Source organism: Canis lupus, chromosome 27 (assembly GCF_003254725.2).
Source record: "Canis lupus dingo isolate Sandy chromosome 27, ASM325472v2, whole genome shotgun sequence".
Taxonomy (NCBI): Eukaryota; Metazoa; Chordata; class Mammalia; order Carnivora; family Canidae; genus Canis; species Canis lupus.
The window spans coordinates 5,729,696-5,790,643 of record NC_064269.1 but is presented as its reverse complement, the minus strand read 5'-3'; the positions used below and the strand labels follow the sequence as shown (position 1 = coordinate 5,790,643).

At 49.0% G+C, this 60,948-nt stretch overlaps 2 protein-coding genes across 14 annotated transcripts; one reads left to right on the top strand and one right to left on the bottom strand.

Moving 5' to 3' along the window:
- The first annotated feature begins 222 nt into the window (after positions 1-222).
- Positions 223-24,984, top strand: TEX49 (testis expressed 49). The gene is made up of 4 exons (XM_025477468.3): positions 223-378; positions 21,535-21,657; positions 24,215-24,359; positions 24,794-24,984. The coding sequence occupies exons 1-4, from the start codon at positions 300-302 to the stop codon at positions 24,840-24,842; spliced, it is 396 nt and encodes a 131-aa protein (XP_025333253.1). The 5' UTR covers positions 223-299; the 3' UTR covers positions 24,843-24,984.
- A 360-nt stretch (positions 24,985-25,344) lies between these two features.
- Positions 25,345-46,420, bottom strand: ADCY6 (adenylate cyclase 6). Of its 13 annotated transcripts, XM_049102871.1 has the most exons (23): positions 42,161-43,476; positions 41,426-41,612; positions 39,736-40,597; positions 36,070-36,219; positions 35,590-35,711; positions 35,385-35,496; positions 35,118-35,245; positions 34,479-34,637; positions 34,260-34,401; positions 34,008-34,136; positions 33,764-33,789; positions 33,381-33,552; positions 33,041-33,138; positions 32,778-32,865; positions 32,486-32,602; positions 32,048-32,206; positions 31,604-31,782; positions 30,652-30,687; positions 30,439-30,568; positions 29,903-30,166; positions 28,893-29,097; positions 27,989-28,113; positions 25,345-27,791 (listed from the first exon to the last, which is right to left on the bottom strand). In XM_049102871.1, the coding sequence occupies exons 3-23, from the start codon at positions 40,591-40,593 to the stop codon at positions 27,666-27,668; spliced, it is 3,525 nt and encodes a 1,174-aa protein (XP_048958828.1). In that variant the 5' UTR covers positions 40,594-40,597; positions 41,426-41,612; positions 42,161-43,476; the 3' UTR covers positions 25,345-27,665. The 13 variants fall into 13 exon arrangements, with proteins under 13 accessions (XP_048958828.1, XP_025333248.1, XP_025333245.1 ...); XM_025477463.3 differs by lacking the exons at positions 41,426-41,612; positions 42,161-43,476 and adding an exon at positions 46,262-46,420 and having other exon boundaries at positions 39,736-40,594; XM_025477460.3 differs by lacking the exons at positions 41,426-41,612; positions 42,161-43,476 and adding an exon at positions 46,262-46,419.
- Between the last annotated feature and the right edge of the window lie 14,528 nt (positions 46,421-60,948).

The following is a 60,948-nucleotide window of genomic DNA, read 5'->3' as shown; positions in this document are numbered from 1 at the left end:
AGACACTGAGAATATGGCAAAACTAATATTTGAGCCCAGTTCAGTGCTCTTTCTAATCCCTGCCTTCAAGAAACTTACGGTATAAATAAGACTGGGGCAAGGAAAAGGGTAACTGGCATTTTTCTGAAGTTATTTAGCCCACTCTCACTCTAGCTCTACTGTGAAACCATAAATCCTGTGTCTCCTTAGACAAAGGGAGCGTCAGTCATAGTAATTCTTCAGGGCATTGCCATGGTTACCAAACACAGAGTCCAGTGCTCCAGCCTGAACATTCCAGAAGAAGACAGGGAGGAGCTGAGATGGCCTTCTTCAACTTGTATCTGTTGGGATATCAAAATTCCTTTCGGAACAAGAAAAGGGACACAACTGAAGAAGCAAGTAAGAGGAATATAGGGTAGAGGGTTAGAAGAGCTGCTTCTTGCCATTTCTTTTTCTACCTTGAGTTCGAGCTTTGTCACCCACAATTAACAATTACACCAGTTAAAATTATAAAGTAGGGAGATTATCCATTGAGTTTCCCTCTTCTGTCCTTTAATATCCTTATTAAGACTTTCAATCCAGGGGCACGTGGGTGGGTCAGGTGGTTAGGCATCTGCCTTTAGCTCAGATCATGATCCTAGGGTCCTTGCTCACCAGGGAGTCTGCTTCTCCCTCTCCCTCTGCCACTCCCCCTGCTTGTGTGTGTGCGCTCTCAAGCTTTCTCTCAAATAAATAGATTAAAAAGTCTTTTAAAAGAAAAGATGTTCAATCTGTTCAACTGAATAAATGTGCATTATTATTAATTTGCTCATTTAGTTAACATTTATCAAGTACGATTTTGTGCCAGGCTTTATGTTGGTGACTGGGGTTACAAAGATGGATAGGATAGTCTCTGCTGTAAAGTGGCTATTGAATAAAGATAAATATGCAAACAAAAATTTGCAATATAGTGTATGAATAAATTATGGAATACTGTGGAACCACAAAAGAAGTACTTGATACTATTGGATTTTAATGAGCACAGGAGAATCCTTTAGAGAAGACTTCATATAGGAAATGCTGCCAGAATTGAGAGTAAAAGGATGGTGGGAGTTCACCAAGTAGACAGAAAGGGAATATTGCACAGACAAAGGAACAAAGAGTTGAGAGAAAGAGCCATAGTCACTGAACTCCAGATAAAGTATAAAGAAGACAGGAAGTAAGCCTTGAAAGCTTGGCAGGAGCCAGAAAATCTAGGATAGTTAGCCATGCTAAGCATTGTAATTTTATAGGGAACCATTGAAGGATTTTTAATAGGCAGTGAGTAAATATCTGATTATATTATACCCAGAGTGCCTAGCAATGCTAATACATAATAGAGGCTTAATAAATATTTGTAGGTAAATAAATTAAGTGATACTTGAATGACTAAAACAGGAAGTTAACAGGAGGCTTTGGAGGGGATGTGACAATTGGTTAAGATCTTAAAAGATAAATTTAAAGCATAGAAATGCAGGAGAAAGGGTATTTCAGGAAGAATGGAGAACATGTGAAGGAAATTAAGTGTAGACAGATACTAAAAGTTTTATTGGGGTGAAGGGAAGAGTAACTGGTAAGTATAAAGCACAAAGTTAAGATTGAAAGACACTATTGTATAGGGCTCTATTAGACACTCTGTCCTTTTTCTAATGACAACAAAGAAGCTCTGTTTTATATATCCAGCTTTCAGGTAAGGTTTGTACAAAGGGGCCCACTGGTGAACCCTAGAAATCCCTTAATAGCCCTACACCAGTCCTCCCCTGCTGGCCCCCACCTGGGTCCCAGCATTATGCCATGGGGCTGCTATTGTCTCCAAATAAGGAGCTCTTCACCCTCTCTCAAAGAAACACACTTTGCCTAACCCATAAATTTTCCTTGTTCCAAGAATAGGCTTTTCCTGGCTGCTCCAACCCTGCCTACCCCTACTAGATGGGACGCCTCATCATGAGAGAACTAAGCACTAAGCCTGGGGTTTCCCTATCCAGTTAGCTACCTAAATTCCAGTAAATAAGAGTACCAATCCAAAGAGGCCTGAGTCTTGTTTCTAATTAGTTTCGTTTTAGGCGAGGCAGAGAGAAAGACTTCACTTTATAAAACCATGGGGTAGAGGCACCTGGGTGGTTCAGTAGGTTAGGTAGTTACCTTTGGTTCAGGTTGTAATCTCAGGGTCCTTGGATTGAGCCCTGCAGCAGGCTCTGCACTCAGCAAGTCTGTTTCTCCCTCTGCCCCTCCCTCCATTTGTGCACGCTCTCTCTCAAATAAAAAAGAAAATCATAAGAGAAAATACATTTATAATACTGTAATTTTCTTTTGTTGTGTATTCAAAAAAATCCACATATAAACGAACCAGTGTTCAAGAGTCAGTTGTACAGTAGACTCTTAGACAAATCGTTGGTCAGTTAAAGATTACATTGTAAATTGGGAAATCAAGAAAATGTACACCTTATATATTTTAGTTTCACTTAATACATGTAATTGTAGATTCACCAATTTTTTTGATATGGTGCCAGTTCCATTTCTTTGAAAATGTGTCTGTTGATGAGTGCCATGCCCTTTTTTTGCACAAATTCATCTGTAATTTCCATTTGGGTCTATTTAAAGTGGAGTCAGACATATGCAAAGCAAACTTATTTTCTTATGATTTTTATTATATTCAAACCTTTTAGGTATCTTCCTCGTGTCTAATCAGAAATACTTAAAAGTTATCTATGTAATTCTTGGGTCGCCTGGGTAACTAATTGGTTATACATCCAACTCTTGATTTTGGCTCAGGTGGTTATCTTGGTGTCATGGGATCAAGCCCCTCATTGGGCTCTGCACTCAGCACAGTTTTCTTGTCTCTTTCACTCCCCTTCTGCCCCTCCCCATGACGTATGCACATGCTCTTCCTCTATTTTTCTAAAATAGAATCTTTTTTAAGAGTTATCTAATTCTTTTTCAAAGTAATATTAAACATAATAGTGCTAAAAAGCTTATAATGAAAAATGGGTTCCGTACCCCAGTCCCCTCACCTCCACTCTCCAGAGACAAATTTTCAGTTCTTCTAGTTTCTTTTGGTATTTAACCTTCCTACTTCTAAAGGAAATCCTCATATCGGGACACCTGGGTGGCTCAGTTGGTTAAGTGGCAGCCTTCAATTTAGGTCATGATCCTGAAGTCTCAGGATCAAGCCTTGCTTCTTCAGGCTCCCTGCTCAGCAGGGACTCTGCTTCTCCCCCTGCCCCTCATCCCACTTGTGCACATGCACACTCTCTCTCTCAAATAAAATCTTTTTATAAAAAAGAAAATGCTCATATGTGTATTGATTAATCCATTTTGGCTGTTATATATTGCCTTCCTGTTATGACGGTTGACAATTTAGCTTTCTTTTACCATACTGTTTTTCTCCTCTCCCACCCTGGTTTTTCCAGTATAGTTATATTACCAGGTTTATGTTTGTGGAAGGCAAAATTCTAAGAATGACCCTCAATGAACTTTGCCTTCATATAATCCCCTCCCTTTTGAGTGTGGGTGGAATCTCTGAATAGTATGGATAACACTCCTTGATTGTTACTTTATATGGAGAAAGGGAGATTATCTGAGTGCACCTAATCTAATCACACACGCCCTTTAAAAGCAGAGTGTTTTCTCCAGCCAGCAGCAAAAGAGGAATTCAGAGATTGGAAGCATGAGCGGAATTTGACACATCATTGTTGGCTTTGAAGATGGAGGGGGCCACATGCCAAAGAATGTGAGTGGCATTTAGGAGCTGAGAGTGGCCTGGCTGGCCGCCAGCAAGGGCTCACCCATCTAACCAAGAAACTGAATTCTGCCAACAACCTGAATAAGACTGAAGGTGGATTCTTCTTTAGAGCCTCACAAAAGACCCCAACCCAGTCAATACCTTAATTTCAGCCTTATGAGACTAAGCAAAAGATCCAGTCAAGCCTGCCCAGACTTCTGACTTACAGAACTGTGAGGTAATAAAAGAATGATGTTTTAAGCCACCAAGTTTGTGATGCAACAATAAAACATGAATAAAAGTTTCAGTCAAGGGCAGCCCCAGTGGCTCAGCGTAAATTTAGCGCCACCTTCAGCCCAGGGCATGATCCTGGAGACCCGGGATCAAGTCCCAGGTCAGGCTCCTTGCATGGAGCCTGTTTCTCCCTCTGCCTGTCTCTGCCGCTCTCTCTCTCTCTGTGTCTCTTATTAATAAATAAAATATTTAAGAAAAAAAAAGTTTCAGTCAAGTCTTGTGATCTTAAAAATGTGTAAAAATTGTTCACTGATGGGGTACCTGGATGGCTCAGTTGGTTAAGGGTCTGATTCTTGGTTTCAGCTCAGGTCATGATCTCAGGGTCATGAGATCAAGCTCTGCATCAGGCTCCATGCTCAGTATGGAGTCTGCTTGAGATTGTCTCCTCCCTCTCCTTCTCCCTCTAAAATAAAATCTTTAATAACAATTGTTCACTGCTAGGCCAAATAATGTCACTATGATAACTTTCTTTTGTTCAACCTTTTCCTTACCCCTAGAGTTAAGAATTGCCACCATTTTTCATTGGCTTGGTTCTCCATATAACTATTATTTTTCCCCTAATATTTCAGCATCTCTGTCAAATGTCCAATATATATTTTTTCAATCACTCAAAACAATAAATCCGTTCTGATTTTTTTCCTAACTGCCTCTCTCCTATTCCATCTGGACTGTTCACTCTCTAAACCTGGTGCATAGCTCTTGTCCATAGAATTTGCTTTTGCCTCTCTCCCAGGTTTTTTATTTTTTTAAGAATTTATTTATTCATGAGAGACAAAGAGGCAGAGACACAGAGGGAGAAGTAGGCTCCTCGCAGGGAGCCTATTGCAAGACCCATCCCCAGACCCGGGATCATGCGCTGAGCCAAAGGCAGATGCTCAATCACTGAGCCACCCAGGCATCCCTCTCCCAGGTTTTATTCCCTATTTCCTGGATCCCATGTTTTCTTTCTTGATTTATTCCCTCCCTTTCCTGGAATATATGCCTGAATAGCTTTCTAAGAATGTGTAGGAGGTATATTTTTGAAGCCAAAATGATTTTTATTTTACCCTCATACTTGTCAGTTTTTCCAGCTGTGAAATTCTAGGTTGAAATTTTTCATTTTCTGAAAATTTGGAAGTATGCCTTTATTATCTTCCACTTCCAGTTGGATTCTTCTATATGTGACTTATTTCTCTCTGAAGCTTCTAATTTTTTGTTGTTCCTTGGTGTTCTGAAACATTGTAATGATGGAATTTGCTGTAGGGATTTTTTCATTCATTGCACTAGATACTACACAAACTTTTTGTTTTTTTTTTTTGTTTTTTTTTTGTTTTAATTTTTATTTATTTATGATAGTCACACAGAGAGAGAGAGAGGCAGAGACACAGGCAGAGGGAGAGGCAGGCTCCATGCACCGGGAGCCCGACGTGGGATTTGATCCCGGGTCTCCAGGATCGCGCCCTGGGCCAAAGGCAGGCGCCAAACCGCTGCGCCACCCAGGGATCCCACTACACAAACTTTTTGAATCTGGAAATTGTGCCCTTCATTTCTGAGAAATTTCCTTTTATTTATTCTCTATTTTCTCTCTCCTTTTTGGAACTTCTGTCTTGTCAGCTATAAAACCTGCTGAGATGATCCTCTAACTTACTAATCTTTCTCTTTATTTTCTTTGGGTTTTTAAAAATACATTCTTCAGGAGATTGCCCAACTTTATCTTCCATTTTCTGTTAATTGTCTATGTGTAACAAAGTATCCTAAAACAGAGGCTTAACGAACATTTATCACCTCACAGTTTCTGTGAATCAGGAGCCCAAGGAACAGCTTAGCTAGGTAGTTCTGGCTCAGGGCTTCTTATGTGGTTGAAAACAGGATGTCAGCAGGAGCATCAGTCATCTGATGGTTGGAGGCCTCAGTTCCTCCCTGGCTGCTGACAAGACACCTCAGTTTCGTGCCACATGGACCTCTCCATAAGCTGCTTCAGTGTTCTCACATGTTAGCTAACTTCAGAGCAGATGATGCAGAAAAGAAGGAAGCCACAATGCCTTTTTATGACCTAGTCTTAGAAGTGACTCTTACTTCCACCTTATTCTGTTAAAAGAGGGTCACTAAATGCAGCCCACACTCAAGGTGAGTTGAAACAAGTTCTACTTCTTCAAGAAGTATGGAAGAAGGGAATCCCTGGGTGGCTCAGTGGTTTAGCACCTGCCTTCGGCCCAGGGTGTGATCCTGGAGCCCCAGGATCAAGTCCCACATCAGGCTCCCTGCATGGAGCCTGCTTCTCCCTCTGCCTGTGTCTCTGTCTCTCTCTCTCCTCTGTGTCTTTCATGAATAAATAAAATCTTAAAAAAAAAAATATGGAAGAAGTTGCAGACATACATGAACACACCTTTGTATCAGAACTTTTGTTTGTTTGTTACTATGTTTAAGTTCCAAGGGCCATTTTTGGTCCTCTGACTTTCCTTGTCCATATTGTCTCTCTTTTCTTCACAGATATTCTGCTTTATTTGAAGTTCTGGTCCTGCATTAGCTCTGTCTCCTCTGTGCTCTTTTTCCAATGAGTTTATTTTGTCTCTGTCTTTCTCTGATGACTGTTGTCAAACAACTGGTGATCCGTGGCTTTCCATTATAATTGAGGAGTGAAAAACTAAGGGGATCCCTGGGTGGCTCAGTGGTTTAGTGCCGCCTTCGGCCCAGGGCATGATCCTGGAGTCCCAGGATCAAGTCCGACATCGGGCTCCCTGCATGGAGCCTGCTTCTCCCTCTGCGTCTCTCTCATGAATAAATAAAATCTTTAAAAAAAAAAAAAAAAGGAGTGATGAACTAAAAGCCTATGTGTGGGGGAGTCCATTGTGGGCTTCACTGGGAGCTTTCCTTTGTATATCTACAATTTTTCCAGGGAAGGATCTGATAATTGTTTCTCTGGGGATTGGTTATGTGCTTGTCTGCCAGCCTACTAGGACCAGGACAGGAGAAGGGGGTATTAAGAGTCACACATTTGAGGATCTTGATTTTCACATTTTTTAGTCCTGCACCATATGCCACCCCTCATGGTGAATCTTGGCTAGGAGTGCAATGCCTGTTAGATTCAGTTCCTCCAAAGAAACTATTTTCAGTTTTATTGAGATGTAATTCACATAAAACATGTAAATTTAACATATTGATTTGATACGCTTATATATTGCAAAATGATTACCACCATAGTACTAGCTAACACTTCCATCTCATCACATAATTATCTTTTCTTTTTTGTGGTAAGAACATTTAAGATCTACTCTCTTAGCACCTTTCAAATATATAAAAACAATATTATTAACTATAATCACTATGCTGTACTTTAGGTCCCCAGAACTTATTCATCTTAAAACTGGAAATGTGTAACTTTTGACCAACATTTCCCCCACCCAATGGCCCTTAGTAACCACCATTCTACTCTCTGTTCCTGAGTTCAGCTTTTTTAGATTCCACATATGAGATCATACAGTATTTGCCTTTCTCTGTCCAACTTACCTGACTTAGCATAATGCCCTCAGGATCTGTTCATGTTATTGCAAATGGCAGGATTTCCTTCTTAATGGCTAAATAATATTTCACTGTGTATATATACCACATCTTTTTTAGTCATTAATCCATTCACAGACACTTAGATTTCTACATCTTGGCTATTTGTGAATAATGCTGGAATGAAAATGAGAATGAAGGGATCCCTGGGTGGCTCAGCAGTTGGGAGTCTGCCTTCCGCCCAGGGCGTGATCATATAGTCACATGATCGGGTCCCACATTGGGCCCCCTGCGTGGAGCCTGCTTCTCCCTCCGCCTGTGTCTCTGTGTTTCTCATGAACAAATAAATAAAATCTTTTTTAAAAAAGAAAGAAAGAAAGAAAATGAGAATGAAGATAATTCTTTGAGCTCTTGTTTTCATTTCCTTTGGATATATACCCAGAAGTGGAATTGCTGGACAGAGAAATCTTTCATATCCTTGTTGGGGCTGTTGGGGAAGGTGGTTTGTGTGCTCATGCTGCATGTTCTGTAGACAGTCTCTGTATCCACCTTCCTGTGCTCAGACCTATTTCTTAACTCCTGCCTTCTATGATACCTGTTATAAGATTTGAACCTCTCAGATGGATTAGCCCAATTCTAGTTCTGTCCTCCACTGCAGAAAATTAAGTTAGAACTTTTTCCATTCTGAAAGGTTAGTTACCACCCTTCTGTCCACTTTCTATTTTCTGCAAAAGATACTTCTCCTGAAATGTTTCATCTGCCCTTATATCCTTGCTGTCTCTCTCTTTGCCTTGCAGGTTAATGCCCTTGTTATTTTTATGTCATTTTAACAAATTTGAGAGAGAAAGGAAACTTATATGGTCAATTATTTTTAAAAACTTTCCTTGGTGATATAATTCAAAATTATAGAAAAGTTGTAAGATTAGTACAAAGAAATTCCCTACACTGTTTACCCAAATTAGCCAATTATATTTGGCCACATTTGCTTTACTTCTCCCTCTCATACTCTTTCTTTCCAAATATATGACTTCTAGTTATCAGCTGATATATATTTCTCATCTAGTTGAGAATAAAGTGCTTATATTATATTCCTTTACCACCAAATATTTCAGTTTGTATTTCTTAAGAATAAGAACATTTTCTTAGATAACAACCCACAATACAGGTATTAAACTCATCAACATTTTTAAAAGATTTTATTTATTCATGAGAGACACAGAGAGAGAGAGGCAGAGACACAGACAGCGGGAGAAGCAGGTCCCATGCAGGAAGCCCAATGCGGAACTTGATCCTGGGACTCCGGGATCACTCCCTGAGCCAAAGGCAGACGTTCAGTCACTGAGCCACCCAGGCATCTCCTAAACTCATCAAATTTTAACATTGATACAAAACTATTATCTAATTATCTGTAGTCTATATTACAGTTTTGCCAGTTGTCCCATTAATGTCCTTTAGAGCAAAACTTTTCCTTCCAGGATCTGATTAAGGATCAGCATTGCATTTAGTTGGCATGGCTCTTTAGTCTCCTTTAATCTGGAACAATTCCCATGTTCTTTTGTGTTTCATGATATTGACACTTTTTTAATAGTGCATACATTTTATAAAATTTTCTTTAATATGGGTTTGTCTGATGTTTCTCATAGTTACATTGGGTATAAATATTTTCTACAGGGCAGCCCTGGTGGCTCAGCGGTTTAGCGCCGCCTTCAGCCCAGGGTGGGATCCTGGAGACCTGGGATCAAGTCCCATGTCGGGCTCCCTGCATGGAGCCTGCTTCTCCCTCTGCCTGTGTCTCTGCCTCTCTCTCTCTCTCATGAATGAATAAATAAAATCTAATAAATAAATAAATAAATAAGTAAATAAATAAATAAATAAATATTTTCTACAGGAATAGGCGGCAGCATGTCTTCAGTAGGTCACATCGTGAGGCTCAGTGTCCTTTTGTTTCACTGATAATGTTAAATTTGGCCTTGTCATTAAGATGGTGTTTGCCAGTTTTCTCCACTGTCAAATTATTTTTGTATTGTAATTTACCAAGTTATTATTTTTGTCTTGTAATTTGTAATAATTTCCAGGAAGATATTTGAAAAACATGTAAATATTCTTCATCAAATTTTTACCCACTAGTTTTTGTTTTTGTATCTGTTGATGGTTCTGAGTGATATTATTTCTATGAGAGCTGCAAAATGGTAATTTTCTAACTCAAATCTATTTTAATTCAATGTTTACGGTAATTTGTTAAGTTTTAATTTTTTCTAATACATTCAACTTAGTTTATACAAATCACTGCTCTTTTTTAACACTGCAAAATTATAATTACAAAGTAACCCAGCATAAATTGGGAAACAAAAAAAATCAAACACAACACTACTGACTCTTGGTAACCATACAGTTTAATTTGTGAGAGCAGAAGTATACAGATACACTGAAGAGTAGCTCTCAGCTGCAACTGAAATGTTGCAGGCATCTTTTAATGTTTTTCAGAGGAAATGAAGAACGTTAATTAACCTAGCAAACCTATTCAGTGGAGCTTCTACTAGTTATAATATTGAGCTATTCACATTTAATGTCCTAAAATACATCAAGAAATTAAAGCATCTTAAAGAATTAATTATTAATAGAAACTTAAACTTATCCAAGTTGGAGATTCCTGAATGTTTGCCAAATTCAAGATGTGAGTTAGGATGTAGGAGAGGGATAGATTTAAGAGCCCTTTCTAGATGCAATTTAGATTCTTAGAATTCTTTGTGCTGACATATCATCCAAAGATAATGGTTCCTGGCAAAAATTGACAAGATATCCTGAAATTGATATGAAAACGCACCAGACCCAGAATAATCAAAGCAATCTTGAAGAACAACAGTGTTGGAGAGCACATTTCCCAATTTCAAATCTTCTACAAAGCTACAGTAATCAAGACAGTGTGGTACTGGCCACAAGGATTGATGTGTATAGATAGATCAATGGAATAGAATTGAGAGTCTAGAAATATACCCTTACACTTATGGTCGATAGACTTTCAACAAGAATGCAAGACCAAAAAAAAAAAAAAAAAAAGCAAGACCATTTAATTGAAAAGAATCATTTTTCAACAAACAGTGCTACAAAAACTGGAAATTCACATGCAAAGAATATGAAATTGGACCCCACATCACACCATATACAAAAGTTAAGATGAATCATAGACACAAGTGTAAGAGCTAAAACTTTAAAACTGTTAGAAGAAAAATCTTCATGACCTTAGATTAGGCAGTGGTTTCTAAGAAATGACACCGAAAGCATAAGTGACAGAAAGGCAAATAAATTGGATTTCATCAAAATTACAAACTTTGTGCTTCAAAGGACACCATCAAGAAAGTGAAAGGTTTGTGGAAGTTTTTTTTTTTTTCTGGCAAACGTTTAGATTATAAGACATTTAAAATAAACAAGTATAGGGGCACCTAGGTGACTCATTCAGTTCAGCGCCTCTTGATTTTGACTCCAGTCATGATATCAGGGTTATGAGATCAAGCCCTGCCTCAAGCCCCACATTGGGCTCTGCACTCAGCAAGGAATCTGCTTGAGATCTGAGATGCTCTCTCTCTTTCTTTCCCTGCCCTCTCCTCTAAAATAAATAAATCTTTTTAAAAAATAAATAAGTATAAACCCAAATTAAATCAATGATCACCAGAGGAAAACTTGCCAAACAGTTGCTTTGAAAAAAGGCTGTGCGTACGATTTTCATAGGGAATTTTTTCAAAATTTTGAGACATAATGTTAAGACATAATTTCATTTTCAAAAGCACAAAAAGCAATGAAAATAATTCTATAATACACAAAACTAATGCCATAAAACATACTATAGAATATAGTACAAAAGAGGAACCCATAGATCAATGTAAGTATAAATGGACAAATGGACAAATCCCACTATCAGATCAAATTCAAGAATATATTAAAGATAATCATCTACTGTCAAGTAGGAATTATTCCAGGAATACCATGATGACTTAATATTAGAAGAGATTAATATGATACATAACACCTATGTCAAATTAAAAAGATGTGTACAACTATCACTAAAAACTAGAAAGGCATTTGGGTTTGGGGGGGGTTTGTTGTGTTTTTTTTTATGATTTTATTTATTCATGAGAGACACAGAAAGAGAGGCAGAGACATAGGCAGAGGGAGAAGCAAGCTCCCTGCAGGGAGCCCAATGCAAGACTCGATCCCAGGACCCCAGGATCATGACTTGAGGACCTGAGCCAAAGGCAAACACTCAACCACTGAGCCACCCAGGCACTCCATGGGGTTCTTTTTAAAGAGAGCACACAAGCCAGGGGGACAGTGGTGGCAGGGACTTGAGCCAAAATCAAGAGACAACCAACTGAGTCACCCGGCACCCCTACACTTGCTATTTTTTAAAAACACTTTGAGCATCTGCCTTCAGCTCAGGGCGTGATCTCGGAATTCCGGGATCAAGTCCCACATTGGGCTCTCTGCATGGAGCCTGCTTTTCCCTCTGCCTATGTCTCTGCCTCTCTCTGTATCTCTCATGAATAAATAAAATCTTTAAAGAAAAAGAAAACAAACTTTGTAAATTAAGAATAAAATTGTAAGGACCTCCCACTTCACATCATACACAAAAATAAATTGCAGATGGATTAAAAAGCTAAATATATAAAACAAAGCTATAGAAATAGAGGAAAACAATATTTTTAATCTTAGAGTGGTTTTGGAAAACCTTTTTTATTGGACATACAACCAGGAAGCCTCAAAAGATGGCAACTTGTACTAAATAAAAATTATAAATTGTGTAGCAAAAGACATTATAAAGTTGAAAGACAAGAAAGAGACTGATAGAAAATATTAGCCATATATAGATGTGTGTATATTAATACATATATATATAATTATTATATATAATAATATTCAGGATAAAAAGCTCTCCAGTAAGGCAGCAGTCCAGACTCCCCTTCTCATCCAACATCAGATATTTATTTATTAGGAACTGATTATGCCAAGTATGTGTTAAGCACTGGAAATAGAGCTGAAGGCAGATGCTTAACCAACTGAGTCACCCAGATGCCCCAACTCACCTTTTACTTCATAGTTTTCAATTGTGAAAACAGAAGCAGTTAGAAGATTATTTCTATAACCTCCCGCAAACCACATTTACCCATCTATCTGCATCTTTGCCCACGTGTCTTATTAAATGAACAGTCCAAACAGCTATTAAAACCAACCCCTCCAACTGTGCATCAGGTCCCATCTTTTTGTTTATTCAAGGACACTACAATGGGTTTTTTTGTTTTTTTGTTTTTTTAAAGATTTTACTTATTTATTCATGAGAGGCAGAGGCAGAGAAATAGGCAGATGGGAGAAGCAGGCTCCTCGAAGGGAGCCCAATGTGGGACTCAATCCTGGACCCTGGGATCACACCTTGAGCCAAAAGTAGATGCTCAACCGCTGAGCCACCCAGGCATCCCCACGCTACTCCAATGTTATTTGCACTCCATTGCATCAAGTTTTCCATCTCTGACCATTCCTATCTGGACACATACATGCTACAATTTCTTCCATCTTAAAGCCCTCTATTTCCTATTTCTTTGCCCCCACATACAGAAAAATTCCTCAAAAGACAAAGTTGTTGTCTCCATTTCTTCTCCTTCAGTCTCATGAACTTATTCCTGTCAGGCTCTTGCCTCAGTCACTCCTCTGAAACTACTTATATCTAGGCGCCAGTGCTCATATCCACTTACCATGTTGCTAAACTCTTAGCTCTCCTCTTGTTCAGCAGATCAACAGAGCTCAGATTGTTCTCACTCCTGGTACTGCTGAGGTTGCTTGCAATATATGGTCAGCTAGGAGAGTCTTGGGCCTGTGGACCACCATAATGGGGAACTTGCCTCAGACATGTCTATTATTTCAGAACTGGTTTGGGAAATTAACAGAGGGGGGTGGAAGAAGTATGGGTAAAATACAGCATTCTGTATGGCTCCTAGCAAGCCCATATCTGCCTTGCTTGGCTGAGTCTTCCTAATCCCAACTGCTGCATCCATTAATTCAAGGAACCTACAGTTCTGACTCAACTCACATTAGTCCCACAATCCAAATCTTGCAGGACTCTGATTTGTAATCCACACTTGTCTTGAGAATGATTCTCTGGCTGATTTCACCTCATCAACACATTCCCTCAAGTGGCTTGATCCTTTTCTGTCCATCTGCACTAGCACTTCGGCCTGTTCTCCATGCTCAAATTAGCCACTCTTAACCTCACCCTTCAGCTAGGGCTTTAACAGCAACTATAAAAATGAACCTATTAATATTAACACGTCTTCATCCTTAACATTCTTACTATAATGATATTTTTAAGTCATTCCGAATTTTCCTTTGAAGAAAGATAGGGCTTTTTTTTTTTTCTCCTAGTAGGTGTGAGTGTATTAACATTCTACTCAAAAGGGCCCACTCAAGCTTTCCTTATTATCATCATAATGAAAACTCATAGAGGTGAGTCAACACACATAACCAAATATTCTGCAAGTCTCTGCCTCCTTCCTTTCTTTTCCTCCTGATAAAGAACCCAAATAGAAAAACCAAAGAGGAAAACAGGTGTGGAGAGCATACTTTGGTCTATTCTTGACTTCGTAAATTCAGTTTTATCAAGTACCCAAAGTTGTTCAGATTCAGGGGGCTAACTCACACTAAGCAAATTCAGAGTACCTCAGTCTCCTTGCCTGTAAATGGAGATAATAATGCCTTATAGGTTTGTTGTGGAGATTAAGTGAAATTATGTACGTAATATACCTAAGACCTAGCACATAAAACTGCACAATAAGATAATTGCAGGAAATTTATAAACCATAACATATAAGTTACTACATACCTTTACTATGACTGAAATATCATTGACATGTTTCAAAGACATACTTGCCAGGATAGGATACCTGGAAAGCAATATTTTTAACTATTAAGTTTCCCTGGGAAGCAAAACAAACAAACAAACAAACAAACAAAAAACCTGCCTAACTTCAAAGGACTTTTCATCGTTACAGCTATCCACAAAAAAGCACCTTTGACCAGTGACCAGAACTCACATGTCCACCAATCATAGATTCCTGCCCTCCCAGACTCACCCTTCCTGATCTTAATACTGATGGCCCCTGCAGGTTCAACCCAGCTTCCAGAGTCTGTTCACCTTTTGCCCTGGTCTCTTGAATGCCTAAGCTTTCCCTTCCCTGTCCTCCCCTGGGGAACTTGGCCCTATATCTGTCCTTTCCTTTGCAGACTCTGTCTTACCACCTGTTCTGAACTCTGCTCTCCTGTTTAAGCTTCATACCTAGGCAGTCGTCTTAGTCCAGAGTGTCATGGTCTTGATTTCAGACAAATTAACTCTTATTTGGCCCTCTGCTGAGACAACACCATTGCCCTGTTATATGAAAACCATAGGTCAGACTAAACCTCATCATAACACAAATAAACACACAGGACATTTCCCACTGATAGGAATCTCAGAGGCAAGTTGATGGGGGTGGTGGTGAGAAGAGATTATGCTTGTTTTTGTCTCGAGACAAATGACGTTTCCCTGCCAGACTCTTTAGCAACTGCCCTCTAGTCACAGACACAATGACGTCCAAGCTCCACACATCTTCTTCCACTGCTACTTTTATCGTTCCTCTTCCCAGAGGAATTCACTGAGTCCTCAGAGTTGCTCTTCCAGTTCTAAATGAAGCTCCTCAAGAAAGACTAAATCTCGAGTATATGGTATTGTGGTAAAAGCTGAGCATGTCTCACTTGGTCCTCATTTTCTGGATCCTGTCAGACGATGTAATAGATGGCTTTTCCCACCCTGACTGGAATGTTCTTTGCTCAATCTTCTAGGTCTTCTGATCTCTCCAAACTGCCTGTTTGGTGACCCACCTGTTAGGAGACAGCTGGGGAGGCCCTTCTTAGGCTCCAGCAGAGGGCACTGTAGTTCTGGCTTTTCAAACAGGAGAACGAATGGCACAATTCAGCCAAGAATGAACTGGCCAAAGCCTCTAAACCCCTCTGCCTTTCCAAATAAATACTGAAATTGTAAAAATGTATCTTGGAAACAACCCATATATGTCTTGTAGTTGCTACAGACCATCATCCCCTGTCCCCTGAAACTAGAGGAGAGAAGATACTCAAGCTACTCATAGCTTCAATCAGCTAAAGTCTAAGGAGTGGGCACCTCCAAGGTGGGTGACTATGTATAGCAGCAGAGAGGCCACTTTTTTTGTTGTTGTTGTTTTTTAATTTTTTTTAATTTTCTTATTTATTTATTTATTTATGATAGTCACACAGAGAGAGAGAGAGGCAGAGACACAGGCAGAGGGAGAAGCAGGCTCCATGCACCAGGAGCCCGACGTGGGATTCGATCCCAGGTCTCCAGGATCGTGCCCTGGGCCAAAGGCAGGCGCCAAACCACTGCGCCACCCAGGGATCCCTAGGCCACTTTTTCTAAGGAGGCTCAGCCTTTCCCCACTAGTTTTCCCCACTGGGACTAGCCCAGTCTACTGCAGAGCGGCCCACTGCAGTTCAGTCTTCTCTGTTCCCCCAATGCTGGATATAGGAATGATACTCCACATTTCAGTGGGGTATCAGGGATCTGCCTCTGGAACAAGGTATAGATATCATGTGCCCCACCCAACTCAGGGCTGCTTCCAGGATGAGCAGACACCTTTGACAGGACCCCCCCCCCCCCCCCATTGAGCTGTACTCAAAGGATTTCAGCAAGAGGCTAGTTGTATCAGTTTTTGTTTTCCCACAGTCCTTTGTCCTGCCTGGAAGCCCTATGAGATGACTTTAAGAACAGGTTAGTGTGGTAGTTAAGAGCATGAGCTCTGGAGCCAAATGACTTGAGTTAAATTCATGCCTCTGCCATGTGCTAGTTTAGTGAACTTGGGCAAATTACTAAACTTCTCTGGGACTCTGTTTCCTTATTTGTAAAATAAGATAATAATAGTACCTAACTTTTATAGTTGAGTGCATTCACTAAATATTAGCTTGGTTTATCATTATCATCTCTAGAAGATCCATGTAGTCTGTTTTACATCAGCAGTCTGCAGCCAGCACTAAGCCTCTGTTATCCCATGTCCCATCTACTTCCCCTGTGTTCAGAATCCTGAACAAGGGGATCCCTAGGTGGCGCAGCGGTTTGGTGCCTGCCTTTGGCCCAGGGCACGATCCTGGAGACCTGGGATCAAATCCCACATCGGGCTCCCGGTGCATGGAGCCTGCTTCGTCTTCTGCCTGTGTCTCTGCCTCTCTCTCTCTCTCTCTCTCTGTGTGTGTGTAACTATCATAAATAAATAAAAATTTAAAAAAAAAAAAAGAATCCTGAACAAGTATTCCGCTTGGAGAAAGATATTTTTGGACATGGAGATCAAGAAACTGTCCCCATAGGTAAAATGTGCCCTAGTTCCCTGGGCTCATGTTTCTGTCCACTTCCTCCCAATGCACTGACAAGTCCCTTGTATCAGGGAAGACAATATGTGCAAGATAACCTTCCAAACACATTTCAGTCAATTTCACTCTATGTTATCCCTCCAGCCAACGTCAAGGGATTAATGCCCGGCATCTGATAGGAAATCCTAGATAGGAATCATTTTTTATGTACAATACACCACATTTTCTCTCAAACTGATCTCGTGTGAATCTTTAGTCAGGGTAGTATTACTCTGCTTGCAGCAACACCAGCTCGCAAGTAATGTGTGTTAGATATTATCACCACTACGTACTAAGCATTTGAAACAAGCAAGTGTCCTAACCTAGAAGTCAGAATTCTGGGACCCAATCTAAAAATTCTTCGACCTGAAAACATTGTGGCCAATCGGTCCCACTTGGAACTAATCAGAGGCAGTAGGCAAGTAGTGGGTAAGTAAGATTTTGTGACCACTCAGAGGCCTAGGAAGCCTGTAGTATTGAAAAAATCAGCAACATTAATTTGAATAAAAGGAAGATTTACCCAAGTACTTTTGCACCACCCCCAAAGTCCTTCATAGTATATTCAAAGTATTAGATATAGTGTTATAGCAACTCTCAATTTATGGCCCAATTCTAAAAGAAACCTGTCAGGGCCCTTCGTATCTACTTACCACCAAAAACTATATGGAGCATAGTACTAACTGGGCAGATGAAGAACCTCTGTTACACTATCTACCAATAAAATGATGAGTTCAGGAATGCTGGGTGGCTCAGTGGTTGAGCGGCTGCCTTTGGCCCAGGGTATGATCCCGGAGGCCTGGGATCGAGTCCCACATCGGGCTCCCTGCAGGGAGCCTGCTTCTCCCTCTGCCTATGTCTCTGCCTCTCTCTGTGTGTCTCTCAAATAAATAAAAATAAAATCTTTGAAAAGAAATGATGAGTTCATCTATCTTGCCACATTGTAGTTTGCTTATAAAGAGCTCATTGGCTCTCCCTACCCATAATCTGCCCATTCACAGTAGCTATAGCATGATTTTTACCTACAGCTCACCGCCCTTCACCCTAGGTGGCTTCAAAAACTTGGCAGCTGTGGGAAACTATGGGTTACCAAAAATATCTTCCAGCTTGCCAGAAATCAAAGAGTATGCCAACTGGTGCTTGATTCAGGAGGAAGGCATCCAAATGGGTGATACTGTCCAGCACACCTCCAAGTACACAGTAGCCTTTTATATGGGAATCTGGGAACCTACTACTTAGAAACTGAGATAATAGAGAACATCACCTGGCTATACCCTTACGGACAATCTGTCTGAGGTCTCAGGACCAGACAAAGAGCTCATACAATTACCTGCACCCAAACCAGTAATTACTCGCAGTCAAGGTCCCATTGTCCACTAGGAGTATACTCTTACTCTTTCTCCTCAGAACATATCTACTTGGCCACAGACATTCTGGCACCCCCACCTTGCCCAAACTCAAATGACACTGCTTCGAGGAACTGGCTTCTCATTACCGTAACCTGTGATGAAGTCCAAATCAGCCCCCTTGTTCAGTTCAGGCTTCCAGAATTCTATATTGTCACCTATCCAAATCCTCTACTGTCAAAGGAGGGGTTTCAAACAGTGCTCCACTTTGGCGGGATCATTCTCAAAAGAGTGTGAAAGGAGATTTCCACTAGAGTGCAAAAGTGGGGAAGGAGGGACAGAAATGAATGAGTGGGGTCAAACCACAATGACGGGGAAAAGCAGGAGCTAAGGGAAAACCGCAGAGAAGTGGCATCCCCATTCTCCACCAGAGGTGAGTCAGAGATTGCAACAATTTCCAGAGAGATTGGCAAACTTTGATCCAGTTTCTGACAAGCTCAGGTTTCTGAGATGCAAGCCAAACCTAGCCTATTTAAGCAGAACATGAGTTTATTAAAAGAATATTGGTGAGATAACATCAAACTAAACAACTTCACGGCAAAGGAAACCATCAACAAAATGAAAAGAGCCTACAGAATGGGAGAAAATTGTTGCAGACCATATATTTGATAAAGGGCCAACAGCCAAAATACATGAGAAACTCCTATAACTTGATAGAAAAGTTGGCATAAGATGAGGAGACATTTGTCCAAAGACGACACACATATATATGGCCAACAGGTGTATTGAAAGATGCTCAATATCACCAATCTTCTGGGAAATTAAAACCACAATGAGATATCACCCCACACCTGTAAAAGTGGCTATTATATATTTAAAAAGATAACATGTTGGTGAGGATGGGGAGAAAAGGGAAAACCTTTGTATACTACTAATGGAAAAGAAAATTGGTGCAGCCATGATGGAAAACAGTATGGAAGTTCCTCAAAAAAGTAAAATTAAATCCTATTTCTGGGTATGTACCCAAAGGAATTGAAATTAGGATCTCGGGACACCTGGGTGGCTCAGCAGTTGAGTGTCTGCCTTCAGCTCAGGGCGTGATCCCAGGATCCAGGATCGAGTCCCACATCGGGCTCTCTGCAGGGAGCCTGCTTCTCCCTCTGCCTATGTCTGTGTGTGCGTGTGTGTGTGTGTGTCTCATGAATAAATAATCTTTTAAAGAAAAAGAAATTAGGATCTCAAAGACATATCTATGCTTCTCTGTTCATTGTGGCATTATTCACAATAGCCACGACATGAAAGCAACATAAATGTCCATCAATGCACAAATGGATAAAGAAAATATAGTACACACACACACACACACACACAATAGAATATTGTTCATCCTCAAAATTAAGAAGTCTTACCATTTGCTACAACATGGTGAACCTGGAAGACCTGCTAGGTGAAATAAGCCAGACAAAGACAAATACTATATGAAGAATCTAAAATAAACTTGAAGAAACAGAGAATAGAATGTTAGTTGCCAGAGGCTAGAGGGAAGGAGAAATGGAGAGACAGTAGTCAAAGGGTACAAAGTCTCAACTATATTAGATTAATAAATCCTAGAGATCTGTACATCATAGAACCTGTAGTTAATACCATATTATATACTTAAAAATTTCCTACAAGCATAGCTCTTTTATTTGTTCTTATCACAAAATAACAATAAATAGGGTAAATAGGGTAGGAGGAAATTTTTGGAGGGGACGGATATGTTTATGGCATACATTGTGGTGATGGTTTCACAGTTGTATACTTACCTCCAAACTCATTAAGCTGTACATATTAAATACATCCAACTACTTGTATGTCAATTTTACATACAATTTTTTAAAAATAATATTGGGAAGTACATAAAAGCTGTAAAAGGAATAGAAAACCAAGTTTGGTGGATAACAACCAGAATCATGCTGGGCACAGACACTGCTGTGTTCAGTACTGTTGCAGGCACTGTTGGTACCAAGGACCCTGGGCTCTGGACATGCTACTAGAAGATGTAGCTGCACTACTTAACTATCCTAAGTAGTTAGGATCTGCTAACTTCCCATTAGTAGAAAAAGGACTACATAGCATAGACTCTACCCCCTGCTTCTTTGCAACATTCCTCTATGATTCAGAATCTGAAGCAGATGTGTTTGGCCTAGCCAAAACTCTTTGCCCGTGCCCTAGCTGCAAGAGAGTCTGGCATCTTAGTCCACTTGGGCTGCTGTCAAAGAATGCCATCGACTGGGTAGCTTATAAGCAACAGAAATTTACTTCTCAGAGTCCTGGAGGCTGGAAGTGTGACATGAGCGTGCCAGCATGGTCAGATAAGGGCCCTCTTTTAGTTTGCAGACTTTTCATTATGTCCTCATGTGGTGGAAAGGGTGAGGGAGCTCTCTGAAGCCTCTTTTATAAGGGCACTAATTCTATTCATAAGAGCCCTACCCTTATGACCCAATCACCCCCTAAAGGCCCCACCTCCAAATACTACCATGTTAGAATTGAATTTTCAACATATGAATTCAGACATTCAGACCTGGGCAAAGATGCTCTGGTCTTTTCAGGCCCCGTGGTGAGATTCCAGTTTTGCTTCAGAGGGGATTCCCAAACCCCCATAAGAATGCTAGGTCTACACTGCTCTACTCTACCCTACCTTACCTTACCCTACTCTACATTACTTTTCCAGCGCTTTCCCTCCCCTTTCCACTTTACCTAGCACTAATCAGGCTCCAAATCAATAACAAGCTGAAACCTCTCTAATGCTTCCATCTTCTACGCACTTGCTATCCTGTTGCCTGAAAGGCTCTTCCTGATACCACTATGTCCCATGGACTCCTTCTTATCCTCCAAGACTTAGCTCAAACATAATTTCCTCTATTAGACCAATTAAAGTTCTGCAAATATGCCAATCCCAGGTAATAAGTGTCCCTTCAGATAAAGAGCCTTTTTCACCGGCACTAAGTATCTGTCAATATCCTGATTCTAGCAGGAGGCTACTCAAAACCCAGGAGTCAGAGAGGAGCAAGAGAATGGTGAGGGATCACTGGGGTTCTCCCTCCTTCCCTTCTGACACAGGCATTATAATTTGACATCTGAGACCCTGAGATCAGATTTGAGTGGTTAGGAGAGATCCCTGCCATGTGCCTGGTTGGCATGGAGACCAGAGACTCAGAAAATCAAATAGCCCCATTTCCTAAATACTCATAACAAGTCTGCTCATTTCAGACCAGAAGGAACCAGTGTCCACTAGGCTTCCACCTATTATCTCAGAAGATGGGAATTATTCCGTGCACCAGAATAGCCATACAAAGTACCATGAAGCTGTAAAGAAGGTGCTGTTAAAGACGTGTAAGTATTGGGGCACCTGGGTGGCTCAGTTGGTTAAGCTTCTGCCTTTGGCCCAGGGTTGGGCTACTTTCTCAGAGGCAAGTGGGGGGGGGGGGAGTGCTCTCTTGCTCTTTCTCAAATAAATGAAATCTTGAAAAAAAACCCCACAAAGACATGAAATTATCTTAGAGTGGGCCCCATGCTAGAGGCTGAATAGATATGCCTGAGTTTGTAAAGAATGGCTGGGCTGTGGTGGGGCATGGTTATAGAACAGGGAGGAAAAAAAAAAAACAGCGAAGGGAAACTGAGAAAAGCGGGCAGAAATTAGACTTGAATGGTGGAATGAGCAAGATAAAACAAAAATTGAATCAGACTTGGAAGCAGAAGCTCCATATTGGCATCTCCTAGTTCTGCTTCTTTTAAGTGTCTGTCTTTGGATACCCACTTATCTTCTATTAATGTGCTTTCTCACTAAGAAAAAGAAAAGAAAATGCCTGCTCTATCAATCTTACAGAATTGTGAAGATCACAACAAAATGAGACAGTTTAGGAGAGTACTTTGTATATTATGTGCTATGCCTGTGAGGAGTGGTAGACCAAACTTTGGCTTTGGAATTTGAACGGAGTTTAAACTCCAAACAAGTTGTATGACCTTGGGCAAGTTCCTTTAACCACTTAACCTCTCTGACCCATCTGAAGATGGGAATCATATTCTAGCATTGTTGTGAAAGTTAGAGAAAATGTACATTTAAAGAAGTTTCTAGGGGCACCTGGGTCGATCAGTGGTTGAGAATCTGCCTTGGGTTCAGGTAGGCTCAGGTCGTGATCCCAGGATCCTGGGATCGAGCCCCGCATCAGGCTCCCCCATAGGGAGCCTGCTTCTCCCTCTGCCTATGTCCCTGCCTCTGTCTCTCTCGCTCTCTCATGAATAAATAAAATCTTTTTAAAAAATAAATAAACATTCTTCAAAAGCTTCTAGGGTGTGCCTGGGTGGCTCAGCCAGTTAAGTGCCCGCCTTCAGCTCAGGTCATGATCCCAGGGTCCTGGGATGGAGCCCTGCATCTGGCTCCCTGCTCAGTGGGGAGTCTGCTTCTCCCTCCCAGCTCTTGCTCTCTTGCTATCTCTGTCTCTCTCTCTCTCAAATAAAATCTCAAAAAAAAAAAAAAAAGAATTTAAAAATAAAAAAGCATCTAGGACAAACTAGTGATACATGCGAGAACTTCTAGGATTCTTCAGGGAGTTATGCTATATAAAGGAAGCCAGCCCCCAAAAGATCACATATTGTCAGTGATGCCAAACATTGCCAAGAATGTTTATATAACATTCTTAAAATGACAAAATTACAGAAATGAAGAACACCAAGGGGACTAGGAGGACATGGCTATAAAAGGGTAACTCCCTTTCCCTATTGGGGGAAATCGGGTAATAAAGGGTACACAGGATCCGTGTGTATTATTTCTTACAACTATATGTGAATCCATAATTATCTCAAAATTAAAGTTTAATTTAAAAAACTAAGATACTTTCAGAAATTTAAAAAGACATATAGATGCAGTATTTAAGAGTTATTCCTAGTAGCAAATTCTTTTTTTAAGATTTTATTTATTTATTCATGAGACACAAAGAGAGACAGTGGCAGAGACACAGGCAGAGGGAGAAGCAGGCTCCATGCAGGGAGCCTGACATGGGACTTGATCCCGGGTCTCCAGGACCACACCCTGGGCCGAAGGCGGCCGCTAAGCCACTGAGCCACCCGGGCTGCCTGCAAATTCTTTTAAGAGTTTATAATCAGGGACGCCTGAGTGGCTTAGCAGTTAAGCGTCTGCCTTTGGCTCAGGGCGTGATCCCGGATTGCTGGGATCAAGTCCCACATCAGGCTCCCTGCATGGAGCCTGCTTCTCCCTCTGCCTATGTCTCTGCCTCTCTTTCTGTGGCTCTCATGAATAAATAAAATCTTAAATAAAAAATAAAAATAAAGAATGTACAAATTTTATACAGTGGTAGAATTAGATTTATCCACATAAAGGATAAAATTATTAAAAAGAACTAGGTAAGTCTGATACTATTTCAAAATCTTAAGAACATCTAATACACCTAGAACATGATAGGTACTTGATAAAAGAATCTACTAGCAGTATCTAAACATGAGATGGTATCATTATTTAGTTTCGGAGAATTACCTGGAATGAGCAAAGGAAGGAATTTTTTCAGAGAGGAGGGAAGGGAAAGAGGATGATTAAGCCAGGGGGGCAGAAGTGGAGTGAGGGGAGCCAGGAGACCCATCTTGCATATTTCCCAAGTGAGCTGCCCACATGTTTTTCCACCGTCTTAGCATTTGGGGAAAGCTCTCTTGGAGATGGGCTTAGGGGCAGCAGGAGAAACCAAGACTGATTCAACTGACCACGAAGGGTGTGAGATGCTGGAATCCGGAAATGAAGCTGGGTGTGGTGGCCAGATTCCCAGGACTTTTCAGCACCTGGTCAGGCCCATTTGCTAGGCTGGGCTTGTGCTGCCATGAGGCACAACAGGAAGAGAGAACTTGAAGACACTGGATAACCTGCCCTTCCCCAACTATTCAGTTCCCAATCAGGTCTTCAGAGTCCCCTTAACGGATGCTCAGAACTTCAGCTTCTGGCGGTCCCATGGTCCAGGAGTGCGTCCAGAGGAAACCATGCCATGGATCCGAAGCCCCCGCCACTGTCTCATTAAAAGCCCAATGACCAGGTTAGTCTGGGATGGAGGAGGTGGGAAGAATAAGGGAAGTACTCCCTCCCTTCACTTAATTCCTTAGAGGCTATTTCATCTCTTCTCAGGGAATAGAAGACAAAGTTGTCTTACCAGGGAGAGCTGGCCCTAGAATCTGGCATTTAAAAGAGTTAAAGATGTGTTTGAATCTTTGTGTTTTGTCTTGTGGATAGGACTCCTGGACAAGCACAAGACAAGTGTCTGTAGCTTTCCTAGGGGAGTCCAGGGACGTTTTTGCTTCCTTCATTGCTGCTTCCCATCCTCCAACCACCATTCACTGTCCGATGCCATATTTCCTCATTACTGCCCCTGCCCTTTCTACCCTGAGGCAGTCAGGGGAGACATTTAAAGACACTGCCACACACACACCAGGCCGGTCTGGCTGAATCTGAGACCTTCTCTCTCTTTTCCAGGTTTATGGATCACTCTGTTCTTAGTGACAGGCACTTCAGTCTGTACTGAGCAGGATGTGTTTGCAGAAGGGCCAAGATGGACTGTGGAAGCAGGGCAAAGAAGGAGAAAGTGGGAGAAGGTGTCCTGGTTCCACTGAAGGACTAATGGGAGGAGGGGATCCCAAAAGCAGAGTAAACAGATTGGACTAGAAGTCACTTGTATGTACCGGAAGGAGGGGGGATTATTCCAATGCCCAAATTCCTGTGAGATCAGATGTGTGTGGGCCAGAATTTGGTGTTTGGTGTGGGAAGGGCTTGGCCTCACGAATGGCAGGTGTCAGAGTAACAAGTCTGGGAAGACACACACTGGTCCTCATGATGCTGAAGGGCCTAGAGTAGTCATGATCTCTGAAGACACTGCAGCTTCACCTTGGCAGCAAGACAGCCAGAGGAAGCCCATTAAGCACAGAGGAAAGAGGTTCACAGCACTCTGGCAGGAGGCTGCCTCCTATGCCCAGCTCTGCCACTGCTGACCCAACCCAGGGCCCAGAACATCTTCAGAGAGCTGGGAATTTTACAAAGAATTTGATTTTATTGATATTTAAATATATTAAATATTTCACTGAAATACATGATACACTACCCTCCCCCCGCCACAGTGGTTACATTATAAAACCAAAGTCCATGGGCCTCCCATCCACTGACTCCCCCATCACCTGGTGAGAAAAAGGGGGCAATGGGAGCCCAGGAGAAGGGCATGGCTGGCACTGTGGTATGGGGAGTCAGGGTGTGGACAGGACCCACTTGGCAAGAAGCAAAGACAAGTCACCCAAGACTGAGGTCTTTCCCCTCTGGTCTCCTTATATCCTCACTCCCACCCAAGGGCTCCAAGCAGTCCTTTCCTATCCAGGGGTATGGCTGGGGAAAGGAAGCTGATTTTCTGTCTGGACCAATTAGTCTTTTCCCCTCCTCCTGCCATGGCTAATGAAGTGCCTGATAGCCCATTTGGTTGATGCATGAAGATCCCCCAAGGGAGGCAATATGAGCCAGAACCAGGCCTCCGCAAGAGGTCCCAGCAACTCTGGGACCCTCTCTCCTCGGTCTTTCTAATCACCTCCAAGACAAAATGATCTTCAAGCAAAATTCAGGCTAATGCCTCTGACTCTATAAATAGATACAGAGAAACCAAGGCACCAATTAATTCAGGCCTGAAGCAAGGAGGTTGCAGAGAAAGCGGTGAAAGGAAGGCAGAGATAGGAAGGGTATCTAGAGTCCAACCTCCCAACCCTTCTTCTAGTCCTTGCAGGCTTCATGGGGATTGAGGAGCCAGGAACATGCTAAACTGAGACTGAAGGCTGGAGAACGCCAAGTTTCAGGTTCCCTGCCCCATCCCCTAAGTACCAGTATCTGGGTCTTCAGAGAGATCCCATGCTACCCCAGTCCCAAAGTATACCACCAGCTGGGGAACCCAGGAAGTTCCTGAGCCTCTGGCCACCAAACCCCAGACGGTTCAAGTGCCTGGAGCACTGAGGCTCAAGCAGGCACCTGGGTCCCCGCCCCAGGCAGGGACACAGTCATGCTACGCACACAGCCCCCAAATGGCACTTAGGGATTTGGCACAAAAAGGACTCTTCTCCCCAGGGACCCCCTCCTCTTACTACCATACCCCATGCCACTCCTGTGCAACCAAGGCATCTTTCTCCATCCCTTGAAATCCGAAACTCTGCCTTATTCCCAGAAGACAGAGGCCCACAGGAGAGAGGCAGCCCCAGGTAGGGAGCTGAGGAGGAGCACAAGGACACACACAAACCTGGGAAACAGATACACACACCAAAGCCAACATGCACACACATGACACAGACACACAGGCCCTCCCCAGTGCCAAAGACTTGGGAGGACAGGTTTGGACCAGGGTCATCCTCCTCCATGCCCTGACCCTTTTCTATTTGGCAACAGAGGGGGTAGAGATGCTCTGTGCCCCTTTGCCGGCAGACAGCAAGAGAGCATGGGGGCAGAGTGACCTGATCCCGACCCCAGTGGGGCCCTCAGATCAAGAGTCTGGTACCACCCCACTCCCTGGCCGGCCTGCTCACTTTGGCACCTGCAGGTGTACTTCCAGCTCCTGATCTTCTGACATCCCCACATACGTGCTTGCTCTCTGGCTGGCCATTTTCACAGTACCAATGAGGCCAGATGCCCCTTTCCCTGGAGTTGCGCAGGAACTGGGGCTAAATCTAAGCTGTCAAAAGTCCCTTTGTTCCCCTTTGGGGACAGATCATGGGACTAAGATTTGGCAAATGGAAATACTCCCCTGAAATACGGACAGAGCTGGGTCCCCAGAGTGTCTCCCTCCTCTGCCCTGTGCCTAGAAGGGAGACCAGACTGGGGTGGGGTACCCAAGGCCAGTGCTGGGGATGCAGGCATAGCAGAGGCAAGCACGGAATAGGTACTCCTCATGCCTGCCCCAGTCTTTGTACAAAATATTCCCAGGAAAAAGAGGGAAAGGAAGGGCCCAGCCCCGAGTCTGTTGCCCAGACAGACAGGGGAAAGGGTAGGCATGGCAAGCTGCCATTTTAAACCCTCAGGCAGGAGGGCTCCTGCTGCCTCTGCTGCAGCTGCCTCCCCTGCTCCCAAAAGCAGGAAGAAAGAGGGAACAGCCAGCCCTACCCCAATTAGAAAAGTAAAAGTCACTTGCATAATCCTCTTGGTATCCCTTGTTCACCAGCCTGAGGGCAGACGAGCATGGTCCAAGCACAGCCTGCTGAGGTATTCCCTTTTGTGGTCAGCAGGGTCTGGAGGCTTGGTGCCCCCGGCCACAGCTCCATCCAGCGAGCACAGAGTCCACTTAAATGCCCACCTTGGTCCTGACAGCTGAACTTGTAGCTGGGCTCTGCTAACTGGGGGGGCCCCCATTGAGGAAGTAGGTGGTCATCTCCCCCTTGCCCTTCACCTTGACCACCCCTCGACACTCCAGCTGGTAGCCTTTGGCAGCTAGAACCTGGTACAAGTCCGTGGTCACCTGGGGGATGGGAGGGGAACCCACTTAGCCTGGGATCCTTCCTGCTGCATTTGCAGGGGTCCAGGGGTTCTCTAATCATGCTAGCCACCCCCCGCCGGCCCTCCGCCCCCCCAACCACAGAACACTGCCACCCTACCCCTGTCCTAGCTGACTGCAGAGAGGGACCCGCAGAAGCCCTCTGGACCCATCCTCCTCACCTGGATTCGGTCAGGAACCCCCGTGCTGTCCATACGGCTAGAGACATTCACCGTGTTCCCCCAGATGTCATACTGTGGCTTCCGAGCCCCAATGACGCCTGCCACAACTGGGCCCATGTTCAGCCCTGCAATGGGGACAGCAGCAAAAAACTGAGACCAGTGGACATGCCAGGGTCAGCCCAGGGAGTCATCCCCCCTCCTGGAACCTTTAGAAGGACCCAGAGGAGAAAGTGGCAAAGTGACAAGTGTCTTGGTTGTAAAGAATGGAAGATCTAGGCCTGTGGAGCTCCCCGGAGTTAAGGCAGCTGTTGCCCTAACACTGGCTAACCCCCTGAATGCTCACTCTGTGCAACCCCTCTCATAAGCATTTAGCGTTCCATCATTTCATCCCCTCAGCGGCCCTAAAAGGGATCATCCCCATTTTGCAGATAACCTCAGGGAACTGAGAGGAGTTGGGTGATGTGCTAAATAAGCCAGTGAGTGGAACACCCAGAATTCAAACCAGAGTGACTCCAGAACCCCTAACGTTAGCCACCCCTCCCGCTCACCAGCTCCCAGCTCATCAGACTGGCCTCAGAGGACAATGGGTCCTGGAGCTTCAATAACCCTGGTTTTGAATCCCAGTCCAGCCACCTCCTGGCTGTTTGACCTCGGCCAAGTTCTTTAATCTGAGAGTCAGTCTCTCTCTGTAGAAGGGGATGATAATGTGAAGACTAAAATGTCCAGGACAGCGCCCGGCACACAGCAGGCCCTCGGTCAATGACCTCTGTTCTTAATACAAGACGAGGTAGGAGGCGGGAGAAAGGACATCCCAAAGGATTCCTGATGGGGAACCCCTAACCTGCCTCCTTGCCTCACCCAGAAACAGCCTAGGCAAAGCTGCCAGGCGACCAGGCCATCTCACCAATCTTCATCTGGAAGTTGTTGAAGGAGTGCTCGTTGATGTGTTTCATCTGCTCCATGAGCCGCATGGCATAGTCGGCCAGGGCAGTGATGTGGGAGCGGCCGGCCTGATCGTAGGTGCTGGCGTTCAGCCCCGACGCAGCCATGTACGTGCTACCGATCGTCTTGATTTTCTCCAGCTGCCGGAACCGCTCCTCGCTGATGATCTGGACGGCACAGGGAGACCTGGCTGTCAAGGCGGAGAGGCCGAACGCGCCCTGCCCAGTGCTCACTCGGGCCAGGCCTCGGCCTCTTCCCCCTTCCCTGTTGCAACAGCTCCCCTCCTTTTAGTGAGCGAGCCCCGCCTTCCAGCCGGTGTTCTCAAGGCGGGACTGAGGAGCCAGGAAAAAAGGCCGCCTTCACCAGGCAGGCATCAGAGCCCCAGGCCAGAACTTTGGCACACAGCTTCAGGTCAACTTCAAATGCTCCCTCACAGAATCCAAAACCACACAAGGGATATTAGCCATCAATTATTCTAACCATCACTTTTTGGGAAACCGAGTGCCAGAGTGAAGGAGTGACTTGGCTCCAAGACCGTAAATGGCCCATTCCTGAGCTGGATATTCTGGACACTTCCTCGTGTTTGCTTCCATTTTCTCTATTCAGGAGCCCATCTTGCTTACTTGGGCTCATGGGGTTCTGTCCACAGATTACTGCCGCCTTTTTCAGTAACATCCACCTGGTACCCTCCTGTCCTCTCCACAGATCCTCATGTCCTTTGCTCCCCAGCAGTGATGACCCTGCCCCACTGGGGCGGACCTCCCTGCTGCCTCGGACACCACAGTGGGTCCTTGGTCTTGTCCCCACTGTACCTACCCTGACTACTATCCCAGTATCTCTGGGTCCCATCAACCCTTCCTTCCCCCTCCCAATCCAGCCAGCCCCCCAATCCTGGCCTTCCCACCCAAAGTTCTTCCCACTGCCCTCGTCCCCCCCAGGTGCTCTGCCAGCAGCAGCCAAACAGACAAGTACCTCATCAAAGTCGGCGATGATTTCGTTGAGCAGCCGCAGGCACTCGACACCCTCATTGTTTGCCTCCAGCTCCACATAGAACTCAGAAAAGTTGGCAATGGAGGCAAACATGACGGCCACACACTCACACGACTGGTAGTAGAGCTCATCGTTCCGGCGCTCCCGGGCCAGGAAGTGGGCAGCCACGTCCTTAGGCAGAATGTTATGCAGCAGCCTTCGGTTGTAGGCCTGGAGCTCCTCCATCTCCTCCTTCTCCCCCGTTGCCTGTGGACACCACACCCATCACCCACTGCCCAACATTCACAAGAAGTGGGAGCCAGTGCCTGGAGACGGTCATCAGAGGGAACCACGGGGAAGAAGAAAGGCATGGACAGCGGAGACTCAAAGGGATGAGAGAGGCAGGGACAAGATGAAGCAGGGGTTAGGGGACGGGCACGGAGCAGGTTGGAGCCAGAGTGGGCTTGAGCGGCCCGAGCCTTGGCCAGCCAACGAGATGCATTTCTGGTTTGTCCCAGGTTCTGTCCCCACTCAGTCACCTGCAGTTTCCAGAGGAAGTCCAGACGTGCAGTTGATTCCACCTGCTGGGCGTGCAGATACAGCGCCAGGGCAAACACCAGCAGAATCACAGGGGTCATGTATTTCAGTGCCACCCTCCCCGCAGCTGGGCTGAGGGTAAGCAGAGGCAAGCTCAGTGCCTGAAAGAGGCATGTGGCAGCCCTACCCTTCCCTGCCCCGGAGCCCTCACTCACCAGTCCAGCCCATCAAAGGTGTCATTGGAAGAAGCCCTGGCAGGAAGATACAAGAGACAAAGTCATCGGTTCTTCTTAAGTTGCTGAGTTGGGACAGGGAAGGGGAGACAGAAACTGCATTTACCAAGCACATAGCACAAAATCAGGCACAGGGCCAGGGCTTGTGCTTACAGTAACTCAGTAAGAGCAGAGGTTGAGAGAAGGTTTCACTCTTAGCTCTTCTACCTACCTGTCCTGAGACTCGGAACAAGTTGCTTAAGTCTAGGCCTGTTTCCTCATCAGTAAAAGAGGGACGAGATCTAAATAACACATGCAAACGGTCTAGCACGGCCCCTGGCGTGCAGTAAGGCTTCGACAAACGTTAGTGACCATAGTCTTTACAATCACCTAGGATACAGGTGCCACTGCCATTTTACAGATGAGGAAACTGAGGCTCAGAGAAGTTAACTCACCTGTCCAAGGTCACACAGCTAACGAGCAGCAGAGCAGGATTCAAACCCAAGTGGACTCCAGAGGCTTTTCCTACCACACCAACCTATAGCCCCGTATCACAAGGGATGGGGTTTGCAGAGGGAAAGCCAGTGTGGTGTCCCAGGCCAAGCCCCTAAGTAGGAGTCAGAAGTTTTGGTTCCTAGCCAGGGCTCTGCTGCCAAGCAGCTGTGTGACCTACAGGTGGTTAAGAGAATGGGTATGAAAGAACCATGTGAACAAGAAAGGGAATTTTTTAAATGTCTGGCCTGAAGACACAGGGACTTCCCAGGACTGGGGTTTCCTTGGGGTGATTGTGGAGTCCTATGCTGGGAGCTCCTCCCACTGCCTCCTTTCCCCCCACAGGTGAGGGGTGAGTGATGGCATTACAAGGGCACAAGAGGCCTGAGCACCAGAGAGGCTCACAGTGACCAGCAGGGTCAGGAAGCGTTTTGGGGGTTAAAAGGGCTAAGGATAAACTCACAAGCCATGGACACCAAGCAGCAGGTCATAGTTGTCAAAGATGGTGGCTGGGGGGCCCAGCAGAAGCAGCACCAAATAAATGAGCCCCAGGACAAAGATCATGGCCAACTTCCCGATGCTACTGATGTGCAGGAAAACAGAGCTGGCCAAGAGACTCAGCAGCATGTTCCCAACGAAGTACTGGGGGGTGATGGCAGAGGTGGTGTTAGACGAAGGCAGGAGCCATGGCACCCCCTACCCCATGAAGGAGGAGCCCTGCACACCCCTCCTCAACCTCAAACCCAAAGGTCCTTCAGCCTCCACACGCCGCCCCACACCACACTAGAGCCCCCGGCTGCTCCTCCGGCAGGGACTCTGGTGCCCATCACCAGGCCTGACACAGAGGGGTCAACAGCTAGGACTGATCGGGACAGCCCCCCATCCCGCCTGAGCACGGCTTGGACACCTCAGGGAAGCTGCAAGTGGGTGCGGTGCCCTCACACAGCGGAGCATCCAGGCCCAGAGAGTAATTGAGCTGCTGCAGGTGGCAGGCAGTGATGTCAGCGGGTGTTACATTCAGCATCCGGGCTGCACAGGTCCGGATGGGGGTGTGGTTACAGGTGAACTGCAAAAGTTGGGGGAGACATATCAGGGTCAGCACACAAGAGAGTGGTTGCAACAGCCATGCCCCGTGCCTCATACCCTGGGGGTCAAAGTGCTCACTGAAGGATGACAGGAGGTAGGGGGAGCAAGGAGAAAAGAGTTAACCTAACCCCCTCCTTTGAGATAACACGCTCTCGCTCTCGGAGGGCAGGAAATGGGTCTTATTCCTCTACCTACCCCCAGGGCCCAGAGCAGTGCTTGGCACAGACAAAGGGTAGAAGAATCCCCACTGGGCCTTTACCATGTTGGCGATGGCAGAGGTGAACACTAGCAAGACTGAAAAAATGCCAACCACAGTGCTGTGTGCCCGAGAGCGGACGATGCTGCGGGAAAGACGTCGCAGGGCCTTGGGGAAGAGCTGCAGACAGGCGAGAGACCAAGAATTAGAGACCGCGTCAGCCAAGGGTAAGGCCAACCAGGGATGGGGCCCCGGGCAGGAGGCCTGGCCTTCTCCTCCCTCTCCCCGTGTGACCTCTCACCACGGTGGCGCGGCCTGCCCTCCCCAACCAGCCCACGAGGAACCCCCGACGTACAGAGCCACAGGAGTACACGGCACAGGTCAGCACGGTGATCAGCAACAGCACAAAGATACTGGCGTAGATCCCAAGCATCACGGTTGAGCTGGGGCACAAAAGGGCCAGGGAAGATGTTACTCTGGAATGTCTGAGCATCCTCATCCCACTCCCCAGATGGGCAGGGCCCAGGCTCCACAGACCGTGAGCTTGCACGGGTGTCTGGGAAGGTTCTGGGAAGTGGTGGGGAAGAGGAGCAGAGGGAGGAGGGGCAGGGCTCTCACTGTGGGAAGACGAGGAGCTGGATAAAGCAGATGAAGCAGAAGACCAACAGCGCACAGGCCACGTAGGCTCCGAAGCGGGGGTCCACCTTCCTTGAGTACTGAGGGAGAGGAGGCTGAGCTGGGTGCTGGGCTCTGGCCTGGGGGAGGCAGGGCCCTACCAGGGCCTCAGAGAGGAGCAGCAGTGGCCCCGCGGATAGGGATCCCCACTGCGCCCTGTAGTCGCCCCCTCGCCATTCCCGAAATAACCTCTGCTGCTGCCTCAGTTGTGCTCAGCCTTCCCAGCCCCTCCTCATCCAGCCCTCATCCCGCCCTCATCCCTCTGCCCTCAAATCCCCCAAACCTTCTTTTCAAGATCCTCTCTCTGGAAGGTGAGCAGGAAGCGGCGCACATGGTCCTTCCGTAGCTGATCGATGCTGCGGGCATCGATGGCACGGCCCAGGAACTCATCGACCTCATCCTCGGGGTTCAGGGCATCTTGGGCACCCCGGCTGAGGGCAGGGGACATGGCTTCACTGGGGGCATGAGCATTGCCGCAGGAGAGGCAATGAGAAGGGGAGGGCACGGGCGGCACCCAAAAGACAGAGTGAGCTGGCTGTGTGACACCTGCTCCCACATGACACACCTAAGGTCCAGGAAAGAGGGGGTCTCGGCTCCCCGCAGCCCTGTCCCAGGGTGCAAGTGCCTCCTCCCTCCTCTTCCTCCCTCCTCAATAACCTGACTTACTTGTCTTTGCTGGAATCATCAATGCCCTGGAGAAAGGGACAAAGTGTGCAAGTGAGGGGAAGGACGGACCGCCTTCACCCCCATGACCCCCTCCCCGTCCCCAGCACTGCTGACCTGGCGAGGCTTGGGACCCTGGGGGTGAAGTCAACCCTCCCGCCTCACCCTACCACAAGGCAGAAGAGGGAAGGGCGCACAGAGTGTCAGGACAATGAGGCCTCGGGTCCCCGTGCTGCGGGCCCCTCACCATCTGGCGGAAAGCCTTGGAGTCCTTGGTCCGGGAGAAGGCGCGGTCGGGCACCCAGCGTGGCATCAGGCCTTCCATGGAGTTGGCCCGCGTCCGCTGCAGCTTGGCCAGCATGGCCTTCTCCTCTTTCTGTGGAGGCAGCAGGGGTACGGGATCAGGAAAGGGGCCCAGAGAAGATGTCTCTGCTGCCCACGTCCGCCCTTCCATCGCCCTGCACCGCCCACCGCCCACCCCCCACCCCGCCGGCCTGACCCGTTTCTGGCTGGCTCCCAGGATGAGGAAGGTCTCGATGTGCTGCTCCTTGAGGTACGCGTTCCGCTCGCCACCGCGGCCCGGCTCCACCTCGTAGTCCCCGTTCAGGTACTGCAGCGTGGCCCGGGTGATGTGGATGCGGCTGTGAGCCGACAGGAGGGTGAGACCTGGCCTCGCCCACCTCGCTCCCACCCCTCACCTGCTGCACCCCACACTCACCCGGCCCGGCCGCCCGCCTCCATATGGTTGGCCAGAGTCACGTCATTGGACCACACGTCGAACTGCCATTTCCGCAGGCCAAGGACACCACAGTGCACACGCCCGCTGTGGATGCCCACGCGCATGTTCACGTTCACACCTGTCACCTCACGCACCAGCCTGGGAAGAGGCGGCTCTGGCTCGGCTCCCGGCACTACCTTCCCCACTCCCAGCCCCGAGCTCGGGCCCTTCACTCCCCCTCGGAGCCAAGTAGACAGGGACAGAGCCAGACGCAGGCCACAGCAGCACAGCCCTGGCTGGACACGGGCAAAAGGCTGCATGGATCCCAAGGACAAACGTTTGTGAAGCGAGTTCACCAGTGGTGGCCCTGCGGCATCCGGTGGAACGGAGCTACGAAGGGAGGGGTCACTGCTCTCCCCGCAGGCCTGCGCAGCTAGCATCCTCGCCAGGCCAGCCCCATTCCCTCACCTGGGGCTCCCCCCCGCACCCCCCCCCCCCGGCCTGTTGGCTGGGGTCTAAGGTGCAGAGGCTCCAAGACAGAGGATTAGCCAAAACGAGACAATTCCTGAGGACAAAGCCAAGGGCAGAGGCCGGCCGGGGCACCCTCAGTTCCAGGGACCTAGGAGGGGCACCGCTTACGAGATGGCCTCGATCATGTCCACCCCCATCTCCACACAGCAGTGGGCATGGTCTGCCCGGGCCTCCGGCAGCCCCGACACACAGTAGTAACAGTCCCCTAAGATCTTGATCCTCAGGCAGTGATTTTCCTAAAGGGGAGATTTGGGGAGAGTCGCTCTCACTCTCCTGCCCGCCCAGCACCCTCACCGAGTCGCCATCTGTCCCCACCGTGCCAGGCCGCCCCAGTTTAAAGCTATGCTCACACCACGTGTGGCCCAGCCCCCTCACCGCAGCCAGCTTGTCAAACCGGGCGAAGAGCTCGTTCAGGGTCATGACCAGCTCCTGCGCGGTGCACTGGGACGCCAGGCTGGTGAAGCCTTCAATGTCTGCAAACAGGATGCTGTGGACAACGGCAGAAGATGGAAGGACCCCATGGCCCTCAGGGACTCCCAGGGCCCCCATCCCTCCGGGTACCCTCCCACCCCCGCCCTACCTGACATTGTCATGCTTCTGGATGTAGATCTTGTGGAACATCATGTCTTCTTTCTTTGTGTTGATATCTTCTTTCATCTCCATGGCAACATGCTGGGGCAACACGGACAGCAGCAGCCGTTCCTAGACCAGTGGTTGCAACAGGGCACCACTATCTTCTCAGCCTCACGCTGAGGCTCCTGATCCCTCCTGATGCCTCCACCACCCCAGAGCCCTCCCAGGCCCCTCTGGAGACCTGAGCTTCCCTTTCGGACCTCCCCCCCCCCAGCCATGCACCCCCTCACTTGCGCTCCCATCTATCCTCTCCCACCCTCAGACAGGACAGGAACCCCAGTGTCACAGGGCCTGTGTGCTGCCGGGGAACACTCAGGGGGACCACCCACACTTACTCCATGGAATGCTACAAGGCGGTGGAACCAGTTTGCTGGTTATTGGGGGCGGGGGGGGGGGGGGGGGGCTTGGACAGGGAGGGCAGCCACACCTGCTGCCGGTTCTCATGCTGCAGGTGCAGCCGGGCCTGAATGTAACCGCGGGTCTCCTGAAAGGCCTGGCGCTGAGAGACCTCAGCTGGGTAGTGTGTGCAGATGCCAATGACGTTGGTGCAGAGGAACAGCAGCATGTTGGCACCGAGCTGCAAGAGGGTGGCAGAGGCAGACTGGTGACGCCCCCCCCCCGCCCCCACAACACACAGGTGCAACTTGCTAGGCTCTCTGTGGGGAGAAAGCCAGGATCTTGTGCCCTGTCTGTCCCCACCCCTGTAATACAGCTCCCTCTCCTCCCACAGGACTCCGGCCCCCTGCCTGGATCGCTCCACAGCTAGAAATGGGACCTTTTCACGACTCCTGGGAGCAGAGGCACCAACCAGGGCAAGGCGGGTCATGGGGCCTGAGCCCAGGACACTATGATTTCCTGCCCCACAATCAGCCCAAATAAAGACAAATGCTGCTCCTTCTGCATGTGGTTCTCCTCACAGGACAACACCCAGGAGACTTGAGCTCTATATCGTCCTGTGAATGCCTAGGACAAATCATCTCGTTTCTCTGGGCCTCTGTAGGCTCACCTAGAACCTGGAGAGGGACAAGATTTCTAAGGTCCCTCCCTGCTCTGACATAATGTGATATGATAATTATCATTATTATTATTATTGGAGCTAATCTGTTGGCTGCCTGTTTAATATGCGTGGCTTCCATAGCTGCTTCCTATACGGTAACTAGCGGATCTCTTATTCTCTATGAAACAGGTAACAGTATCTCCTTTTAAAGGTGAGCACTCAAACACAGAGAAGCTAAGTCACTTGCCCAAGATCACACAGCTAATAGTGGCTGGTGTGGGACTTGAATCCAGGACAGTCTCCAAAGCCTGTGTCCAAACCCTACTGCGTGGTACATTCCAGATTTCCAAGATTCCTACTCACTCCACTTATACAAGCTCTTGAGGCCCAGCCTCAGAGCCCAGGCTTGGGAGTCATCAATTCTACTAACATGGGACCTTCTCTTCCACCACGCCCAGGTGCCGCCAGTACTTGGCACAGCCAGGCCCCATGCCCGAGGACCCCGATCTCAGGGTGGTCAGCCCTCCTCAGCATCAATAGCACTCACGGGACGGCAAGTCTAAGGAGAACTGGCCTCAGTGTTTCCAGAAGTTCAGGGGTTAACCTGGCACTTGTGGATCCACCCCAGAGTTGGCTGGGGCGGGGCTCCGGTTTGGGGAGAAGGGAGGGAAAGAGCACCAACTGGAAGCCAGGAGTTCTGGGCTTTGCCCAGAACCAGAACTAGTCCTGCAAACCTGGGCAGGTCACTTAATCTCTGGGACCTCAGTTTCATTTTTCTTAGGTAAAGCAGAGGGGTACGCTCAGCAAACCCCCAAGTCATTTCCAGCTCTGACCCTCAAGGACTGGCCGCCTAGCTTTCCTTCCCAGTCCAGTTCACAAGGCCCCCCTCCCAGCAGCAGGGGTGAAGAGGGGGGCACACTATCTCCCTGAGGGGTTTCTAAGAATAGCCCCCAGTGGGGGAGAAGGAGGAGGGGTTAACCAGGCAACTTCCCTTCCTGGCCCCAGGAGCCTAAGAGGAAAAAGTGAGTCATGGTGGAGGGAAGGGGAAGGGGGACGAGAGACTGAAATAGATCAGGATCAGTACCGGACCCCTAGGACCCCTATCCGACTGTGAGAAAAAATGGATGCCGGGGCGCTCCAGGAGACTCCAGGCGGGGCCGGGGTCACTGGGTGAATGAGTGGGTCAGGGAGGAGTGAAGGCTCCTTCCCACGAGTGTGAGCAGGCCTAGGTCTGGTCAGGGACTGTCCAAGGAGCCTGGAAAGGAGGCCACAGCCCCAGGCCACCCCGGCATGCATAGGCCAACTGGACACGGGGAATCAATCCTCCTCAGTTCGGAGAAGGGGTCCAGGTATGAGCAACCCTGGCTCCACAGACAGGCGCAGGGGCAGGGGTGACTTCCTCTCCTCACCCTAAGAATGTGCCCGCTGAGACCTACAGAGGATAAGGCTGCAGCTGGGTGCCCCTGGGGAGGCAGGAGGCTGCAAAGTCCCAGTCTCCATGGGGCTGTGCCTCCCCAGTCAGGCCCTGGGCCCGGTTCTGGGCACCATGCCAGCTGAGAGCAAAGAAGAGACAGCCACCTACCCCTGGCCAGCCGGAGAGGAGGTAGAGAGGAAGGGAGGCACCACCTCCAAGCTCCTCCCTTCCCAGGAGGGCAGTCCAGCTCCAAAGCCCAGGGCAGCAGCCACCCCAGGGAGAAGTGGGGGGCTAGCAGAGGCAGAAAGACCCTGGCCCTTTAAGAGGTCTGACTGCCCTGTGGGTGCTGCTCCACAAACAAATGGGCTATAAAGTTTCTTTTAAAAAGGTACATTCTGTTCTGGAGCACAAGCTGGGCGGAGAAGGGCATCATGCCAGAGCACCCAGCTTCTCACCCTGGGAGCCCCGGGCAACTTCCTCTTTGCGGGCAGGGTAGGGTGGGCTACACCGACCACGGGCCCTCAGCAAAGCAGAGGCTGAGTCCCTCAAAACTGGAGCAAGACAGAGGGCAGCACCCCCGAAATCCGAGTGCCGACAGAGGGATCATGAGGTATGTTGGTTAGGGGCTGTGCCCTGAAGGATCAGCCAGGCAAGATGGCCCGGTCTCTGCTCCCCGGTCAGGGGAGTGACCTGAGACGGTGGCAGCCACATGGAGCCGAAGGGGACTTCCGGGAAGGCCCTTCCCTGAGTCCCATCCCCTCCGGCACTCCCACACCTCCCTGCCCCCAGGTGAGAACCCTGCCCTGTTGGCTTCTACTCCCCTCTGGGAGGGTGGGGCCCTAACAGCAACCTCTCATATGAGGTAGATACTATTTTTATCCCAGTTTTACAGACCGGGAAATCAAGGCTGGGCGAAGGGAGGTCAGTCAGTTGTCTAGGATCTAACAGAGAAGAACACAGCCCATCGGACAAGCAGCCAAGCCTTCATTTCTCACTCAGCATGGTGCTGTCGCACCCCACCCCACAAGCCACACAGAACCCGGACACACTGGCTGGCGTGGGCCCAGAACCCCCCGCAGGGCTGCCGGACCCCTGGTGCTCAGTGGGAAGACAGGGGGAAGAGATCCGACCCTGAGGCCCCTCTTTTCCACATCCAACTCCACTCAAACCGCTCCCAGCCCCAGGGAAAACTGATCCCACTCATCCCCCTCCCGGTCCTCTCAGAGATGGCCTTGGTCCAGGAGAGAAGCAAGTCCTCCCTTGCGAAGTCCATCCAAACCCTGCTTGATCCCTCCAGGTCACCACCTGGAGCTGCTTTCCAGGGAAGGCAACTCGAGGCCAGAGCTGTCCTCCCCGCCCTCCCCCGCCCCGGGGTGAACCGTCATGTTCCCACCTCCAGGGCTACCTCACATCTACCAGCCTTGCTGTTCAAGGGCATCGGGCCAAAGCCCATGCAAACAGAGCACAGGCTTGGGTCCTGGGGTGCTGCCTCTCCCGGCCAGTGCCCTCTGCTCCAGATCCAGGATGGAGCGGACCCTGAAACTTGGCCTCTCACTATTTCCCGCCCCCTCCCCAGGACACAGCCAGACATCCCTGCGCGCAGTATCCACCCACCCAACCATTACTAAACCCCTTCTCATTCCCCGCCTGGCGCCCCAAAGCCTACCTCCCTGACATCCCACCTGCTTCCAGAGGAAGGCGTCACCGCGGTTGAGTTGCCAGGCCAAGATCAAATGCAGGGTGGACAGGCCCAGGCCACTGAAGACAGCTGCCCGCATGCGGATGGGTAGGAGCGTGTAGGTGATGTAGACAAAAAACACAGGGCACCAGAGGCCCACAGAGGGGCTGCGGGGGTTGGCTGCCAGGGCACCCCCAACCTGAACGGCTGCCAGGATGCCCAGCACCACGTAGCTCACCACCCACATGGAGTCCTGGCGAAAGCTGTGCCGGTTACACACCACCATGAGCGCCACGAAGAGGGTGGCGGCACAGGCCAGCAGGGCCACGTAGGCAGGCTGAGGGCGGGCAGGTGCAGCATGGAAGGCTAGCAGCACCGCTGTCAGCAGCACCAGCACCGCCATCAGCAGCGTCAGGCTGCTCTGGTTCATCTGAAAGAAGTACCGCTGGTACAGGCGCTCCAGCTTGGCCGAGCGGAACTGCTTCGACTGGAACACCTGGGCCAGACGGCGCCAGCAGGATCGCCTACTCCCGGGGGTCACGTCAGGGGCCACCTCAGCTGCCCCAACCGCTGACATGGCCTCAGTGTCCTCGAAGCCCAGGGCCACCGCCCGCAGCCCCAGCTCCGTGCCCTTGCCCGGGCCGCCTCTCCGGATGAAGGCCTCATCCTGCCAGGGGCACCGAGGGGGAGCCGCAGGGGTGGGACTGGGGGGCTGCGCATCCCGGAGGCAGCTCATATAGCGGGGCGTGCAGAAGCCACTGGTCCGAGTCCCGCGGCGTGGACGCTTCTGCCCATTGCGTTCACCCCAGGCTGTCTTCCGTTCATCCACTTTGGGGACCAGGAGGCCACTAAACCACGACATGCTGCTGAGAGAAAGGGAGGAGTTGGTTTTAACACCATGACAGCCGACCGCCGCCGGGAGCTATCATCGTAGACAGCACCTCCCGGCCAAGCGAAGCCCTTCAGACGCCTCACCCCCCTAAAATTCTGGAGCAAGGCAATGGTATCCCCCTTCCATAGGCAACAGGCGAGGGATTGGAGGCAGAGGGAGGGAGGTAACTGCCCTGCCCTAGCTCAAGTAGCCCCAGAGGTGTAGGAACCAGGATTTGACCCCTGATCCGCCTGACTCCAAAGCAGCACACTTACACGTTCACCTCTTCCCTAAACAGCACTGATTTGTTGGTGGTGACAAACTCAAGTGCCTATGTCAATGAGCAAAGGCACCCATGGCTTAGGGGATCTGGGAGGAACGAAAGAGTGCACCCCCTGAGCACAGCAGGGGCACGTACCACCCCACACCAGTAGGTAGCTGCCACTGGCATCCCAGTGGAGCCTGATCGGATTTTTCAACAGCTGCTGAAAAAAATGTACATTTTAATGTGACAGCTCCTGATTTTTAAATGTTGGCAAGTAATTCACATTTTTCAATACTGCAAGCCAAATAAATCACATCTATGGAATGAATTCAGCCTGTGAGCTGCCAATCGGTGACCTCTATACAAAAGGCAATCTCCTTCCATGTCGGTCCCCATCACACTCACACCACGCACACTTCGCCGAGTCAGGCTCAACTTCTCCCCCGGGTCACAGCTTAGATGGAACTTCCTCGGGGAAGGTGTCCCAGCTCCCCCACGCAGACTGCAAACTGCGTTTGGTCTCCTTTACCTTCTGTACGTTTCCTCTATTGTACTTACCACAATTATAGCTAAATTGCCCTGGGCAGCCCGGGTGGCTCAGCGGTTTAGCGCTGCCTTCAGCTCCGGGCGTGATCCTGGAGGCCCAGGATCAAATCCCAGTCGGGCTCCCTGCATGGGGCCTGCTTCTCCCTCTACCTGTGTCTCTGCCCCTCTCTCTGTTTCTCATGATTAAATAAATAACAATCTTTAAAATAAAAAAAACAATTAAAAAAAATAAATTGCTCCTTGTTTCACCACCCCGCTGACTGTAAACTTTGGGGAGGGATTGTAACTATTTTGCTCAGCCCTTTATCCCTCAGCACCAAGTACTGAGCCCAGCACATGGTAAGGACTCAAGAAATATGTTGAAAAGACAAAAAGAGAGCTCAGGATGGGGTGCCTGGGTGGCTCAGTCAGTTAAGTGTCTGACGCTTGGTTCCGGCTCAGGTCATGATCTCGGGGTTGGGAGATCGAGTCCCCGTGTTAGCTCCACCCTCAGCACAGTGTCTGCTTGGGATTTTCTCCCTTTCCCTCTCTCCCCTTCCTCCTCCCCACCCCAAGCACACGCTCTCTCTCTCTTTCTCTAAAATAAATAAATAAAATCTTTTTTAAAAATTTTAAAAGAAAATTAGCTCAAGGGCATTGGCACTGAGCAGCTAATGTGAAATAACAACAAATAGTGATAATCCCGTGACTGTCCCTCTCTCTCACTGCACCCGGTCCTATGAGCCTCCTTGCTGTTCCCCAACACACCGTGCACTGGCCGGCCTGGGACTGCGGTGCCCGCTGTGTCCTCTGCCTTCGACAAGAGCTCGTCCTGGTCACAGCTCAAATGTCCCCTTATCAGTGAGTCTCTCCCTGACCGTTCTATTAAAATAGCAACCCCCTTTCCTGGAGCTCCCTATCTCTCTTCCCAGCTTTATGCTTTATTTTTCTCCATTGCTCTTTATCAGCAACAGCCATTCTATATATTTGCCTTATTTGCTCATTGTGTCTCCTCCCCAGAATGTCAGCTCCATGAAGGCAGGGATTTGGGCCCATTCTGCTCACCGCCCTACCTGCCACACCTAATAGAGACTACATAAATGCTCCTAGAATGGCTGGGTATGACATGCCTTCTCTGTGCTGTACCTTTCCCGGGTCCTTCCGCATGCCCAATCCCACCTGATCTTCACCAGAACCCTGTGGAGCTGCTCCTGTGGCCACCTGGAGCACAGATTTGACAGGAAGACCAGGTCCACCCACGGCACTTTTATCTGGCTGGTTACAGAGATCCTGCCTGGGCCGCCAGGTCAGCTCCAGATCTCGGGTCTCCGGGAGGGTAGTGCCTTGAAGCAGGGTGGGGAGGACTCCAGGACAACACCCTCCGGGTGCCTCCTAGCCAAGCTGGGCTCAAGAGAAAGTGAGGATGACAGCACAGTTATCCTTGGATGCCTGTGCCATATACTCCTCCCTGCCCACAGGGCACCCCGGGGCTCCTTGTTCTTAGGCAAAGCTAGCAGCCTTGACATTTGTACTCACTGGGGGACACGGTGGGGGCGGGGGGGTGCCTAGCACTTGCCCCAGGTGGCCTCAGGATCAGGCGCTCTAGACAGACAAGCAGCACTTCAGACACCCAGAGGCCCACAAACAGAAGGCAGACCAGGGACCACTCTGCAGGCAGGACCCCCATCCCTACTTCACCCTCGGCCAACTCCTCTCAGCATCCCTTCTCCCTAGTCCCACTGAGCAGCTTGCCCTTCAACCTCTACCACCACCAACAGCACCCTCTGGAGGGACAGATGGGAAATCCAAGAATTTGGGGAAAAGTTACCAAAGGAAGCCTGGCTCCCCAAGATACTTCATTAGAAGCAGGAGCTTTGGAGCAAGACCAGGCCTCAGACCTGAGAGTAACCGTGCGCTAGCTGCACAGCCTTGAACAAGTTACTACCTCCCTGCACCCGTTTTTTCATCTGTAAAATGGGAATAGTAACAGTCGTGAGGAGAGAATCCAAGACTATCTGCCACGGAGTCCACACCTGATAAGCAGTTCTTCTCCCCCCGCCCCCCAACGCCACTCTAAGCCCCAAACTCTGCCACTGTCAAAGAAATGAAAAGACAGAAAAGCCATTAGCAAGAACACACACCTCCCCAGCCCATCAGACATCTGGTTCCATCAGACCTTGTGCCCTTGGCTGTGAGTCCCCAGAGCTGCTGGAGACAGAGCCCAGAGCAGGCAGGTTTCCCACCACCCCTACCGTGACATTGTGCTTCATTCAGCCTCCTCCCGCTTGCTTGTCCCCTGCCCTATATTTACGGCCCTCCCCCCTCCCCGAAATGGCCAGATCTCTGTTCCCAAAGGACCTGTTTCTGGCTGTGTTCCCGGCCTCCTGGAAGCACATCCTAGCATCTGGCTCATACCCACAGAGGAAGGGGCAGACACCGTCCAGGAGAACGCATGACCATCCCCAGAACACCCTGAGCACCCCCCCACCTCCGCCAAGGGGATGGCTTCGGAGCTGTGTAGTTGTCCAACTAACTGCACCCATCCTACCTGCGGCTTCACTCCAGGCACTGCCCACCCTGGAGAACTCACCAGGCTCCCAGCGCTCCTGGCACCCCAGACTAGGCTGATACGACAAGGAACAGGGGAGGGCACTGTTCAAAGCCACAGGACTTCCCTATATGGTCCCCCAACCCTCACTGTCCAGAAACAGCGCATCACTCTGAACCACAGACCACCTCCCTTTTCCCCAGAGACAGGCTCCTGAGCCTGTGCCTCTGACCTTCTCCTCCCCGGGGTCCTGGTCCCTTGCTCTCTCTCACAGATCGGCTGCTCCAGGCACCACTGGCTCCCACAGCCGGAGCCATACTCATTCAGCCTGGCAGCTGGAGGCCCAGTGCCTCCCAGACCTCAAGTCCCACCCAGTCCGGATTCTCCAGCCTGAGACCCAGAGTCCGAAGCAGGCCAAGGCCCAGCCCCAAGGATAGCTCTGCCCACTGCTTCTCGCTGTCCAAACTCTCTCCCTGGCCACCCCGATCTGCCCCTGCCCCTGCCCTCCTTGGCAGAAGGAGGCTCCAGGGGATTTAAGACGACTTCAGAAAGTTCATGGTAGAAGGCGCTGCCCAGGCAGGGCCCTTCAGTGCCAGCACCGCCCACCATGCTGGGAAGTGGGCCTCAATTCCAGGCCTTTCCAGATGTAGAGGAGCCTCCCCCAGGGCCTGTATCTGAAAGTCCAGGATTGCCTTCTCCCAGCTTCCCCAGTCTCTGGTCTCCCCGAAGACTGCAGGCGGCTCCCACTTCCACGCCCAGCCACACAAGCCCCACCAGGTTTTTCCACCTCACAGGGGGGTTCTGGTAAAGGGAGGGTACGGGGAGCCGGTCCCCACCGCAGGCTTCCACGTCTAGGTTTGCAGCCAGGCCTCGTTTGCAATACAGCCGGCTCCCCCCGTGGCGCCCTGCCGCGGGCCCCACAGCACCGCTTGCACCGCCGGGTCGGGGCGCGGGGAGTGGAGGGCACCCCTGCAGGCGGAGGGCATCCCCCCTCGATCACAGCCACCCTCCGCCCCAGAAACCGCAGCCAGCCCCTCCCCTAGGAGCAGCCCGTCCCCGGGCCCGCCGGCCGGGCGCTCGCTTCGGCTGGAGGAACGGGGCGAGGATGGGAGCCCGGAGCCCCCCGCTGCCCCCGGCGCCCTCCCTCCAGCCCCCCCGACGCGCGCTTCCGCGCCCCCAGCCGCCCCCCGGGAGCCGCGCGGGGGCCCCACGCCCCACGCCCCCCGACCCCGCGCGCCCGGCGCCGCTCACCTGCCGGCCCCGCTCCGCGCCGCCCCGGACCCCGCCCCGCCGCCCCCGCGGGCTCCGGCCGGCCGGCCGGCCGCCCCGCGCCCCCCGCCGCCCGCGCCCCGGCGAGCCTCGCCGCCCGCAGCCCGCCCGGCCCGCGCCCCCTCCCTGCCGGCCAGCGCAGCCGCCCTCTACCCCGGATCCAGAAGTCCCCTCCCCGCCGGCTCCCGGACTCCCCGCCTTAAAGGCACAAGCGCCCATTGTCTGGCGCCCCCTCCCCCTCCCCTCCCCCTCCGCCCGCCGCGCCCCGCGCGGGGCCCACTGCCCCCGGAGCCGCGCAGGGGTGCGGGAGCCCGGGCGCCCCCTCCGCGCGCCCCCTCCCCCGTCCTGGGCAAACAAGCGGCTTCTGTTCTGGGAGCCGGACCCCGGGGACCGCCCGTCCCGCGCGCCCCTTCCCTCCACCCCCTGCCGCCTCCCGCCGCCCTGCGCCCGCCCCCGGCCGGGGGTCCCCGCGCGCCCGCGCCCGCGCCCGCACTCGGGGCCCGCGCCTCGCCCCCGCCCGGAGCAGCGGGGGGCGGCTTCCCTCCGGCCGGGGTCCCCCGGGGCGAGCCGGCGCCCCGCGCCCCCCTCCTCCCCCCCTCCCGCCTCCCCCCTGCCCCCCCGCCCCCCCCCCCCCGCCGTTCCCGCCCCGCCGCCGCGGCCCCGCGCCCTCCCGCGGGAACTCAGTTTAATAATTAATTAAGGTTTCATTCCACCGGGCGCCAGGTGTGTGCGGCCTGCTTCCCCGCTCGCCGCGGGTTTCCTCCTCCCCAGCCCCCGGGGCACCGGCCCGACGCGAACCTGCTGCGCCCCGAGCCCCGCGGGGGCCTGAAGCGAGGGGCGCCCTCGGCCCGCGCCCCGGCCCCGCTGCCTCCCGCGGCCGCTCCCCGCACCTGCCGCGCGCAGAGCCCCTCCCCCGGGGCACCTTTCACCCAAAGGGCTGCGCTTCCCCGTTGAGGGTGGGGGTGAAGGGGTGCCTCGCTAGCTGCCCCTTCTGAAATGGTTTGGGACTTTACTTCCCACGTTTTCTCGCACAAAGCAGCGCTCGGAGTTACCTGGGTGATGGGAAAATCACGTGGAAGCTGCTTTAACCCTTTAAGGGTTTGGAACATGCTGTAGGCGGACCGGGGAGAGGGTTGGTTCCCAGAGCGCGGGGAGTCGGACCTGGGGCGAGGGCGCCGCTCCAGAGCCCGGCCTCCCCAGGCCCCGCCGCCTTCCCGCGGCCACACCTGTGGCTCCTCCTTCTCCGGCTGCCTCTTCCGCACGCCGGGGCCCACCTGGCGCCTCCTGCCTTCCAGCCCCTCGCGGAGAGGGGAGGAATTAGGAAAGTCGGTTTCCATCACTTATCAGCCATATCCGATTGCAAACTATATACTTTAGTAAATCATTACTCTCTTGGAGCCTCATTTATAAAATGGCAATTTTTTTTAAGTTTGTTTTTTTTTTTTTTTTTTTTTTTTTTTAAGGGGCACCTGGGTGGCTCAGTTCGTTAAGCGTCTGCCTTTGGCCCAGGTCCTGATCAGGGACTTGAGCCCGGTGTTTGGGTCCCTGTTCCGCGGGGAGTCTGCTTTCTCTCCCTCCGGCCCTCCCCACCCACCTTCCATCTTGTGCTGGTGCTCACTTGCCCACTCTCTCACTCTCAAATAAATAAAATCTTAAAAAAAAAAAAAAAAAAGGTGAGGAGGTTTAAGATTTACTTATCTGGAAGAGAGCACACCCTTGGGTGGGCCAGTGAGGGAGGGGCAGAAGGAGAGAGAATCTTCAAGTGGAGCCCACGTGGGGCTCTATCCTAGGACACTGAGATCATGAGCTTAACCCACATCAAGCTGGCTGCTCAACCATTGAGCCAGCCAGGTGCCCCTTTAAGATTTTATTCTTTAGGGACCCCTGGGTGGCTCAGCCATTGAGCAGCTGGCTTTGGCTCAGGGAGTGACCCCGGAGTCTCAAGAATCTCAGGATGGCACACTGGGCTTCCCACAGGGAGCCTGCTTCTTCCTCTGCCAGTGTCTCTGCCTCTCTCTGTGTTTCTCATGAATAGATAAATAAAATCTTTAAAAAAAAATTTTATTCTTTAAGTAATCTCTATACCCAAAGTGGGTCTTGAACCCACAACCCTGAGATCAAGAATTGCCCTCCCTACCCACTGAGCCAGCCAGGTGCCCCCAAAATGGGAATGTTAAAAGACTGTACTAAAATAAAATTAAAATATAAAAAATAAAATTAAATAGGGATAAAATGATCTGCTTTCCCTTTCTTATAGGATTTTAAGGCTTAGATAGAAAAATCTTCAACAATGGGAAATAATTGTAGTTTATTTTGCTATGTACAATTTTCGGTTATGCCAGCCTGGCCTATTATTTGACCTTTGGGGGCTCTTCACCTAACTTCTCCCATCAAGTTGCCAGTGTTCTCACTGCTGTCAAAATTTCCTCTCCAACCCGAAGCCAGGATCTGCCACTTAACTATTAGGATAATGTGTTCAAGGGCCAAGGGGGGAAATACAAAACACAACTGAGAAAAAGAGATTAGGGCAGCCCGGGTGGCTCAGCAGGCGCCACCTTCAGCCCAGGTCCTGATCCTGGGGTCCCCGGATCCAGTCCCGCATCAGGCTCCCTGCATGGAGCCTGCTTCTCCCTCTGCCTGTGTCTCTGCCTCTCTCTGTCTTTCTCTCTCATGAATAAATAAATAAAATCTTTAAAAAAAAAAGAGAGAGATTATAAAATTTTGAATTTTTTTTAAAAAATTAAAAATAAATAAATGTTGAAATTTGTACACATGTGTGTGCATTATAAATTTTCATATTTTGTCCTTCGTTTTATTTTGAAATGAAAACAAACTTGGACACCAACCAAGTACGCGGGAGAGATACGCTAAGGCTCCATGTCTGGGTGCATTCAGTCCTGCAGGCTTCCTCCACCCTCAAGTATGGCCTTTGTGTTAGTCTGAGCTCCTGAATTCCAGTCCCTTGCTGGAAGGCAGAGCCACCATCAGCCCCCACCCTTTTTTTTTGTTCCTCAACATCAGCACCTTACACAAAAGATCTCTTCTAGCACTAGAGACTGTTTGGTTATTTTTTTTTTTAAGATTTTATTTATTTATTCATGAGAGACACAGAGAGTGAGAGGCAGAGACACAGGCAGAGGGAGAAGCAGGCTCCCAGCAGACACTCGATCCCAGGACTCCAGGATCATGCCCTGGGCTGAAGGCAGAGGCTCAACCGATGAGCCACCCAGGCGTCCCCAAGACTGTTTGGTTCTTAAAAATGATTCCAGTCTCTTATCATTAGGAAACACGAGCTACTGCTAAGCACATGGAAAATACTCAATCACTGAATTTTTAAACTTTTAAGAGAGTAGGAAGGGGTCATAAAGATGATCTAAGTCAGCTGCTACCCTTTTAGTAATTTTAACAGCAGGCATTTATACAGCACTTACTATGTGCCAAGTTCTCTTCAAAGCCCTTACCATAAAATAACTCATCAATCCTCATAAACCTCCCTGATGCTATTATTATCATGCTCACCTTAGACATGGGAAAAATCGAGGCACAGAGAGGTCCAGTAATGGAGTCTCCAAGACAGTGGTTCTCAGACTTACTCCAAGCCCCTAGAAGAAATAATACTCTTAGCACCAGCACGTACTAAAATAACTACACAATTTGTGCTCTGACAGATCTGATAGTCTAGAATCGCAGGCACCAAAGATTGAGGGGGAAAACCCTTAACAGTGAGAAAATCCTACCAATGTATTTTTCTTTGAACTGGGACAAGACGGCTATTACTGAACTTTCACGACAGAACACCTTGATCCAACTTGCAGAGCACCAGCCCTGTTGAGCCTCGTTTTCTACAATAAGGAAAATATTCAGAAAGGACTTCCCTGTGACGAGAGCCGAGCCAGGCAGCTGGCATGCACTGTTTCTGTTTCTCCAAGTCTAGCTCTGTCTCAATGACCTTGGTTTTTCTTTCTTCTTTCTTTCTTTTTTAGGGTTTTATTTATTTATTCATGAGAGACACAGAGAGGATAGGCAGAGGGAGAGGCAGGATCCCTGCAGGGAGCCTGATCCAGGACTTCTGGGACTTGATCCCAGGATCCCAGGACCCTGGGATCATGACTTGAGCCAAAGGCAGATGCTAAACCACTGAGCCACTCAGGCGCCCCGACCTTGGTTTTTCTAATACAGACCACAGTCACAGTGGTGTTGCAACCTCTCATTTTCAGGAAGAAGAAATTCCTACAAGGAGAGTGTATTACATGTAAATGCAAGTTTCATATAGCCATAAGTGTATCTGGACGACACTCTATAAATAGCCAGTGTTGCAAACACCCTATAACAAAACTAATGGATGGGCTTGAGTCCCCTGAGCCTTCCCTGGGCTATTTGGGGAACAGCTAAGCGAGCCTCCACCTACTCCCTTTTACAAAGCATGGATTCCCTCTAGAGTGCAAATAACCATTCCCTGACTTCTCTGTCTTAAAGCTCAGATTTCTGCACGTTACATTTTCCGAAAGTAAGAAAGATGTGTAAAGAAAGCCCCCGTCCATTCAACTCAGTAAATAGACTTGCCCACTTCACCACCGCTAGAATGACTGCTGCTACCACTAGCACCCTGAAGACTTAGCCTTCCTCTGGGTCTCACGGTTGGAGGAGGCCTTGGCCACCACCAGTTCCACAACCATGAACACCCATAGGAATAAAATGATTGACTGTAGACTCCAGAGGGATACAGACTTCCCTTGCCCATCCCTTGGCTCCCCACCATTCGTTCATTCGGAACATTCTTTGTGCAAATATTTACTGAGTGCCTACTCTGGCCAGGTCCCACTCTAGCAGTAGGTGCTGAGGATACAGTTAGCCAGCTGGCTCCCAATTCTCACAGATTTGCCTTCTTGTGGGAGGAAACCAATGAGCAGATGAAAAGGTCGTTGAAGGTGATAAGTGCCATGATAACAATTAGGAATGGGGATGGGTGGGAAGTGACTGGAGGAGAAATATAGGCTGGATTGTCAGGGACCTCTCTGATGAAGTGACTTTCACAGGGGGACCTGAATGACAAGGAATCAGCCATGCCGAGAATCTGAGAGAAGAGCATTCCAGGGAGAGGGACCTCATGCGAGAGTCCTAAGGCAATAGCAAGCTCACCATATGGAAGGCCAGTATGCTGGAGGAAGAGAGTACAAGGTGAGGTCAGAGAGGGAGGCGGGCCCTGGCTAGCAGGGAAGCTCACAGGCCAGCGTAAGGGGTTTGGATTTCATTCGAAGTGTAATGAGAAGCCTTTGGAAGATCGTTAAACTCGGAAATGGCATGATCCCATTTACGGTTTTCAGAGATTGTTGGCTGCTGGGTACAGAATAAATCAAGGGAAGGGAAACCACTTAAGAAGCTATCACAGCGGTATGGGAGAAAGCAGTGGCTTGGACAAGGATGGCAATAGTGGGCTGTTGAGAAGCTAAAGGACTCAGGAGATGTTTTGGAGTTGGAGTACCCTCATAGCCTGCCTTGGTTCCCTCTGCATGGTTCATTCATACCAAATAATTATCAAGACCAACAAATATTTATGGAGCACCTATTGCATGCCAGGCACGGTGCTAGCAACTGGAAGTTACAGTCCAGAGAAGACTAACCCACCTCCTCCTGCCCTATTGCCATAGAAAGCTCTAGGTTGGGGAAGCTACACCCATCCCAACCCTGCCCCATTTTCAGGGCCAGAGGCACACCCCTCACCCCACCCCTGCACTCAACTCCAACGCTGAGCTGGGGTTAATGAGGTGGGGGGGAGTGTTTACGGTTGGAGAATTGATGCCATAAAAAAGAGTCCAAAGTTCTCCCAAGATCTCAGAGCAAAGACCAGGGGAGCCCAAAGCCCCAACAATGGGGAGAGGGTGCAGCCAGGGCCACGAGGGCAAGAGAAACCTACTGGCGCCCACAGCACTTCTCCTCCTTCTCTGGGCCCCCAGAGCCCAGCCTGCAGGGAGCCCCAGTCCAGGCTGACTTCCTCAGCCTTCCCCACCATTCCATAAGATTCAGCCGCCCCAGTAACCTCGGGCTCCCTGCTAGATTTCCGAGTCTCCAGTTCCCTCTGGTGGCAGATTTCTGACACTGAAGCCCATAGTTCCTCTTCTCAGTTTTTCACTACTCCATCTGCAGTCTTCCCTGGTTACCTGCTCCCTGGGGAGCAGTATGGGAAATTCGGAAATCCTGGGAAGGGCTGGGAATGTCATTGCATTAAAGCACGGGGTCATACCAGTTTCTGAGCCTCAGAGGCATGAACCAGCCTTTCATCCAGGGCCAGATTTGTCTTTTGTTTATAAGCTGAATGAACTATTTTTGACTCCCTACAGTGAGCTGATCCCAGGCACCGACATGTGCAAAGCTGACCCCAGCTCAAAGGATCAGGCATTTCCACTAAGGACTTTGAGTCTGGAGCTGATGATGTGAAGAGGCTAGAGCAGTTTAAAATTTATTCTGCTGTCCAGTGACAGTGGCAAGAGCCTCCCAAACCAGATCCTTCCATGGTTCCTGCTGCCTAGTTTCCCTTTGTTACTGCCTGGGGCTTTTTTTTTTTTTTTTTTTTTTTTTTTTGGTGGGTTTTTTTTTTTTAAGATTTTATTTATTTATTCATGAGAGACACACAGAAAGAGGCAGAGGCACAGGCAGAGGGAGAGTCAGGCTGCCTGAGGGGAGCCCAATGTGGTAACTCAATCCCATGACCCTGGGATCACGACCTGAGCCAAAGGCAGATGCTCAACCACTGAGCCACCCAGGTGCCCTGTTCCTGTTTGTTTTTAAAGCCTGGCTAGTACTCTGACTTTTCCATCAAATCTGTGAGCAAGTTATTCCCTTCTAATAAATGTCTTTTCTGCTCACATTACTTGGAGTCTGTTTCTGTCTTTGCAACCAAGAAGATGACTGGTACTTTAGACAACCCTTTCTTTTTTTTTTTTTTTTTTTTTTTTTTTTTTTTTTTGACAACCCTTTCTGAGCCTGGGTTTCCTCCTCAGTAAAAAGAGATGATAACAATTACTTCCACATGCAAGTTTATTTTATTAAATTAGTGTATTAGTTACCTATTGCTACATAACAAATTACCATGCATTTGGCTCCTTTAAACGACACACATTTATTATCTCCTGGTTTCCATAGATCAGGAGTCTGGGCATGGCTTAGCTGGATGCTCTAGGCTTCAGGATTTTCACAAAGATGCAGTCAAAGTGTCAGCCAGGAGCTGCAGTCTCATCTGAGGCTCGAGCAAGAAAGAATCCACCTCCAGTTCAGATGGTTTGTTGACAGGACTCAGTTCTTTCAGGTTGTTGGATGGGCCACAAAGCCTCTCCGACGTGACAGCTTGCTTCATCAGAGCCAGCAAAGGAGAGCCTGCTAGCAAGATGGAAGTCATAACCTCTGGTAGCCTAATCACAGAGGTGCCATCCCATCACTTTTGCTGTGTTCTACAAACTAGAAGCAAATCACTAGGCCGGCTCACACCCAAGGGGAGGGGATTACCAAAGGACATGAATACCAGAAGATGGGGATCCTTTGAGGGGCCACCTTGGAGTTGTCCTGCCACAATGGGTAGCTGTTGGTCATCATCCAAGGCCTTGCTCAAAATCCCACTTCCTTCTCGAGGGCTTTTCAAGACCCTCCTCAGCCCAAACTCACCACAGATGAATCCAAACACTCCCATTACAAATGGAGAAGCTTGAAGGTATACCAGGTATTTGATGGAATTATTTTTAATTGTGTTAGGAGGGATAATGTGATTTTGGTGCTGGTGTAAGAAAAATGTTCTTCTTGAGAAAGACTACTAAAGTATTTGGAAATAGCATATCATAATGCCCACGCTTTTCCTTAAGAAAATTTAGAGTAGTAAGGAGAGAGTCAGAAGGTCATTCTTCCTTTGTTTCCCAATCTCCCTGACTAAGCAGTTACCATGGAAAAAGCTACTTTAGCTCATGCCAAAAATGGTCCAGGAAGCCAGTTTTCTATGTGTGTGTAAGAGGTGAGAAGATATTTGGTAATACAGTCTTTTAAAGGAATATTATCAAAAAAAAAAAAAATAAAGGAATATTATCAAACTTGCTCATCTCACAAGCCCCAAAGGGCTCTCATGTTAGGACAGTGAATATACACTCATAGATAGATATAGATATAGATAGATATAGATATAGATATAGATCTATAAACTTACTAAAATTCTTCCATCATCTTGAACAAAAGAATGCAGAGTGGAGATGGTTGTCATTGATATTGTCAATTGATATTGTCATCAATTAAAAAGCTGTATTCAGCTTACGGAACTTGGCCTTCTGCTTTGCTCCTGATCCATCACATTGGGAAGAGAAAGGATCCTGGAGAAAGCCCAGGGTGGAGAACCAGCTCCCAGAAGTTAGTTATCACCTTGCTCATTGCCAGCACCATCACACAGATATGGAAGGCAGACACTCAGGACTCTCTTGATTCGGTTTTGACCCAGTGGATCTCAGCCCTTAGCTCAGGGGAAGGGAGGGAAGGAAGATGCTGTCTGGCTCGGGCTGGATCCTTGGCTCACAACCTCTGCAACAGGGAGCAGCAAGCAGCTCGTCACTTGATGCAGCCTCGTCCCCAGGGCAAAATGATGAACAACCATGGCCCTTCGTTTTCAGGTCTCTTTTCTGGTCTCCTTCCCCTCGTTTCTCTCCTCCTCTCTAAGGGAACATCCTCCCTGAGTAAGAAAAATGCCACGGACACCACCTTAACCCAGTGATCAAATTTAACACCGCCGAAAATGGGACAAACTGACATTATATGCTCCCAGTGGGATGTGCTGGGGAGGGACACAATGTCACCCAATGTAGTATTCTTGCCAAAAATGTTTAAACTGAATCTGACCACAAGGAACAAACTGAGGTATAGTTCTAAAACAACTGGCCTGTTCTACTCAAAAATATCAATGTTATAGAAGAAAAAAACCCAGCTGGGAAACTGCTCCAGTTTTAAGGAAACTAGAGAGACATAACTAACCTGGATCCCAGATTTTTTTTTTTTTTAATCATCAGAAAGTTGTTGGGACAACTGGGAAAATTTGAAATGGACTCTATACTAGATAATACCGTAACAATGTTCAATTTCCTGAGTGTGATGTGATAATGTTTGGTTATGTAGAAATGTCTGTTCCTGGTAAGCACATGATGAAGTATTTAGGAATGAAGTTGATGTCTGCAATCAACTTTCAAATTGTTCAGCAAAAACACCTCACAAATATGGGAAAGTATTAACAACCAGTGAATCTAGGTGAAATTGGACTACTCTTGCAACTTTAAACCTACAGGAAGGTTAAAAAAAATTTCAAGATAACAATTTAGGGAAGGGCACCTGGCTGGCTCAGTGAGAAGAGCATACTACTCTTGGTCCTGGGGTCATGAGTTTGAGCCTCACATTGGTTATAAAGATTACTTAAATAAGTAAAACTTTAAAAATAAAATAACCATTTGGGAAAATCCCAGTTCAGAGTTTTAATGCCAGCAGGAAAACACTCCAAATGAGGAAAGTGACAATGTACCGTGGTTCCTCTAAATTTCATGTTTCCCACAGAGGTGGGGTGAGGGGGTGTGCAACAGTGAGTATTCACTCAAGAGGCTCACTGAATGCTAGGTGCGGCCCAGCATACGCACTGAAAATATTTATTTAGAAATAATTTGAGGGGCAACTGGGTCGCTCAGTCAGGTAAGAGGCCAATTCTTGATTTCGGTTCAGGTTATGATCTCGGGTCCTCCCCCCCACCCCCACCCCCAACACACACACCTGCTCAACAGGGATCCTGCTTCTCCCTCCCCCTCTACCCCTCCCCCTGCTTGTGCTCTCTCTCTCTCTCTCTCTCTCATAAATAAATAAAATAAAAAAAGAAAGAATTTGATATTTGTCATTTTCCTCTACACATGAGATTTGTCATGGAAATTTTCAGAATTTTGTCAGACTTAAATTTTGTTACAGTTGAATTGTTTCTCACTGGCCAAGATCGTCATAATCTTTTTCATGCGTAGGGCATCTTAATGCCCACACACCCACCAAGGCAAACAGCCTGGGAGCTGGGAGGCAGGGGAACCAGGAAGGCAGGCAGGCATTCAAGGGGACTGAAAAATTGTATAAAGCCCTTTGGAGCTGGGTAGCAAGGTAGGCAGAGAGCCCGAGTCTGGGAATCCGGGGATAAAGCTAGCTGCAATGTGAATGGAAACTTTATACTCCAGTCTACCCCGGACTGTTTTATGGTTCATGCATTGTCACTGTTTATTTTCTTTTTGTTCTTCCTTAACATTAGGTAAAGGTTTTTGTTTGCTTAAAACCAATGTGAGCCTCTCTCAACCATGTTGAGAAGATCCAGGACAAGGGAATTATGCTCCCTCTGGGACGAAGCTCTAAGGGGAAAAGAGAGCCTTCCTGAGCTGCCCCCTTAGCCAGTGTGTTTTGTCAAAAATTTGTCCAAATCCTCCTCTCTTCCCTTCGCTCCTCCTGGCCTTTCCCTTCTCTGTCTCACCCCACCACCACCTTTTTCCTTCCCGGTGTGGTGGATTGCGTGAAGCCACAGAGACCTGGATGCCAATAGGTTAGAATGTGACTTGGCCAAATCTCAAGACATACTCATCCTTTCCACAAATGTTCATTAATGCCTAGTTGGCATTAATGGCACGTTTATAGGGACTGAGGATACATTAGTAAGTTAAGAAGACAGACGAGAGGGGCACCTGGGTGTGGCTCAGTGGTTGAGCATCTGCCTTCGGCTAAAGGCCTGATCCAGGGGTCCTGGGATCGAGTTCCGCATCGGGCTCCCCATGTGAAACCTGCTTCTCCCTTTGCCTATATCTCTGTCTCTCTCTGTATTTCTTATGAATAAATAAATAAATAAAAATCTTTTTTTAAAAAAGAATGTCCATAGCAATTTTATTCATTGCAGACAAAATTGGATTCATCCTAAATGTCCACCAACAGGAGAATGGATAAATAAATTATGATATAAACTAACCATGGAATACTACACAGCAATAAAAAAGGGCAAACTGCTGATAAAGGCAACAAGGATGAATCTCAAAAACATAATGTTGTAGGCAAGAAGCCAGATACAAAAGAGTACACACTGTATGATCCTTTTGATATGAAATTCAAGAACAGGCAAATCCAATTTATGGTGATAAGAGACTGAACAGTAATTGCCACTATCCACGGAGGCTGGATACTATGATAGGGCCTGAGGAAAACCCCTGGGGTGGGCATGACGTCGTAAACCTTGACTTGAATGTGCTTACACAGATAGAGATACATAGGCCAAAAATATCATTGAGTTATCATTTAATACTTGTGCATTTTACACAATTGTTATATCTCAATTAAAAAAAAAAAGTTAAAGACGGGCACCTGGGGGGCTCAGTGGTTGAGCATCTGCTTTTGGCTCAAGGCGTGATCCCAGGGTCCTGGGATCCCTTCCCACGTTGGGCTCCCTGCAGGGAGCCCGCTTCTCCCTCTGCCTATGTCTCTGCTTCTCTCTCTCTCTCTCTCTTTGTCTCTCATGAATAAATACATAAATAAATAAAATCTTTTTTAAAAATTTAAGAAAAAAAATCCAGAAGGATTACATAAAAAGTATTCATGGTGGTAATTTCTAGGTGGGGGGAATAGTGTTTGGATTTATTTTATCTTGTTGTTCCTTTGTAATTTTATTTTCTTTTTCTTTTTTTTAAAAGAATTTATTTTCTACAACACATAAGAACTCCTTCTGTAATACTATTTCTTAAACTGCATTCCAAATAGACGATAATATTATTCATGCTGTCCGGTGAGGAGGTTGGGGGGGGTCATGAGATGTACTGGCTGCATTATTCCTAAAGGAGAGAGGGGTGTGGCCACACAACTTACAAAGGAATGAAGTCCTAATCACTGTGGCATCCAGGGCGGGGGGGGGGGGGGGGGGGGGGGGGGGGCGGGGGGGGGCGTACTGCTCAAGGGAAGCCCGCAGCGCTGAGCCAGGGACGGGTCAGAGTGGAACCAAGCATCCAGCCCACACAGTGTAACGGAAAGAACCCAGGATGTAGAATCTGAAAGATCTGGGTCTGAATCTCACTCAACCATGGACTGATTGTAACCTCTGGGAAGTCATTGGCCCTCAGAAGTGGAAAAGCTAAGAGTGGGTCACAGGGCATGGACCAAAACCCAGGCCATGACTCTGTACGGGTTCTGTCCACCGCCTGACAAGAACAACTAACATTTTTTTTAAAGATTTTATTTATTTATTCATGAGAGACACAGAGAGAGAGGCAGAGAGAGAAGCAGGCTCCCTGCAAGGAGCCCGATGCGGGACTCGAACCAGGATCCTGGGATCATGCCCTGGGCCCAAGGCAGACGCTCAACCGCTGAGCCACCCAGGAGCCCCACAGCTAACATTTATGTAGCAATTTTCATTTATGAAACAGTTGTTCCTGTCCATTCTCACAGCACCCCAGGTTAAGTGAGCACTGTCCTTTCCCGCTGTAGAGGTAGAAAACAAAAAACAAAAAACAAAGCCCCCTCCCTCTGTTTCAGAGATAAGTGGCTCGCCCACAACTAGTGAGGGATGGAATTAGGATGTCCCTCTGGTTTTCAGACTCCAAGTCCCGTGCTCTTTGCATGGCCCCAGCCAGCCCACCCCCGACCCGGCACCTGACACCCGCCCCCCCTTCCCCCGCCAGCTCTGGATTCTCCATTCGCAGCAGGATGTCACTTCCCAGGGAGGGACGGAGGGCTGGGCCCCAGCATCCCCCAGTGACCCAATACCCTCACTGGTGCTGACTCCAGGTCAAAGAAGGCCCCAGACTCCCTCTGGCTCGGGGTTACCCAGATGCACTCCTGCCCTCCAACGACCGCAGTCGCTTCGGGGGACAGTCTCCCAGTGTCACTTCCCAAGCCAGCCCCAGGTGGCCGTCGCTCCTGGCTCTGCCCACCCGATTCCTGGCGGATCAGGCCATGGCCGGCTCCCCCCTGCCCAGGGGCTTCTCCCCGGGGCCTGAGTCCCCAGGCCTTGCTCTCCTCCCCCCAGTCCCTGCGGCTCCCTGAGCCCCTTCCGCAGCCCCGAGCCGAGCCGGGAAGCAGCAGGGAGGAGCCGGCCGAGGCCACGGTGGGCGCGGGCAGCAGCTGCGCACAGCTCTCACGGCGGCTCTCGTCAATAATTCATTCCCGGGGCGCCTGCAGGCACCAGGCCCTGCTTCGGGGCGGCCACGGCTTCCCCACTCAGATGCTTAAACCGGGTAAGCAGGAGGGTACCTGCAGAGCCCTCCCAGGCCTCTCGCCAGCAGCCCCACCTCCTAAACGACGCCCCGAGTCCCCTTTGTCCCAGACTTTTGGAAGCCCTGGGAGGTTTCAGCGGCCCCTGCTTGGGGACTCCTCCCCAGTCCCCCCCACCCGCCCCAGCAAAGAGCCCTGACCACTTAGGCCAGTAATCTGACTCAAACATCTCGGAACACCTCCCAGGGATTCCCACCCCCACCCAGCTCTCTTCAGCCCCAGCTTCCCTGGCCAACCTCTGATGTTTACAAAGCTTGTAAACACATGGGAGTGAAGGAAGGACTTGCGCTGGCCCCTTGAGCAGTGCCGTGATTCAGAGTCCTAAAGTATTTAGGGTTTGGCAAGAGAAGGAGAGAAGGCCCGTGTAGTGGAGGCCAGGCCCCCCCTTTCCAGGCCACCCTAGGGATCCTGCTGCTAATACCCCTTCCTCCACCTGGGGCAGCCCTACAGTTCTGCTCCTGTCCCCTCCTCTTCCCCCACTCCAGTTCATCCTGGGAAATTGGAATCACCAATCACATGCAGTGTGAGGGGAAACTGAGACCGAAGACTAAAATAAACACATATCAAGCACCTACTACGTGCCAGGCTGAGCCTGGGCAGCAAGAGAATGAGAGCCCAGCTTCTCAGCACTCTCACTTTCCCTCCTTCCCGGGTGCCAGAAGGAACCCCCAAATGCACAGAGCAGTCACACTGCCTGTGCCAGAGCTGGCAAGAGTTGGGTCTTTAAGCCATAGCTGAGAGCTCGGTCCCTCCAGAGAGGCCCAGTGTGGGAAAGAAGGTGCAATCTTGCCGGGCACTGTCAGCAAGAAACTCTTGAGACATATTTATAGCAAATGCTGCGTCAGGGGCTGGAGACTAGAAGTGCCTAGACGCATCGAATATCACCATGGACCTAGAGATGGAACCCAGAAAAGAAGACAGAGGTTGCAGCAAAAGGGATTGAGGTTGCATGTTGGAAGAACTTCCCCAGGGTAATACACAGAATTGGCAGTGGGGATTCCCTGTGGCAGCTACCTCCACAGAGCTTTCTCAGAAGAGCTGGGGAGACCCTTTTTGGTCTCAATAGAATAGATATAAAGGGATGGAGATGGTGATATTTGTTTGCTATCCCCATGATACACAGATTTTCAAATGCCAGAGCCACCAAGTCTAGTTGTGCAGGTTATGCCTTGCTGGGGAGGCAAGCGGTAACTGAAATCCAACTCTAGATCAGGAGGGCGAGCCCCTGGCACAGAAGGTATCTGCACAAAAACTAGCCAAAAGGGTTAATGGAGGGGATCCCTGAGTGGCTCAGTGGTTTAGCGCCTGCCTTCAGCCCAGGGCATGATCCTGGAGTCCCAGGATCGCATTGGGCCCAGGATCCCGCATTGGGCTCCCTGCATGGAGCCTGCTTCTCCCTCTGCCTGTGTCTCTGCCTCTCTCTCTGTGTCTCTCATGAATGAATAAATAAATAAATGGAGGCCCTGCCAGGTATCTTGAGGTCCTGAGGCCCTGGGAGTCTGGAGGTCACAGAATACGGTGAGCTAAGCCCAGAGAGAAGGGGTCAAGGCTGCCTGTGAAGCCCCGAGGGGCCGTATGTGGGAGCTGAGGACCTGAAGGGCCCAACTCAGGGGTTGCTCCCAGAAGTGCATCCGGTCTAGGGTCCCCCTTTAGCAAGGTGCCAGACGCTGTGAGGTCAGAGCCAGAGATGGAGGAGCAAGAGGCTGTGCGGCCAGGCCAGTACGGCCCCGATGATCCTGCCAGTCATCTCACACAGACGGGTGGGGAGAGGACAGTTCTGGGGGCCTGCAGGCTGGGCTCCCAGCTCTAGCTCTGAGGTTCCTACCTTCTCCCTGTGGCAGAAGGGAGAGGGGTGTGGTCGGGCAGCTGGAATGAAAACAAGAAAAAGTGAAGAGCACAGAGCTGGCCCGATGCACCCCAGAGTCCCTCTGATAGGCTCAGAGAGAAGCCATTGATATTTCTATTTTAAAATAAGGGGTGGAGAGAGAGATGGTGTTCTAGGCAGTAGGTTCTGGGAGGGTGGAGAGGGGGGGGGGGAATGGGGAAGCCAGGGACAATTGCTTGCCTTGGCCAGCACCCCCACCCCTCCTCCCCATATGGAAACTTAAGATGCCCCAAGGCCCAGAGGAGCCAGTCCATTAGCTGTGGTCAGCAGGGGTGTGTGTGTGCTGGGGGCTCGCTCTCCCTCCGGGTCTCACTGCCAAATGAAAAGCAAAGCTCTCTGCTCCCTCTATTAAAGCCCCAAAACAAAACCTATAAAAACCTCCATGCACATTTTAATAACACACACACACAACCTCTTTATCTCCTCTGAATAGCTGAAGCTGAGTAACTTGGGGGTAGGTGGGGGGTCCGAGATCCTTGCACCCACTGGACTAGACCACAGAGGGAGGGGAGGCGGCGCCCTGCAAAGCACTTTCCAGGTTAAGTCCAGCCTGAGGAGGAGCTAGGGGCGGAG

Excerpts from the sequence above, each read along its gene's own strand:
- TEX49 (XM_025477468.3), top strand. The coding sequence starts at position 300 with ATGGCCTTCTTCAACTTGTATCTGTTGGGATATCAAAATTCCTTTCGG. Across the intron at positions 379-21,534 it reads GGACACAACTGAAGAAGCAA|ACCAGAAGGAACCAGTGTCC; the intron begins GTAAGAGGAATA and ends TGCTCATTTCAG. Across the intron at positions 24,360-24,793 it reads ATTAAAAGCCCAATGACCAG|GTTTATGGATCACTCTGTTC; the intron begins GTTAGTCTGGGA and ends TCTCTTTTCCAG.
- ADCY6 (XM_049102870.1), bottom strand. The coding sequence starts at position 43,553 with ATGTCTGATGGGCTGGGGAG. Across the intron at positions 35,497-35,589 it reads CAGAAGCATGACAATGTCAG|CATCCTGTTTGCAGACATTG; the intron begins GTAGGGCGGGGG and ends CGTTGTCCACAG. Across the intron at positions 33,790-34,007 it reads CCAAGGCTTTCCGCCAGATG|GGCATTGATGATTCCAGCAA; the intron begins GTGAGGGGCCCG and ends CCCTTTCTCCAG.